This window comes from Podarcis raffonei, chromosome 6 (assembly GCF_027172205.1).
Source record: "Podarcis raffonei isolate rPodRaf1 chromosome 6, rPodRaf1.pri, whole genome shotgun sequence".
NCBI classification, from domain to species: Eukaryota; Metazoa; Chordata; class Lepidosauria; order Squamata; family Lacertidae; genus Podarcis; species Podarcis raffonei.
In genome coordinates, this window is record NC_070607.1 from 57,241,845 (window position 1) to 57,313,933 (window position 72,089).

The 72,089-nt window shown below is 43.8% G+C and overlaps 2 protein-coding genes across 3 annotated transcripts; both read left to right on the plus strand.

The window, feature by feature from the left end:
* Positions 1 to 333: 333 nt before the first annotated feature.
* Positions 334 to 29,155, plus strand: PRELP (proline and arginine rich end leucine rich repeat protein). 2 transcript variants are annotated; one of them, XM_053393161.1, is made up of 3 exons: positions 334 to 746; positions 23,567 to 24,512; positions 28,877 to 29,155. In XM_053393161.1, exons 2-3 carry the CDS (start codon positions 23,582 to 23,584, stop codon positions 29,050 to 29,052), a joined length of 1,107 nt encoding a protein of 368 aa, XP_053249136.1. In that variant the 5' UTR covers positions 334 to 746; positions 23,567 to 23,581; the 3' UTR covers positions 29,053 to 29,155. The 2 variants fall into 2 exon arrangements, with proteins under 2 accessions (XP_053249136.1, XP_053249138.1); XM_053393163.1 differs by lacking the exon at positions 334 to 746 and adding an exon at positions 11,133 to 11,229.
* Positions 29,156 to 35,665: 6,510 nt separating this feature from the next.
* On the plus strand, positions 35,666 to 51,251 carry OPTC (opticin). The gene is made up of 7 exons (XM_053393164.1): positions 35,666 to 35,800; positions 39,823 to 40,045; positions 41,499 to 41,652; positions 45,897 to 46,055; positions 47,789 to 47,991; positions 49,397 to 49,492; positions 50,005 to 51,251. The coding sequence occupies exons 2-7, from the start codon at positions 39,830 to 39,832 to the stop codon at positions 50,173 to 50,175; spliced, it is 999 nt and encodes a 332-aa protein (XP_053249139.1). The 5' UTR covers positions 35,666 to 35,800; positions 39,823 to 39,829; the 3' UTR covers positions 50,176 to 51,251.
* The last annotated feature ends 20,838 nt before the right edge of the window (positions 51,252 to 72,089 follow it).

Consider the following 72,089-nt stretch of genomic DNA (forward strand, 5'->3'; position numbering starts at 1 on the left):
AGCCCTGGTGCCTTTATCCTGGTCTTCTAGGAGCATTAAATTGCCACCCTTCTGAACTCCCAGGGCAACCTTTAACCCTTACCCTAAGGCGGCTTTAACAGCCCGGCTAGCAATAGCCCGACATAGTCAACGTTAACAATGGTAGCAACAAAGGAAGATTAGCATAGAAAAACAATTGCATTTAGAAAGGATGGGGGAATGTGCACAGAACTGCCACTCTCTTTAAAACACAGGAATGCCATTTACTGCCCTTTGAGCCTGGCTGTCATCTGAGTCCTGCTGCTTTGAAACGCAAACCTAGACACACAGATTCACTATAAAGTTAGGAGAGGACAACATGCTTATAGAGAGAGAGTGAAAGCTCCGCGTTTTTTCTTTTCTTTTCTTTCTTTAATGTGATTTGTTGAACAACACTCGCGGGGAGTTTTCTTGCCCCAGCAGAAGGAAATGTTATTACACATGAACCTTTCAGCAAGCCAGGCAGAAGGACATGCGTGTGGATTAGATGCCAGGAGTTTGGCTGCCAGAGAAAGACGTTATTGTTGTGACTTTCTCCTCCGCCCCTCGCTCACACCCACCCCTCTCCGAGAGAATCTCTGAGGAACGGAACCGGAGAAAACACACACGGCTTGCAGGAGGGTCATTTGCATCCAACCGGACTGCAGTGAGGAGGGAGAGGAAGAGGGGGAGGAAGAGTCCTGGAAGTTAAAACACACACAGGCAGGAGGAAGGTCAGGTGGAAACAGGTAAGCCCTCTATCTGGGGATGGCCTACCCTAAACAAGAGAAAGGAGGGACTTCTTTCTTAACCTGTAGTCAGGTGGGACTTTCTCCTGTCTTATGGATCAACAGGTATTTTCTTTCTGGGTCTTCAAAGGCTGCTTTTTGTTTCAGTTGGTCATGCAAAAGTTCTGTCAAACAAACAAAGGAAAAGTGAAGTAAAGAGGTGGTTAAAAATGCTGAGACTGTTTCCATGGCAGAAAAACTTGGGGAACCCCCTTTTCCCCCTCATATGCTGCACACATCCACATACATCTCGCATGTTTATAGCCTTTGCCAAAGCAAGCTGAGTGTTTCAGAAGTCTCACTATCTGTAAGCTTGATTCATAATCAGAATTTTGTAAGGTATGGGGAGATTGGAGGTGAGTTTTATTTTCAGAGAGGAATATTAGGTTGTGGTTTCGTTTTTTCCTTCTAAGTTGCTTCCGTTAATTCTGCTTGCACCGCATGTGCAATTTGTAAACGGTTTTGGATAGAAAGGAGTTAAGAGCCCCTAATTAGTTTAATAAAGCAGATTCAATTCCTCTTCGCACTCTGGTAGCTGAGAAAATCGTACAATGTTTATTTTTTCCTTGAGGGAATGAATACAAATTCTTTGCATTTCTGAGAATTTAGGGCTGCTTTCTGTTTTGTCACAAAGAGGTGAATTTCGGAAGACAGACTCATTCTCCCACACTCAGAGACTCCTGTGGCACAATGGGTCAATGCATCTGGCTGTTAACCAGAAGGTTGGTGGTTTGAGCCCACTCAGGAACAGCTGTGGGCAGAATTCCTGCATTTCAAGGGGGTTGGACTAGATGACCCTCAGGGACCCTTCCAACTCTAGAATTCTTTGAGTCTATGACTTGGTCCCTAGTTCAATTCCATAAAAGTTTTGATGCCTAAAGAGGAGAACACTTTAAAATGAGTGGTGTGATTTAAGAGACACTAACTGCAATCCCATAGACACTGATTTAGGAGTAAGTCCCATTGAACTCAATGGGATTTATGCTGAGTACGCATATATAGGATTGTGCCATAAGGCTTTAGTCTTATATATGCACTTATGAGAGAGTAAGCCCCTTTGGGCAGAGTGGGTCTTCTGCTGAGGAAGCATGCATAGGTCTGCTCTGGTACACACCAGTATTTACAAACCGCATTTACTTGGAACAATGTCCCATTGATTTCAATAGGTTTTTCTTCCAAGTGGGTGTATGTAAACTCTAATAAGGTTACTTGTAGCACCATCCTATATTTGACTACTCACAAGTAAGTCCCACTAAGTTAAATGGAGCTTTCTCCCAGGTAAATGGATATAGGATTGCAGCATGAGTGTTAAGATTATTCAGTTTCTCATATATATATATATATACACACACACACATACACACTGCATTAATGTTTTCCTAGGAAGCCACACACACCCCTGGTTCCCAAACACAGATACATGGTTGTTGTTTTTTTTAGATGATTAGTTCTTGTCTTTCGGTCAAAGAAATCTATCTGGCAGCCCATTTCAGTTGCTTATGCTTCCACAGATTTTGAGACAAATTCCTAACTATCTGTTCTCATGGAAATGTGGGAGTCAGGAGAGAGAGAATAACTACTCCTGGCTTATTGAATATATAAGTTAGAACCATTCTTTGAATAAATAGGTTTGCAGGTAACTGGGACATGGACTGCATACACCCCACACATTTAAAGCACATACCCCCTACCTGTAAAGAATATTCAGAACTGTAGTTTAGCCTTCAGAGCACTGCAATTCCCAGCACCCTCAACAAACTACAGTTTCCAGGATTCTTTGTGTGTATGAGCCAGGGGTGCTTTAAATGTGTGGTGTGTATGCATTTTGTGTATGCAATCCATCTTGCTGAGCCTCAGAGATTTGCTTAGGAACTTCAGCAGTCAGTCCACATTTATCCAGCATTTACCCACGGAAAAAAAGCCCACTAAAGCAGGCTTTGGGGGCACTCTTCGCAATGCCCCTTTCTTAGCCAGTAGCACCTCCATTCCTGGTGGGTTTAGGAAGTCATGTGCCTGCTGGGGGAAGGGCTATTTTCATGCAGGATGTGTACTGCGCACACATGCACACACACACACACACACACACACACACACACAGTCTTTCCCTCTTGGAACAGAATCCAACTCATGTGATTTTTACCAGAGATTAGATGTTCAGAAGAGGAGGTTGGGAGCCTTCTCCTCCACTATGAAAGGGGGGGGGGGGAGATGAGGCTGATATAGGAGCAGAACTTAAGCAATCAGGAAAGGGGCTGGCTTGGAATTGAATGGGCACTTCGCCTCTGGGGGAGAAGGGAGCTTTCAAGCAGCCGGGCTGAATTACCATCAATGCAAGCAAATCAGAAGTGCAGGATTTGGACTGCACTTTTGTTAGCTCTTTGGAAAGTCTTCCCTGTTCCTTGTGACTGGCAAAGAGCAACTGGAAAGAACTGGAGGTTCCAGGGAGATCTGAGGTTGCAAACATCAACGGCAAGCACGAAGGCACAATACAGGGAAGGCAAAAGTGTCGCCAGTAGCTGGTGTTACCAACCATACTGGTTAAGGGTGTGAACTGTGATCTGGGATGCCCATGTTCCAGATCTCATCCCAGCTACATCAGGCAGCTGTTATTTAGGGGGCTGGGCAACCAGTTCCAGTACTACCAGTGCCTGAAATGAATAAATGGAGGATCACTGTAGAGTTGGAAGGGACCCTGAGGATCATCTAGTCCAACCCCCTGGAATGCAGGTGCATGTAGCTGTGTTAAGAGGATCTGCATTGTATGCAGGAGGTCCCAGGTTCAGTTCCCAGCATCCCAGTAGGCCTGGGAGAGATCCCTGGAGAGCCACTGCCAGTCAGTGTGACTCAGGTCAACATAATGCCCTCTGGATGTTGTTGAACTCCAACTCCCATCAGCCCAACCAGCATGGTCAGTGGTTAGGAATGATGGGAGCTGTAGTCCAATAATGACTACCCTTGGTGTAGATACTGAGCTTGATGGACTAAAGATCAGACTTGGTATGAAGCAGTTTCTGATGTTCCTATCCAAGCTGCTTCAACCAAGAAGTTGGTGAAGACTAGGGCAGGATCTGTGGAGTCTGTATTCAGCAATGAGTTACTGGGAATATTATCTGGGCCAAAGGGACCTGTGTTTTTTCAGGAGACTCCCTGTACTCTCAAGTTGTGTGTGCTGCAGTGCCAGCCCACATGGACAGGAAATTCCCATCCCAAGACATGTCCTCTGGGCAGGCCTGTTGCAAAGACTGGGAGGCACAGTTCGCTTGATTTTTTTCTCATTTTATGCTGTGCAGTTGAATGGGGGAAAGACAAAGGAGAGGCATTTCACCGTATTTTTGCACTCCGTCTAGGAATTGTATATACACCAAATAAATGCATGATGTTTGCATTTTATTGTGCTGCTTTTGAAATGTGGACTCGGGCAGATGGAAACATAAAATGAGCCCTAAGGGATGTAAAAGAGTGCAGGCATTTAGCAATGGGGTTTTTCTTTTTCTGTGTTGCAATATCACAGGAATTATCCAGCCAGTTGATTCCAGATGCTTTCTGTATGAGGCACACCCCATCTGCATGCAGGCGCAGAAAGCCTTCCCTGCAGACAAATGGCTGGGGTGGTCGAGGCTCCGTCCTTTAACCAGCCCACAAATAATTTGGAATGGTTAATGGTATGATGGCTCCAGCCCAATACAAACACTCTCTTGCCTGGCTTTTCAGTCATTCCAGAGTCTGCGGAGAGAGATGGTCTGCAGCTTCACCTCTCTGGTCTTCAATGTCTTTTGGAGACAGCAGAAGAAAATACTATTTTACTGAGGGTAAAGTTTCCTGCTTCTGTTTTAAGTTCAGGTACACCCAGCTTGGACTTCAATGCAGCTTCCAAGAGGCAGAGAGAACCAACATCTCACTCTGATAGGGAGAGGGGTAGGGAAGCTACCCAAAATATCCACAGTTGTCTCAATGGAATGGAAATTGATTATACACATTCGACAAGCATATGTGAATCTTCATGCTTTACTTAGGCTTTACAGCATGCTTGGTTTGTGCTTGGGTTACATTTTTCATACAGAGTTTGAATGTTTTTGTCACGGACTGGAAAAGAAGGATAATGACTCATATAAACACTGGAAAGAGAAAGAGGTATGAACAGAGAGTCAAGGCCTGAATGTTATGGCAAAAGTTCAGAATCCATGCTGTCTGAGTGAAGAGCTCCAGTTCCTGACTGCACTCTGACTTCTAAGGACCAAAGTACATATGACAGCAGCAAATCCATATGCTTCTATCTGGGTCTTTTCCAGTTACAGTGGTACCTTGGAAGTCGAACGGAATCCGTTCCAGAAGTCTGTTCAACTTCCAAAACATTCAGAAACCAATGCACAGCTTCCAATTGGCTGCAGGAAGCTCCTGCAGCCAATCGGAACCCACAGAAGCCGTGATGGATGTTCGGGTTCCAAAGAACGTTTGCAAACCGGAACACTCACTTCCAGGTGTGTGGCATTTGGGAGCCAAAATGTTCGAATTGCAAGGCGTTCGCCAACCAAGGTACGACTGTATATATAAAGTGGGGTTGGGGTTTGCTATTCAGGGGGTGAGTAGATGCTGAGGCTCAGAGGGGCAGTAGCTCAGTGGTGCATCCCATACTGTGCATTCACAAAGTCCTATGTTCAATCCCTGGTCTCTCCAGATAGGACTAGGAAGAACTGAGTGTGAAACTCTCAGAGTAGACAGTACTGAGGAATAATGGTCTGACTCGCTAGTCCCTTCTGCATTATACACTTAAAGCAGTATCAGACCACTTTAAACAGTCATGGCTTTCTCCAAAGAATTCTGGAAAGTGTAGCTTCTAATGGCTGCTGAGAGGTGTTAGGAAATCTCTATTCCCCTCACAGAGCTATAATTCCCAGAGTCCTCTGGGGAAATGTATTGACTGATAAACCACTCAAAAAATGTAGCCATGCATGTGTGGTGGTGGGGAATAGGGGCCTCCTAATGACTCTAAGCATCATTAACAAACTGCAATCCCCAGGATTCTTTGGGGGAAGCCATGACTGTTTAAAGAGTCCCGTTCAAGGGAAGTCATAGTACTGCTCTATTCTGCCTTGGTCAGACCACACCTGGAGTACTGTGTCCAGTTCTGAGTACCGCAGTTTAAGAAGTATAAGGTCAAGTTGGAATGTGTGCAGAGGAGAATGACCAAGTGTCTGGAAACCAAGCCCTATGAGGAATGGTTGAGGGAGTTGGGTATGCTTAGCCTGGAAAAGAGGAGAGTTACAGGAGGTATGATAGCCAACTTCAAATATCTAAAGGGCTATCACATGGAAGATGGAGCAAGCTTGTTTTCTCCTGCACTGGAGGGCAGCACCCGGACCAATGGCTTCAAGTTACAAGAGAGGAGTAAACATCAGCAACTTTCTTTCATTTAGAGCTGTTTGACAGTGGAACATACTCCTTTGGGAGGTTATGGACCCGCCTTGCTTGGAGGTTTTTAAGCAGAGGTTGGATGGTCATCTGCCATGGATGCTTCAGGTGAGCTTCCTGCATTGCAGGGGGTTGGACGAGATAACCTTTCCAACTCTACAGTTCTAACTGGTGGCTCTTACCTGTGGCAAGTAATTACTTATAGCTGATGCTCTGGCACCAAAATATTCATTTTTTTTGGATAAGGAGAAGTGAAGCAGTTTTATGTGTTTGTGTTGACCTGCCCCATGTCTTTTACCATGGAGTCTGTTCCACAGCCACTTTTCTGCCAGCTAGGTTCATTTACATTATTGGATGCCGGCTTTGGCTGTTTCTCACCTTCTTCTGATGTAGCACAAACACAACTGGAAAAGGCCCTTGACCGAGTCAGCGTGCACATCTCATATTCTAGCAGCTATTGTGTGTGCAGATGCATAGCTCTGTTCAGGTGACACATGCTGGCCCACCACTGCTGCTTCACGGCAGCATATATTTGAGTGAGCAGCAAGTGGCAACGCAGTGTTGGAGGACAGAAGAGTGTGTGTCACACGGCTCGCTGCCCTCAGGTGTGGCGGAGGATGCTGTCCTGTCGCCAGTGCTGAAGTTAAGATTCAGCTGCCAGTCTGGTTGGCTTCTTTATGTGGGGTGCATGTGTGCCATCCTATCCTTTGCCTCAGACAGCAAAATGTCTTTGGAGTAGGTAGGCCTCAGGCTGCGTAAGCACTATACATTTAAAGGACATTCCAAGCACATTTTTCCTCTCAGGAATTATGGGCACTGTATTTTGTTAAGTGTTGCTGGTATTTGTAACTCTGTGAAGGGTAAACTATGCAGAATTCTTTAAGGGGGGGGATGTGCTTGGAATGTGCTTTAAGGATTTAGGTCCACACTTCTGCTTGCCCTGTGCCTAGAAAGCATGGGTTCAAGCAATTTTCCAGTCCGAGTGGTTTGGCTTTTGCCCTGTGGCTTCCCCGGGAAAACCCACTCTTCAGTGCTAAATCAGAACAAAGCAATGTGTGGATTAGCCCTTTGTGTATTCACAACCTCCATTAAATCAAAGACAATGCAGCAGGAGGTTTTTGCTCACTCCTCACAGGCAAAGGTGTACACATATTAGAATAAAGGGCCATCATAATCTATTATGACACAAGAATGCCCCCTGGAAAGTCAAAAGCAGCACCCGTACTTGAATTATAAGGAAGGCAGGACAGAGCCTGGTAGACAACAACAGCCTCCTTGTCTTTTGTGACGGCCCTGTGAAAGCCCTTGTTTTTAAATATTGATCACTCCATATTGAATTGTTTTTGGAGTAATCAAACGACAGCTTCCCTGGCACGTTGCAAGTGTCCTAAATTCACTTGCCTCAGCAAATCTGCTTGAGTGTCTAGTCTGGCAAGAAAGAAAGGAGTTTCTGCCAATTCACCTTCTCACTATCTGCTCTTCTGATGTTTGAGAATCTGTCAGTTGCTCAAACCCCAGTGTTAAAAGTTGACATGCAAAACATGTTAGTGTTCTTCATCCTACACCACACCTATGAGACAGTTTCTATAGGCCAAGCCTTGGGAAATAGCTACACCCATTGGCTGGAGGGGAAAGCCCAGTCTCTGCCTCCTCAGTTATGGTAAGTTCACTCATCTTCCTTATCCCTTCTGCACTTTATACACACAGTTCAAAAGGAGAGTATCTCTGCCTACAAACTGTCAGTCTTTGGGACTTCCAAGGAGCTTTCCCTCACACTAGGCTTGCCATACATCAGGAAAATTTCTGACATGTCCTGGTTTTGGGGTGTAAAAATGGTGTCAGGAGGGAATTTTGCCGAACTGGCAAAATGTCAGGAAAAACTGGGTGCATGGCAACGCGATGGAAAAAGCAGCGGAAACAGCTCCGAAAGCTTGAAATTGCAGGTTTCAGGATTTTTTCTTTTTGAAATATGGCAACCCTACCTCACATCTAACATGGTGAGTTCATCTGCCAGATTGCTATATGTATGGCAAGAGAAATTATTCTTTTGCTTTCTCTTGTGTTGTGCATTTTTGCCTAAATCAGTGTTGCTCACTTCAATTCGCATCTGGTATCTTACCTAAAATAAAACATTTTCAGTCACATATTCTGGAGTTTGCCAAATGGATCAGCTCTGGAGTTTTGCCCCTTGCATATCTTACCTGCTTGGTTCAAGAGGAAAAGAATTTGAACTGCCTCTTGCAAGCCTTGCCTTTCTAGCTGTTACTCATTAGCCAACATGGTTCCCCCATCCCTGACCACAGGACATGCTGCCTTAGGTTGGTGTGAGTTGGCAACATGTTGGCAGTCCCTGCATTGCCCTATAGTACACCTATGTCCACTCAACCATAGAAAAATATATTCCAGTTAATTGGAGAGAAAAGTTCCGTCTCCACTAACACAGAGGTTGGGATTGGGACTTGGGTCAAAGGCAGGGCAGATTTGCTACAGCCCCCTAGGCGATTGCTTTTAGAAATCTATGTGGAAGCCAATAATTAATTAAATTTTGGGAAGTCAGGGAGGGAGTCTTGTGGACTTCATTAAGTGCCTCACTACATATTCCCCCCAATGATCTAAGAACTTGTCAAAAACTGCCACAAGAAGGAGAGAGTTTGTATCTTTGATTTTCACAGTGACCCGTATACATTGGTTGGAAAACACACTGGGGTCACGTCCTGACTCTCTCAAGACACACACAAAATAGGTCAAAGGGTTGTTCACATTTTCCCTACATGGCTGGCTTCTCCTTGCATGTTTTTAAAAATGGGGACTTAGGGTGACGCTGAGTGCAGAATCTAACTAAAATGATTTAAGAACCTATTTGAATATTTAGGCCACTTTCAGAATTTGAACACATCATACATGTCCAGTTCATACAAACCAGCATCTTCTGAGAAACTTTAGAAGTTAGCTACTTTTCATAACAGACAAATACATCAAGCTAGCCATATAATTTTCAATTAAAATTATATCCCATAGAGTTAGGCCACAGATTGCCCCCTTCTGTGTGTACTGAGGGCCACTGTTTTCCAGACAGGGGGCTGGAAAGGTATGTTGCTGAACAAACAGACCTCAGGTTCAATCACATATGGTACATGTTACATACAAAACCAAAAAAAATATTAAAGGTAGACTATCTGTTTCTTACAGCATTCCTTTTTATGCTTTTATTAAAAGATTTTCTTGGGCAACCAAAGAACATACAACACCTCTATTTCCAAATCATAGAGTCCTTCCTACAGATTGGTTACATTCGGTGTGAGACATTCTCTTTTTTAAGACTCAAAGTTGTGGCCAGAGTTCTTGTTACACCTCCATAACATGCACAGTACAATCAACAAGGCCAAATAAAGTTGCCTTGGGGGATGGATTCAGCCCAGACTATCTCTGATTTAAACAGTGGGATTTAAGTATGATTTTTGCTGGATTTTGCTTAAAATTTGCTTTGTAGTGTACTTAGTTTGTTTATTTGCGGCCAGCTCATTCTTAATTTCACCATCCATCCTTTATAATTTGTGAGCTCAGCTCACAAATGTTATTTCAGGGTTGAGCTAGTAAATAAATGTGTATTATATTGTTGAAAGCCCGGCTACATAAATATAGAAATAAATGACACACTTACAGATTGCATCATCAGAAACTAAAAAGTTCTATGCTAATTCAAAGCAGATTGGCACTTCTTTTATGACTTTATAGGAAGCTCCTGAAATGCAGTGTTCACATTTTGCATGCATGGAGGTTTGTTCGCCTCCAGTGCCTCCAGATCTGAATTCATTTTTAGTTCTCCTTACAAGAAGCTTACATTAGTTCTTGTATCATATAAAAAAGAAACTTTTGGGATAAAATCCAGAGGAGCAAAAGGAGGGGCGTTAGAGTGAAAAGGCTGTGTTCTTACTAGAGGGAACTAGACTTACAGAAAAGATCGTTTTGCTGAAATAGTTTTCTGAGACATTCATTTTCTTCCCATAATTCATATGCTATGTCCCTGCTGAGTCCACCGTTTTGTGTTGGAGTTAATGATTCCAAGCCCCAACTCCATTATAATGATGGGAAAAAGCAGGAACCAAAGAATTCTAGGGTTAAGATGAGACAGATGGCAGCAAATACAGGGGGAGGGGAGGAGACACAGAATCTCTTTATGGAAAGTGTCTGTAACTTAGATGCCCAGGAATGTTTTGAGACAGCTCAGCCAAAATATGTTAAAGGCGGCCAAGCTTCCCACTAATCCGGTATGCCAACAGCCCTGTAGTGCATGTTCCTTCCCTTTGCCCAAGTATCTTCCTCAGCCTCAGACAGACCTTGCGGTGTTGTGTGGATTTGAGGAGGGGGTGTCAGGTGGCCGTATTATTTGATGATGCAAATAGGGTGGCCACTTATGCACCACCAAAAAAATAAGAAATGCATCTCTGAGAAAGAAGGCAAAAGAGGACACAGAATTGCATAAACTTTCAATTTGCTGATTTATATTTTGTAGATGCAAATTTAGAAATAGATGTCTTTGCGCTCCCTTCCTGCATCTGTTTATCATTGAACTGGACAGCAAAGAGAAGATCCTTCCAAACAGAGGATTGACAGCCCTTCAAATATAGGACATGTGTAAAGTAGGAGACATGTCCATTCTCCAAATGAAGACACTGCCAGGCCATCATATGTATGTAAGAGAGGTTCCTAGGAAAGCAGCTGCAATCACTGGAAAAAGCGTATGCATGCCTGCCTACTGCCAGATCTCGCCATTCCCCAAAATATTTTCAGACCGATCTTTTTGACTTCTGACTCTGTCTACTGTTGGTCCTCAGTGTTTTCTTGTTAGCGTAACACTGTTGACATTTCCTCACCGCAGACCAATTGGGAACTTGACAGCCATACAGCGCTGTTTGTTAATGGGGCAAGAGCTGTCTGATGGAGCCTGACTGGTTGGCTGGCTGCATACATGATGTCAGTGGCAGCTGGACTCCTAGCTGTATGATGGACGGTTGATGAAATGAAACATGCTGAGGTTAGTAGACTGTAGAGAATCACAGCACAGGCGCAAAATATTCCATTTCTTAAAAACTGCAAGCCATATTTGAATGTGGAAAGTCTAATTTTTAGAAGCTTCCAAATGCTTTTGACAATCTAAAACCATTGCCTACCAATTGCTAATGATGCTAACACTAAGTTGGTGAAGCACCTTAAATAGGTGGGAGATTAGCATAACCCACTGCATAAGAAGATGGGGCTCCTGAACCTTTGATTGTTATGTTAGAATGGCAATTCCTGCAGGAACAGTTTTCTCACCCTTTTTGCTGTTCTGTGCAACCCTCAAAGCAGAGATGGGAAGCCTGTGCACACACACCTGGACTATGTGCTGGACTATAACTCCCACCATGCCTGACCATTGGACCATCCTGGCTGGAGCTGATGGGAGTTGGAGTCCAGCACCATCTGGAGGTCACAGTTTCCCCATAAATATATAGTAGCACTATCTTACTTTGCATGGGCAGTCAAAGCATTTATAAAGCTGCATACATGAGAAGGGGAGAATTGTACCAATTGCCCAATGTCCTTGTTGTATCTGACCATACGTGTTGGAATTCACATCTGCACAGGGGCCTTACACAGACAGTCCAATACACTATGACTATGTTTGTGTGATTTTTTTACCCCTGAAAAATAAAGGTAGGAGTCCTGTGTTCAGAGCCTACATTCACTGGATATAGGCAGAAGTCCTTGTGTGGCCAAACCTACGTGGAAGCTTGGCATGGTTAAGGATTGAGTTAAGAAGACACTTCACGACCATCTACATTAGGGTTCTATCTGCTGACAATATGGGGATATGTTTGCAGAGATTTTTGAATTTTCATTAGTGAAGTATCTTTAAAAATACCCAGGTTGATCCCATTATTAAAGCCAGTGCTTTTTTTCTTAAAAAATGTTTAGGGGTACTCTCATTTTCCTACTCATATTGAAATACTGCCCCTTAATGAGGCCAAACTTAGATTCAAAAAATGTTTAGGTGTATGCGTACCCCTGAGTCCCCCCAGAAAAAAGCACTGATTAAAGCATATTCAAGAGAAACTCATTCATGGTGGGGCAGCAGTATTGGACATGCCTACTCTGCCCAGCCTCCATGCATTTGAGGCAACATCTAGCTAGTTTATGATGGAATATTAACTATTTTAGCCATTTGCCAAGGCTTGGTGGCAGCTGATTCAGAATATACGCAGATCTCAGATGCCCTGTCAGCTAATTATTTTTAATGTGGAACCACAGAGGGAATTTGACTTGATACACTGTTATTATTATGTCCCCAATTAATCATAGGTACAGTATTGTTTTCTTACTATGTCAGCACTGAATATCAGATTTGTCCATATATGGCCTTTAAATGTCTGTATGTGGTTTAACGTCACCTTCTTTGCTTTAATTTAAGACCTGACAACTTTGCTAACATCAGTGAAGTTTTGAACATTATAGTGCTGGTATAATATTAGTAGAGCATCCTGGAAAAATACATTAAAATATATTTTATGTATTTTAAGATTATATTTAACCCCACTTTCCCAATTCTTCAGGCAGCTTACAAATCAGTAAAAGGCAAGAAAAATAAAACCCAATTAAAACTAAGCATACTGTTAACCACACTAAAGTGACAATAAATACTAATTCAGCTGCAGCAAAGCCATAAGCAGCCCCTAAAGGAAAGCAGTTTGGCTGTTGGGGACAGTACATTCCAAGACTGGGACATGGGGGTCAGAGAGGTGATCAGTTTCTTCGGTGAACATGCTGGGGGGGGGGAAACTGTTGTGGGAATGGACCACTAATGGACTCCATGTTTTATTGTTTCGTATATTAATTGAAATATTTATATCCTGCCTTTCCAACTCACAATGAAAGCAGCGCCATAATTGAAGAACAATCACACTGTGACCTTACAAAGCAACAAAAACAGTACAGCAGCTGGTAACCAGCAGTATACTTTTCAGCAGTGAGATTTAGGAATGAGCCAAACTATAAGCATGCCAGAATAAAAAATATGTTGGCCTGAAGCCCACAAAGAAAGGGAACAATGTGATCTTGTGGACTAGGGAGTTGCACAGCCTGGCTTTCACAATTCTCCTGTGTCTTCACCAAGATTTTTATCTATTTATTTATTTTTGCTGGGTATGTTGTTTCCAAAGACAATTCAAATCGTTGGTATTAAGCTATGAGTCTGTCATGGCTTCGGAACCAGGTACCTTAAGGACTGCTTTATGAGTACCAAGCTATATGGAAGTTAAGATCCTCCACCGAGTCCCTTCTCAGAATGCCACCGCTGTTGGCAACAAAGCGGGTGAGTGCCCTGAGTGCATAATTCCCTCACGGAGGAGTTCATTTGGCTGTCTTTAAGACACTGACAGACAAAGGTGGAGGCAGGGGGAGTGGTCTACCCCAGGCACAATCTGGGGGGGTGACATTGTATTTGCTCCCACCCCCTGGGACGCTCAGTGCTTGCCGCACACCACCGGGATGCTCGCTACTCACTGCATACTTCCCAGAATGTGCGCTGCTTGCCGTGCACCCCCTCCGGTACACACCGTGCCCCCCAAGGGCAGTTGCCATGCCCCCTGGGACGCGTGCCAGCCACGTCCCCGGATGTACGCCACTCCTGGTGCCGGAGCAGGTAGCTCCGCCACTGCTTGAAGATGCCAGGTTAAGATATTTTTAGTACCTTGGGCAGGGGTAGGCCGGATGCGGCCCAATCGCCTTCTCAATCCAGCCCGTGGACGGTCCAGGAATCAGCATGTTTTTACATGAGTAGAATGTGTCCTATATTTAAAATGCATCTCTGGGTTATTTGTGGAGCATAGGAATTCGTTCGTCGTCCCCCCCCCAAAAAAAATATAGTCTGGCCCACCACACGGCTGGAAAAGGTTGCTGACCCCTGCCCTTGGGAGTTTAAAATGAGATGAATTTATCAGCACTGAAGGGAAATGAAGCTATATTTTAGACTCTGTAACTATGTTTGGGTTCCATTTCACTTGGTTCTGGCACTGTGGTGATTTTAAAATGTGTTTTTGTTTTAATGGTGGTTTTTTTGGATGGATATATATATATATATATATATATATATATATATATATATATATGAATAAATAGGAGCAGCCCACCCATGAGGCAAGGTGTCATGACCGCCCCAGACAGCAGAATCCACAGGGGCAGCCGAAATGGCCTCCAAGGAATGCATCACTTGCTGATACTGTGGTGGCAACAGAAGCAGCAGCAGCTGCAGCGTGCTCCTTGGAGGTTGAATCTGCCACCTCCTCACCTTCCTAATATCATGTCTCTTCCTAATGTCGCATCTACAGCAGCCACATGGTGGATAGGAGACACTGCTAGTCTCCTTCTCCCACACCTGTTCGAGATGTAAATCTTTATTCCCCCTGATGTAGATCTTCACTCACTCCTTCTTCCCTGGCATGGAGGCTGAACATTTTGCGGTCTGCCTCAGGTGCCAAAATGTCTTGAGCCAGTCCTGTATATGACTGTAAAATGAGCAGTTAAGGTGCACGACAACTGGCCCTTGTACATTAAGGTTACCAGTTTTTTTTCAATGAATCCGGGGACGGAAGAAGAAGAAGGAAGTGTGCACATTTACCAAACACGCTTTAGAAAATGTGCATATATTGATGTTATTATGTACACTTTCTGGTCATTATGCATAATCCCCAATTAGCCATTATCTGGGCTGTTTCTGCCCCACAGACTAATCTTATATGGTCCTCAACATATCCTCAGTCCAGTCTACTTTTCACAATTCTCAGTAGTTCTCCAGTCAGCTGAGCAGCGAAACAGGGATGGAATTGCAGGAAGAGGAAAGCTTAATATCTTCCCTGCCCCTTCCACCATATTGATAGAAATTGCTCCCCTACACCACTATTAAGCTCAGGAAAATGTTGAATAGCAGCATAGGGTCAGTAATCATTGGAATCACAGGGGAGGGAAAAGTTAACTAGTTGAGAAAGGCTTGCCATGCAAAGAAAAAAGAGCTGGGAGAGAAAGAATGTGAAGTACCAGGTTCTCATGGGAAGGAAAGTGGAGGCAACACCGTATTCTCTGAGGAATCAACAGAAGCTGCTGCCAAGTAATAGGAATTGTTAATATTGATTCTGCTAAGCCGGGATGCTTTCACAAGAGCACTTGAAAAAATAATCTTGCACTAAGTGTGATTGCCCCCTGAAAGAGAAAGCAGCTCATGATTGTGAACTCTTCTGTGGCATCAGCCTGTAATCTTTTTCATGTAATAGTTTCTCTATACTAGGTATGGGGAAGCTGTGGCCCTCCAGATGCCGCTGGCCACCAGTTCCCATCAACCCCAGCCATACATGGCCAATAATCAGAAATGATGGCAGTAGAAGTTCAACAATAGCTGGAGGACCACCGTTTCCCCACCCCTGTTGCAGGAGGAGATGGTCCTTCAAGTAACCTAATCCCAGACTATTTGGTTTATTGATTTAAAGGTACTAACAAGCACTTTGAATTGGGTTCAGAAATGAACTGGTAGCCCGTGCAAATGGAGCAGCAATGGAGTCAAATGGTGGCTGTGACTGTGTTCTGCACTGATTGCTTGTTTGCTTCAGAGACGAATCCACTGCAGGGACCTATAACAAAGCTCCAGTGGCCTCATTTGTCTTGCAAAAACGCCATGAAAAGTGGTGATGGCTAACACGCCAGCAGGTGTGGAAATGCGGCTGTCTGGGAGAATTTGGAGGGGCGGGGACGGGGAGGAAGCAACTGTCAAGGGAATATTTCTAACTTCTCTTTTATTCCTTATCCTATTCTTTGAAAAGGAAAAGGCATTGTCCAGGCATGGCTTTTCGTAGCTTTATCTGTAGTTTGTACCACAGTATGCTAAACACATGATGGGTGTGTGTACACACACACAAACTCCGGGAACCTTTTGTGTACTGGGCTGAATATTTCCAGCACTATCCCCAACTTTCGATGTATCGCATGGAACATTTCTGCACCATCACATTACATTTGCAACAACAGCGGTAGGAAATAAAGTAACACACTTGGAACAGTGGTATGTGAGAGGCTTCCAGGCTTACAGTGCCAGGTTGCTCTGTAAATCATTTTGACCTATGTCACTCGAGCAAGTAAGAAAACACAGGGCAAGTCTGTGTACTACTTCTTTTTTTAAGCCAATGTAATCAAGACTACAAGCTCTGTGTCAATCTAATGGCTTGTCTAAGAGAGAAGCAAGATGCTTTGTACACATTTTCACACACCATCCTGTAATCTTATGGAAGTGTCTCTCTGCTGAATTGACTTTAGGTTAGCTTTGACTGGTAATCTTCCTTCTTGCAGAAGCCTATCTGCTTAGCAAAGCTGTTCAAAGGCGGGTCAACTGCTGTCAAAATTTCAAAAATCCATTGTCACAGAACCATGTCTGGGTATTAGCATAAATGTGGCTTGTGATTAAAGGCCTATAACCCACTTTAGCTAAGTAGTTATATTGTTAATTTTCAGGGCTTACCTCTGCTTAAAAACCTCCAATGAAGGAGAGCTCACCATCTTCAAATGGAGTCCATTCCACTGTTGAATAGTTCTTACTGCCAAAAGTTCTTCCTGATGATGAGTCATGATCTCCTTTTGCAACTATTGGGTCCTAGCCTCAGAGCAGGAGAAAACAAGCTTGCTCCATCTTCCATGTGAGAGCCCTTTAGATATTTGAAGATGGTTATCATATCTCCTCTCAATCTCCTTTTTCCAGGCTAAATATACCCATCTCCTTCAACCATTCCTCATAAGGCTTGGTTTCCAGACCCTTGATCATCTTGGTTGAGCTACTCTGCACATGTTCCAGCTTGTTCATATCCTTGTTAAATTTGGGGGCCCAGAACTAGACCCAGCACTCCAGATGTGGTCTGACCAAGGCAGAATAGAGTGGGACTATGATTTCATTTTTAAGCCATATAGCTCTCAAATAAGCATGGCCTATGTTTTTCAGGGCTTTTATCTTTGTGCTTTTCTTTCTTTCTTTCTTTCTTTCTTTCTTTCTTTCTTTCTTTCTTTCTTTCTTTCTGTCATCCACACTTCTGTTTGCCCCAGTGCTTTCCCTTGGGAAAAGCTGCAGTTTAGCACTGAATTGGAACAAACGGCAATAAGGTTTCCACTGATTGCTACTTGTTCCAGTTTAACACCAAAGACCAGATTTTCTTTGGGAAAATGGCAGAACAAAGGCCAAATTGCTCAGACCTGTACCTAGAAAGCATGGAATAAGCGGAAAACCACTTGGAATTGTGTTTTCTAAGCACGGGACAAACGAAAGCATCAATGAGCCCTTTCTTTCGCTACTAGTATGATAATTTCTGGACTTAACATCTGACTTGTTGCCACTTCTGTGGCCTTTCATACCTGGAAGGTTACTCTTTTGGTAGCAAGTGTCATCCAGTGGGCCATATATGAGCTGTAATTCCACATATATGGAAAAGAAGCTAATGATATCCAAGTTCACTAGCAGCATCTTAAGCAATAAGGAACTTGATTATACAGCATGAGGCTAGAGAACTGAAAAGAGTCAGCCTGTAAGCATTTCTTTAGTACACCCAATAAAACACGACTGCCGGGCCTCGGCAAAAACGGACTCTTGCGAGCACTATTATAAGATAGAGTTAAGCCACACAGGCTTCATGTATCCGATTCTTCAGAAATCCCCTACAGCTCAGAACATTTCTCTTATCTTGCTTCACTTACGAAGGCCGTGTTCCCAGATGTGGAGAAATTGAACATATTGGTAGGCTGCACAGCACAGCAAGCAGAGCAACCAATATGTGCATTGCTCTGCCACAGTGAAATTAATAGGACAGAATAAGTCTGCCTGCCTGTGTGGCACAGAGATGCACAACTCTGTTTATCTCTGTGGTTGCTCATTGTGTGCAGGTGTTAGTACAAATAAGAGGGGGAGTGTGGCATATGGGTCATAGCAGGACAATTTGGGCCAATTGCCATGACTGGAATAGGCTCTGAATAGGCCCTTTTAATGGGTTGAAAGGCGTATACTTTAAAAACTAGAAATCTCTCTCTGTGCATGTTCAGTTAGGTTTGGGCAGCACCACATTTAGGTGCTGAGCTGAGGGGGCACAAAATTATGATGATGATATCACCTATATTTGTACAGGTCATACTGAGAAGGTCCATAAAAAGCATCTGTACCAAAAATAATTATTGTGAAAATAAGGAATATTCGGGGGCACCCAATTTCCCCCCCCTCAGGGCACCATATTACCAGAGTCTGGTCCTGGTTTGTGATTTGTCAGTTGATCCAAAAGAGCTGCATGGGGAGAGAGAGAGAGAGAGAGAGAGAGAGAGAGAGAGAGAGAGCGCGCTACCTGTGCATTTTAATGGAGATATTTCAGTTCCTAGAGTTACACCAGCTTGACTCAGTGTTTCCAGCGTGACCAATTGCAGAATACATTCTAATAGACCACAATTAGGAGCTGCTCTGTTAGGTGAAATAAGCAGAAGGAGCTGCAAAATGCAACATGGTCCCTTGACTTTAAATCTTGTGATTGGATTTGTTTTCAAAAGTCAACAACTGGAGGGCCATGGGTCTCCTGGACCAAGTTTTAATATGATTCTGCAAAGGGACTCTGGACAAGTTTCCAAAACAAGCACAATGACTTGTCTATGGTTGCAAAGGAAGTTTGTGACAGAGTATGGGCCTGAAACCATTTCTTTTCTGCCCAAGGGAGAAGCTTGCTCCTGTTTTGCTGGTTGCTGTAGTTGAGAGCCTGACAGCACCCTTAAGACTATTTGGTACTGATTCATTGTCTTGTGAGTCAGCTTCCATATTAAGCATAGATCACTAAGGCGATATTTCCATTGAACGTGTTCCAAAGCTGCAATAAACCATTTTGGCAGAACTTCTAATGGCTCCAGTGCCCCTTGGCACCATTTGAGGCTCCTAAGTTAATTAGGCCCTGCTTGTGCATTTTTACAACTGAGAGAAAAAGTGTGGTGCAGATTTCAGTGCAGGCGCTTGGTGGCAGTGCTGTTAAAATATCCATTTGTGCTGAAGTGGAACACTGTGGTTCAAAGCTGTCAGGATTTTTCCACGCTCAGTAGGAGGATGCCAGGAAATGAAGAAAGTAACCTCGCCCACCTCATCACACCCCAGCTAAGCAACTTTCCCTTTCCTCTCCATATGTTCTGACAATTTGCATTCACGTTTGCCAGATACATTGTGTTGGTGTATTCGCAACCTTGGAACCTCGGTGGCGTTGCTCCTGCCTTGCTAAGGATTTAATAAGTTGACGGTTGCAAAATCACTTGGACCCAGCCATTTCCCTAGCATGGCTTTAATGAAGACAACCACTGTGCGTGTTTGGATCTAACTGCCTTGTGCTTCGGGTTTTAAAGACCAGATGTCCAAAGTACTTCTCCCTTCTCTGTGTGTGTCACATTCTTTTAAAAATCTGGCCATAATTGGAGCTGTGTTTGGTATGCTGAAAAATCTGCCACTTACTTTGATGCCTAATGAGAACCAAGTCCTTAGGAAGCCTGATGGATGGAGTGACGGAAAGCATGGGAAAACTTAATTCCATAATTTGAGTATTATTTTCTTTTTATTGATGACATCCTATGTTCTCTGGGTGGCACAGCTAAATATGGCTAGGATACAATATGGAAAATAAAATAAATCACAATTACCGTTTGAGACACAGCCCATCAGAGATTAAGCAACACAATTAAGCATGAATAAGTCCTTAAAAATTTAAAGGATACACTAATAAAAGTAGGATGGTGGTGGGTGTGCAATTGAATTCCAATCTTCAGTGCTACCACACAAAATAATTTCGACCCAGAATTAGATAGATCCCCAAATACTTATATCACAAGCAGAGAACAGGAGCGAGTAAATGAAGTCATCATGAGAATAATAAAAAGAATCACTGTGTATGTTGGCACCCTTTTTTCTCTAGTTCAGCTTTCCCATGCAAACCATTAGCTTTGTGGAAGATGCACATTTGGGTGGATCAAAAGCTGTTGTGTTATTTTGCACAGGATTCAGACAGGGCAGGATGGGAAGATAAAATGCCTCCCATCAAATGCTGCAAACAATTTTTTTAAAAAAATAATTGAAGGAGTCACTCTCCAAATACATAGGTATAGGTACATGATTCTTGTTTCCCTTCCTCACATGAAAAATGAAGAGATGGTAGACATTAGCTTTTCAGTAAGAAGACAGCGGTTCTCTGCACCTTTCTCAGCTGCTATTACACCTACAGGTTCTTTACAGCTTTCAAGGACATTGTTGTACAGGCTACAATTTGCTCACATTTCCTTCACAGCTGTGACCATGAGAAGCCCTCTTATTCCTCTGACACTCTTTAGAAGAAGGGCCTTTCCAGATGGTTGTTTAAGAAGAGGATGCTATTCTTCAGTGAGATATTTATGCTAGACCTACTTGAGCAGTGGCTGTTTGGTGTCCCAGCTTCCATGCAATGAAGCGAAGGGCAGCCTTGCTGCAGAGGTTAGCGATGCTTATGCTTGCAAACAGGGTAGATGTGCTCTTTGTTTTCAAGATGAAGGATACACACACAATTGAAAGGATGGTGCTGAAAAAAGAAATGAGGTATTCTGAAAATGGAACTGGCTAGCAGGTGCTCCTCCTAAAACATATACTTTAAAAGCTGTCCGAGTGTAATCATTACCATCATCAATAAAACAGCCATTTTTAAAATGTACAGAGTGCTGTGGGATTGGGAGGAAAAGATACAATGGAGAACTTTGTATGTTTTACAGCATTGGCTGTCCATCTATAGAATTCATTAAAAGAGATATATAAATAAGACAACAGGCCTAAACAATTTTCAACTGCAGGGTTTGTTGTGCAAATTGCTTCCTTTTGGTATCGTAAAAAGGAGATGAGATGGCAAGCTGTAAGCACATGATTTATGAAAAAGAAAAAACCAAGTATATGCACTGCAATACGTATTCATGAGCTTAGGCGATGCCCTTGGAAAAGGCAGGTGCTCTCCCTTTTCCAGGGAACCCTCCTGTACTCAAGGCTGGAAGCCAGCTGTGCTGATGGCACGAGGGGCACTGATCCAAGGCTAGGTTGCCAGGCTGCAAGATGGGGATCACATTTATCTCTTTCACAAATCCACAGCTGTGAAAAGAAAGCTATGAAAATTGAAGACATTGAGTGCAGTATTCAACTAAGTTGACCGATTTAACTTAATGAACATGACTGTGTTTAGGACTACAGGTTTCACTAGGTCTGCTCTGAGTGCAACTTAGTTGACTACCACCATAAAGCAGTGCATCTAGTTCCCTAAAGTATGAGTCAAGGAACCAGAAAATGGAGCAAAAGAACCCCACGCCTTAGCATTCTCTTCTTCTAGTTTTGGTGGCAAATATCCCTTGTTTGTTTATTGGCTGTATGCAAGTTCTCCAAACATTTACTGAATATTTAGGCATCGGCATTTGATGTACAAGTATTTGCAAGGTTTGACAGTTCTCTGTTGGCTGATGTGATCAGCATTTGATAGCATCTTTTTTATTAATAATTTTTATTAGTTTTCATTTATAACAATCCAATAAAAGCCACATTAATACAACACCAAATTATAATATGATTAAAAAAGCCAATTATTCAAGACCAAATTAAACAATTTTGAATGACTTCCCGTGTTCTGGATTTCAGGGAATTATGTTCTTATTTCGTCCTGCTCCAATACTTTTAGTTAGTCCAAATACGACAGTTCCGATCTTGAGCCTTTATTTTAATAGCCACTGATCTGATCTGATGGCTTTCATTTGCATTTGATAGCATCTTACATGCAGTAGCAGACAGCATCTGACATGTAGCTGTCAGCAGCTGTCAATAGCTGTCAACAGACATGCAGTAGCCATTAGCATTTGGAAGTAATTTCAATAGTTAATTTGCAAAAACACATTTTAGTTAATTAGTTTATTTATTAAAATTAAATTAATCAAAACAAATTAATGTAACAAATAACAAATTTCAACATCAAAATATCATTGTTGACATTTGAAAATTAAGCAGATTTTGAAATTTTGCTAAATATAGTATGAGCTCTAGCAGAAAGTACCTGAGCTCAAAGCCTGGGGTTGTATCCAATCCTAGTTCTATTCAGAGTTTAACTATCATAGGATCATAGAATTGCAGAGTTGGGAGGTACAATAAGGGTCATTTAGTCCAACCCCCTACAATGCAGGAATACTGCCCACAGCCATCCCTGGAGTGGGCATGAACCACCAATCCTCTGTTTTAAAATCTTTAAGACCTAAAAAAAAGTTTTTAAGGCTGTTCTTGAATTTTTTTTATATTGGCTGAATTGGTTTATAACTGATGTGCATTTATTGTACTGCTGTACTGTAATACTAATTTTTGAAAGCCAGTTTGCTGGGACCTTGTCCTAAAAGGTGGAATATAGATAGGTCCATTAATTTCACTAGGTCTACTCTGAGCAGAACTCATTTAGTGATGACCCTTGGCCTTTTTCTTTACCACTAACAGCCAACTCCTTACCAGTCATACCCTTCTTAAGTTTTTGTCCCTGGCTGGAATGTGCACTTGAACCCTGATAATGCCTCTTCATTGCCTGGCTGGAGGACAGAGCAGGGTGTATGAGTGTGTGTGGAAACCAGCCTCCAGCACAAATATAACATTTACATGCATTGCTTTGCCCACTTTTGCCTCTGGCCATGGATGCCACTGGCACATGGCCCCCAGAAGGTGGGCCAGAAGAGAATGTGGCTTTTGAGCTGAAGAAGGTTCTCTACCCCCTGGTATACAGGATTGCAGAGGCGTAGTTGGGGGGGCATTGTGCACTGGGTGCCACATCGTGGGAGGTGGCGCTTACCATGGGGCCTCCAGTGTGCTCAAGTCATGAATCCCTCCTGGGTGTGATGTGGTGGCTCAGGTGCCTGCAGGCTCTACACTGACTGAAACAGCAGTATGGGGCTTGCGCCTGCCCACCGCCTCCCCCTCAGCCACCCTACAGCTGAAGGGGAGGCAGCAGGCGGAATCCTTGGAGGCTCCGTGGCGTGTCCTGCCCCATCGCACCCCGCCCCTAGGGTGCGCACCCCTGCCCCGGGCACCTTAGCAGCTAGCTATGCCACTGCAGGATTGCTCTGCCTGACCATAAAAAGTTGCGCACCAAATAAGCTATGTACTACTGGCCACACACACACACACACACACTTCACTTTTGCACCTAAAGGTACTCTGGTCTGGGAAATCCAGTGCTGGAGAAAAGGATAGCAACACTAAGTTAATGTCCAATATGTTTGTGTCATGGTCCTATTTTCGATGGTTTCTTCTTGTCTTCTAACAGGTGACTGTCTAGACCATGAAGGGGCTTGCCAGACTGATTTTCCCACTCATTCTTGTGCTGATTTGTGAGGTGAATGGACAGAGGCGCAAGCCTGGAAGAAAGCGTGCTACTCCTCCACCCTCTGAACCAGTTGAACCTACAGAATTGCCTCCGCCTCTGCCACCTGGACCTCCCTCAGTTTTCCCAGACTGCCCTAGAGAATGTTTCTGCCCTCCAGATTTCCCTTCAGCCATTTACTGTGATAGCCGCAACCTGAGAAAAGTGCCCATTTTCCCACCCAGGGCCCATTATATCTACCTGCAGAATAACTTCATTGATGAGCTTCCTGAGGAGTCCTTCAAGAATGCCACAGAGCTGAGGTGGATTAATCTGGATAACAACCGCATCACGAAGGTGAACAAGAAGGTGCTGGATAGGTTAGAAAGCCTTATGTTCCTGTACATGGAGAAGAATCATCTTAGGGAAGTACCCCACAATTTGCCTCACAATCTGGAACAACTTCGGCTGAGCAGGAACCGGATCTCTAAGATCCCTGCTGGTGTATTCAACAACCTGAATCACCTCATCCTCTTAGACCTTCATCACAATGAGCTGAATGATGGAAACTTCAACAAAAATACTTTCAAGGGGCTCAAGAACCTCATGCAGCTCAACTTAGCTCACAACAGGCTACACAAGATGCCACCTTCGGTTCCCAATGCAATCCACCAGCTCTTCCTAGACGAGAATCAAATCGAAGACATCCCCAACAACTACTTCAAAGATTTCCCTAACTTGGCTTTCATTAGGCTTAACTACAATAAGCTCTCCGACAAAGGACTGCCCAAGAATTCCTTCAACCTCACTAACTTGCTGGTGTTGCACTTGGCATACAACAACCTCACCAACATCCCCTACATCAACTCCAAGCTGGAGCACCTCTACTTGAATAACAATTCCATTGAAAGTGAGTCAGCAGAGACCTGCAGTTGGCTAGGTCTACAGGAGAACATGTGGCAGAACCAAGCCACCTAAGAATGGCCATCAAGGCCAGTCCAAGACATTTTGCTTCCTGAGGTGAAGCAGCAAATGGTGCCCAAGTCAAGATATGTAGTGCCCATACTTTTCATCTGAGGCAGAAAATCTAGCCAATGCTTTTGGGCCATACACTTTTGGGCAAAGCCCATGTCAGTTCATAGGACAGGTGTCATCCCACAGAGTGCGCAAGCACAGTCATGGGAATAACAAAGCCCTTACTGCCCCCAGATGTTTGTGCTGCTGGAGCTCCCACCACCTGCTGCCTTGATTGAAAACATCTGCAGGAGAGCAGGAATGCAGAATCCTTTCCAGAAATTCTTAGCAAGCAAAGGAAACAATAAGCCATGAAACAACCAGCCCAAGTGCTATCCCCCCCCCCACTTTGCTTTAAACTTTTGGCACTCTGGAAGAGCAGTGGGTTAGGCCAATGAAGCCAACTTATACAATGGGCTCCAAAGAGAGAAAATGTAGTTAAATTCTGAGTAACTTTATTCACATCTGGCAGCTCAAGGCAAAAGCATTTCATTTGAACCAGGCTAGCTCATTGATGCAACATTTATGACTCCCGTGCTCAACATAACACAGGCAGGATCTAAGACTAATGATTCTTGTGTTAAAATTACAAGTTTTTGTTTTAAATTCATAACTTAGGTTCACACGCCTTGGAGTCTCTAGTCTAAGGTTATCCTAAGGTCACACTTTACATCTTTTATTAGCAAGTACAAAGGCTAGAGACCTACTTTCAGAAGCAGGGAAATGTGGAGCTCAGATTTATTCGGGGTTTCTTCTTCTTAACCCCACAGCATTCAAGTTGACACTTACCTTGGATATAACCCAGAAAATGCAACAGGACTTGCCCCATTTCAGGAGGCACTCCCAAACTTCTTAACCCCTTGGGGAGTTTTGTCAGGATTAAGACCTAAAGGGTTTTAAAATTTCTTTTGAACAGATAAGCATGTGTTTCACAGCATCAGTTGTTCCATCTGTGCAGTAAGGATAAAAGCACTTTTGCACAGCAGGGATGTGATACTTGTGGGTGCAGATATTTTACTAAATGGTAATGGGGTCTCATTAGTGCTTCAGTTTGAGGGTACTAATTACTTCATTAGTTACTTTCAGTTAGAGATGCACTCCAGCAAAAGACATCACCACCCTTGCCCTTTGCTCTGCCTAGGTTGCTACATGAGGGGAAATATAATATAAGGAGCATCAACCTTTGGGGGACTGTGTAGGTGGTGTTCAACTAAGTTTACTCAGAGTAGAACCTCAGAAATGGGTTTAAATGGGTCTACTGTGACTAAAATGTTATTGACTACCACCCAGTGGGTACATTTTGAACTTTAAGGAAGGCCCATGGGTGCCAGTCACAAAGTGGCTGCTGTCAGGATGTGGCATAACAAGAAATGGCTGCCACTCCTCAAAGAGCAGAAAAAGAGAAACACTTTGCACCTCTTCTCTGCTCAAATTGGTAGGAAGGTGGGTGTCCAAGCATGACAGATAATGAAATGTTGGCATGTTTAATTGGCAATGTAAGAGAGGCTAAGCCAGTGCAGACAGGAATTGATTAGGAAGAGCCAACATCTCTCTTATGTTGTGAGTTTTTTTAATGGGTTAGGTACAAAGGCCTTTTGCAGACACCATAGGAGGTACTGGTGGGCACACTGGTGACCATGGGCACCAAGTTGGTGACCCCATCCTACTCTGCCCCCTGATATTCTCAAGATAACTGAAACAATAAAAGAAGAAATGGCATGGATATAATCCTTAGCTGGTGCCATGGCATGAAATATAAACTGTTTGCACTGAGATTCAAGTGCACATATGGTTCATGATTTAGCAACAGGAAGCAAATTCTGATTCATGAACTCTTATAATTAAGATTGCTGTTAATCATAATTGCAGTGCTTATAATCTGCAATGCCTTGGAGCCAAGCATGGCTTTTTACCAACCTCTTTGCCTTACATCCTCAGCTGGTTCCCTTAAAAAGGTTTTTCCCCCTCTCTCTTAATAATAGCTGCCACCCCTACCCTGGCTTCTCTAGGAAGGTGGAAATATATCAGCTTGCTTCTGTTATATATTTTTAAAGCCCAGGTATCTGGCTTTCAGAAGCATAAGCACAGGAAAGCAATTGATCAAATGAAGGATTTGTTGTGCTATGAACAAGTTCCAAATCTGATGCAAGGTTTGCCATATTGTTCACGTTGCATAGCTTAAGAAAAGAAAAGAAAAAGCTGGCTCAGGGTGGGAGTTGGATGGGGACCGTGGCTTCATTGGTCTCTGCCATAGTCCTAATGGGAATTGGACCCCCCCCCCTCTCTCTCTCTCACACACACACACACACCATGAGTCTGATACTTGCAATGCCAACACCCCCTGATCCTTTGTCTAACAGGCTTGTTGAAATCCCCAAGTAGAGTCAAAGGTGGTTTGTTGATATCTAAATCCCATGCCATTGACACAGAGGAGGAAAGAAGCATATGTAAACATAATTTTACCAACCACCACTACCACTACTCCAGGTTGGCTTTGCCTAAACATGGTACAAAAAGAGTATTAGACTTTACTCTTACTCAGTACTTTCACCAGTGATGTGTGCCTTTGGATAACTGATCAGACTTCAGGGAAGTGATATAAGGAGGGTGGAGGCAGAGCCAATCAGGGCTAGGGATGAATGATATTGTAACCTAAATACGAGTAAATGTCTGCTAAGCAACAGATAAATTAACACCTAAAAACTGAGCCTTTTTAGAAAGGGTGTAGTAGTTGGCTACTTGATAACCAGCCTTCTGTATAGCCCTCTGAGCACTAGGGATTCAGGTATGGCAACACTTTGGGCCTCCAGATATTGCTAGATTGCAATTTCCATTAGTCTTGACTGTCACACTGGCTGAGGCCGATGGGAGTCTGGGAACATTTGGAGGAGCATAGGTTAGCGATCCCTGAATTACAGAATACTTAAGGTTCTTTGAAGAATAGATCAAAGGAAGAGGCTGGATGTTTTCCTGCTTAAATAATGGCCTACTTTGTTGGTTAGGTTTTTTTAAAAACAACAACTGTTTTTCCCCTTTAAATAATGTTAGCCAGTATTTATAAATCATAATCAGCAAAGGCCCAGTAACTTGTTTGTTTTATCTTCATAACATCCCCAGCGAGGCAGCCATTTGAATAGTTTCATTTTAGAATAATAATATGGATGTGAGTCTTCATTAGCCTGAGGCCATCTAGTGTTATGTTTGAGCAGGTCTTTGGAACCTAGAAGTGGAACAACACCGTTCTGTTGATATAATGCTGCTGCTGCTTATCATCACCATCTCAGGGGCACTGAATGTCTCTTACCAAAACTAACTTGAAGGGTATGCAAGACCCCCTGTAGAAATACATGTCTGTGTTGTTGGTATGGTAGGACTCAGATGGCAGAGGTGCATAGGAGGGCAGTGGGGGCCTCGGAGCAGAGTTCCGGGTCTTCCTAAGCCTCTTCCTTCTCTCTCTCCACCCCGCCCCCCTTTTTGCTCAGAATCAGAGCTGCTCAGTGACAAATGCAGACTGATTCCAAGGCTTAACCTGCAGAGAGACCCAGTGGCCAATTTGTCTTCCATATGGGAAACTGAGTGCAAGTTTCTCAGTTCTCTCCGTGTGGTTCACAACAAGCAAAACTTGTATTGCTTACCTAAATGGATCCCACCACTTTAGCAGTCAATAGTTATACATGAATGAAGTCACATATCCGTACCAAGCATTTAGTTACATCTTTACATCGGATCTGCTTTAAGATTGGAATGTACAGATTGCAATATTCTGTACTAGTCTGAATAGTACAGGGATGGCATGGATATCCAATATGCTAAACACCAAGCTGTGTCACATTAATCCTTCTTCAAAGCAGCCTTGGAATGCGACATTCACCTTTTTCTAACATGTTATATCTATGTGCATTTAAAGCTATGTTCACTTTTGTGGTGTGGGTACACGCAACAGCATTGTTGCCAACCTCTTTTGAAAGATGTCTGTATCGTTTATAAACTAGATTATACAGGCCTATGAAATGGGGGGAGGGTGATATGGGACTTGAGAAATGAGCTGAGAAAGCCCTTGTTCAAAGCAGACAAGCAGGATTTCTCCAAATATTTCACAATGATGAATGGAAACATAGGTCTTAAAGCCAAAAGGGACCACTGCATAACCTTGGATTTTGAATTGACGATTGGTGGAAGACCAGAGGGTGAAAAGAGAAGTGCAGAATCAATTATCTTGACTCTCCTAACTTATTGCTGTGCTTTCTTTTCTCTGTTTAGAAATCAACGGGACCCAGATTTGCCCCAATTCTATGGTCGCTTTCCACGATCCGTCCTCAGATTTCGAAAACGTGCCCCGTCTTCGCTATCTGCGCCTGGATGGCAACCATCTGAAGCCACCGATCCCCTTGGACCTGATGATGTGCTTCCGACTCTTGCAATCTGTCGTGTTCTAAGCCTCGCAGCAATCGCCACTCCTCTGGGACTTTGGCTTTGCACAGTGACTTGATTTCAGTCTATGTTAGACATGGGGAATATATGTTATCATCCCTACCCTGACCTTGCTGCCCCAGTGCCTTCTCTTTACTGCTCCATTCTGCTGCCTCCTCCTCCTTCTGTTGCAGGAAACTCTCTACAGGTCTTGTTTTACACAGCATATTACGGAGTCTCCTAGGAGAGTTCCACAGATTTCTCTTTGATATGTGTATTATCCAGAGAAGTGCTAGAAGTCACTTCTTAAATACCAACTCCTTAATTTGTCTCAAAATTAGAGAAGAGATGCAGCATTTGTGTTGTACTCTTGCTGTCTAACACTTCAGATTGAGTTATTTGCACCCACCCACCCCTAGCCAACAACATCAAGCTTATAAAAGAAGTTGGATTTGTTATTATTATCGAGACCAAAAAGAAGAAGAAGAGGAAGCAATTTCATTTAAATAGGTAAAATTTCAAAGTGCCATTTGGCTAATAAGGATGCTGGATCAAAAGGAAAGGGATATTCAAATTTATTTATAGATGACGGGCACTCATAAATACCATGGTAATAGGAACACCGTACTGTGGCATGTGCTAATCAATAGATAAAAGTGCATAGTGGATTGTATTCTGTGGAGCCATGTGAAGTGCATTGTGGGTACAATGAAGAGTGACAGAGAACAGATATTCCCCCCGTTTATGCTCTTATGGGATGATACGGGTGATGGTAGCAACATACTGTCAGCATGTTACCTGAGTTGCCAAACATAATGTGATCACTGAGATTCGGATGGTGGTACTTTAACAGCACCATTTTAAAATGAGAATAATTGCTTGATTAATTACTCATTCTCTTCCCCACAGTATAATTCCACTTCAGTTCGCTACTGTGACACAAATGCAGTACCAGAGAGAAATTGCCAAAGGATCGAACGGTGTACCTGGAAAGGACAATCCCATTGCCATGATGATTTGAAGGATATGGCCATACCTTCTGGGCCATGTGTATGTCTTTGTATGTGGGAGTCTTTTTGCACAAGAGGCTGCTTATCAGAATGCTCTGTTGCCTCACTAACTTTCACACAATTTCCCTTTGCAATGTCTATACAGGACAGATGTCACAAAGGAAATTGTGCCTCCCCATCCTTCAGGCAATGTCCCCTTGAAGCTCTCAGGCATAATGTTGCTTTCCTTTCAGTAAAATTACTCAACGAGGAGGAGGAACGGCATGCCAAAATACAGTTGAGAAAAGCTGTGGGAATGTGGAACTGAGCTAGCATGGACTATTCTCTTGGGCTAGGAACAATAAACATACGGTATATTGTTATGTTAGAAACAACTAACAGATATTAATAGAGTCCCATATAGGTGAGTAGATACCCCTCCATTGTGTGTGTGTGTGTGTTTGGGGGGGGGTGCAGCAGGGTACCAGCGGCGAACCTTAGGCTCTCAAATTCCAGCGGCACCCTGTGAGATGCTAAAATTTGGTGCCCCCACCTTTTGTTATACAGCATTATTGTGGTGCCCCCTACAGTGTGGTGCCCAGTGGGGCCTAACCAGTCATACTAGCCTGAAATAGCTAATGCCTTGCTTGTGGGTAAGGACAGACAGACGCATTAAAGCCTAGTCTGTCCTGGTTCCTGAGGGGGCAAAGTCTATCCCATTCCATTTCTGGGTAGATTTTTAATTGGAAACCTGTAAGAAAAAAAATTGACCTGAGAACACACACTTAAAAAGAGAGAAGTACTTGTGAAATGATTTGAGGGTTGTGTCCATTACTCTCCCCAGGTCTCCTTAAAAACAGGGTATCAGGTTGTCAAAGCCTGAGTGGCTTGCATTCTGGGCATTCTGGGCATCTTGCCACTACGTGTCATGAATGCACATAGATCAAGCCCCCCTGGGAGTGACAGGACAATACCATCTCATTGTTTTCGGGAGGAATTCTGTGGAAAAAGCGTGGCCTCCCCAGTCCTTTTGTTCTGCTGTGCTGCAGTCTCTTTATCTTAGCTTGTCATCTGAACTAGGACTCATGGCTAAGCGCTCTCCTTACTAACCACAAGCTGTAGCCAAAGCCTGTTACCCACCCTACTTTCTGGAGTAAGAACTGAGACTGAGAAATAGGGGCAACACAAGGATTTAAATTTAAGCTGTCCATATTCCACACACCAGGCCCTACCAATAAGGTGAAAATTTAGGTGCCGGCCTCCTGCAGCCTTGGGCAGCTTCTGGCTTAATAGCCTCCTGAGTTAAAAGATAGGCTTTTAAATGTGATTTTGCAAGCACTTCCCATATGACAGTGGTTTTCAACCAGTGTGCACACTGGGGTGCCTTGAATGATGGCCAAGGGTGCAACGGGCAACACTAACCTCTGTCCCTCTTTCTTCCACTCCCTCTTCTGATGCCCTCTCTCATCTCTGCCTCCCCAAGGCTTGCACAGCTGTTTATTGCAGTAGCCTACAAGCTCCACAGGCGAATGGTGCCTTTGGGAGACACCTCTCTTTGGGGCTGGGGGGGGGGCGGCAGTGGCTGACCAGAAGACTCCCAAGGAGAGGGGAGAGGAGGCTGAGGGAACAAGGGAGGGTGTTCAAAAAAGGATGAAAGGTTGCCAGCTCTGCAGGCAAGGGGTGACATAACTGGGCTCCTGAGCTCCATAGGGGTGCCACATAAAGAATGCATTTGGTCAAGGGAGCCGTGGACTCAATAACATTGAAAACCTCTGCCACATGGAAACATTCAGGGGTGCCAACTATAGGTGGTGGAAGGGGTTTTGGCCCCCTCAATATTTGTGTGCAGGGGGCCAAGTCCCCCAATATTGAAGGAGCCACCATCCCTCGCTGATGATGGGAGAGCGCTGGCGTGCTGGGCAGGGGCAGCACAGGCAGAGGGGGAAGATCACCCTCTGTGCTCCCCATATGCCCCTGCTGCTGGGAGAGCACTGACATGCTAGGTGGAGGTGGGGTGCATCATGTGACTCCAGGCCCCCTCAATGTCAGCACCCCTGGAAACATTACATGAGGATTAGACATCTATGTGCCTTTGTCCAGGGCTGTGTCCACAAACACAACTTTACTTGAAAACCCTAGGATTCTGTTCAGAGATCCATTCAAGAAATGTCACAGTCCCCAGGTAACATTCCCATGCAGAGGTGCTTGCATAATAATTTTAAAATGTCAATTGGTGAACATAAACATTACATCAGAAGGGGACCCCAGCGGATAAACAGGGCACAAGACTTTCCTATTCTGCTGACCTATATGAGTCACTTCCAACACTCTTCTCCTAATCACTTGACACCGACTGAGCTATGTTTGCTCAACTCACTTCCATGACTCAGGCCCCTTTTGATCCTCATGATTTGCTCTGCCCCAAGAGCCAGGTTCCACTCTGCACGCTCTCTAAATCCTTCTTTATAGCCAATCAAGTCTTTTTACAGCTTAGTGAAATGAAACTCAGTGGGGGTTTCTTGAAAGAAAATTAGGCTTTGGACCCGTGCATAACTTCTCCAGTTGAGATTCTTCAGTACATTTTCATATTTCAACCTCAGTTCCAAGAGCGCTAATGACTCTCCGGTGACTCAGAAAGGCTGATGATTTAGTTCACTGGCCATTCTCATGTTCTCTTCTTCTTTCACATTGGATTTGAAGATGTTGTTATGTGCTTCCCACTTACCTAAGCTGAAAGGCAATGACACGGGGTCTAGCTTTCTTTGGATGAGAGAGCACTGGAGACATAGTGTCTTTATAAAAATTGAAGTATAAATATGCAAGCAGAGCACAACAGAAATAGAGACTTCTAGAGAAGGCCCTGCACCCTGAGGTGTTTCACCTTCAACCATCAAACAACTCCAGATTCTTCCACTGCCTTCCTGATCCTCTCTTACAATTCAGGCTGAAAGACTTGAACATTGAGAAATATCTCCTGTCGTGATTTTTCCTGTAGTCCCTTTATCACTTCTGTTATACTTCACAAACCAGTATGAAGTCAACCATGCTAAATGTAAATGAAGCTCTGCAATCAGCAATATACACAACCTACCCCCTTCTTTCTTTCTATCATCTATCTATCATCTATCTATCATCTATCTATCTATCTATCATCTATCTTTCTATCTTTCATCTATCTATCTATCTATCATCATCATCTATCATCTACCATCTATCATCTTATCTAATCAATCTCTGCTCTTTCCAAACCACTGCTTGGGTGGAGCCTTAATCCAAATCCCTTGAAAACAGAGGACTCTGGATTTTGTCCCTAATGACCAAACAACCTCAGTCCACCGGACATCCCTCCGGATAAAACTCAGCATATCCCACTGGTACCCATGTTGGGGTTGGGCATGCTTGGGATCATTTATTTTAATGGAAATGCAGGCATGAAACTTGCTTTTAATTTAATCTATCTATCTATCTATGGGGCCATACTTGGCCTTTTGTTACACCAGTGTAAGCTAGCGTAACCCTGTTGATATTTGTTGAGTTACTCTGGATTTATGCTTGTAACATTTGGAACATGATCTGCTGGTTTCTTTTTATATCATATTAAATATGTTGTGTAAGTTTCAACTCAATGCTGTGGTAAACTTCATCTGCTAATTTCTGTTAAAGGTACAAAAGAAGATCAGGCCATTTCTCCCTGATCAATTGGTGATCCTATTTCATATGATATCAGCTACAATGGGTACACACTGATTTGTTTTCAGGGGTTAGATGGTGTTGGGTATCTAATGAGTATCCATAGCTGTCAACGTTTCCCTTTTTGTAAGGGAAATTTCCTTATTCCGAATAGGATTCCTCGCAAGAAAAGGGAAAAGTTGACAGCTATATGAGTATCCATTCTGATTTGTTTCTGGGGAGGCTAGATGATGTTGCATCAAAGCAAGGGTTAGCTACACTTATCAGCATATTTCCCAAGATTTTCCTTCTAATAAAAAGTCTCATGTTTTGGGGAAGTCGGCCTGTTTGCAAGATCTCCCAATCAACTTACACCTGAAGCTGGTATCTGACTGAATCACACCTGAAAATGGCCACAATGTGGAAGTGCCCCCAATGGATGGGTTCAGCAATAAACTGGTAACGGAAGCTCCCCCACCCTCCCCCAGTCTCCATATAAGCAGAGAAGCTTCATTTCCTTGATTTTTACATCTTGGCGTGCTATTAAAGATGCAGGGTTGTTTTTTTTAAAGCTACTACAACAATGTCATATAATTCCCTTTTAATTGCTTGGAAAGCCTGTACAATCATCCATGGGCAGGCTATATGCATTGAAACTAATCAATCGATCTATTAATTACATTCAGATTCTTCTTTGCTTTCTTTGACAGCTATTTCCAATTGTTTGGTCCAGACAGAGCACAGAATATTTGTCACAAAGCAAACAAATTAAATTTAATTAAAACTAAAAGAAAATTCCTAATGATGCTGTCAAACTGATTTCATTTCTTATTATGTCATGTTTCTGCCCTCCCCCCACATAAGAAAAATGACCACAGCTGCCATAGAAGGCCAAAACAGTACTGTAGTACTATTTCTGAGAGGTTTTTATGCCTAGTTTCTGAGGATATATCAGTTCCAGGCTCATGTGTGAAATGACACAAGTTATATACCCTTCTCTCAAAGATGGATCTGACTGGATTCAAATTACTCCCAGGAACCCTGTGCAAGTAAGAATATATCTATCATCTATACCTATACCTATACCTATATCTATATCTATATCTATATCTCTATCTATCTCTATCTATCTATCTATCTATCTATCATCTATCTATTTATCTATCTATCTAATCTATATATCACCTGCCTTGCTTGGGCAGCAGAGCAATTTAATCCACTTTAATTGAGCAAGCCAAAATTATGTGCTTGAATCCCTCCCACCACCACACAGACATACAATACTAGCATTTTGGAGGTCACCATGACCCTAAAAATAACCCTAAGAAGCCATTATTGCAAGTAAGAGATATAGTATTATTATTGGTGATGGTGGTAGTAGTAGTAGTAGTATGCTTTAGTCAGGCACTAATATAATTTGAAATACAGTGGTACCTCGGTCTACGAACAGCCCTGTTAACGAACCATTCGGTGAATGAACTCCGCAAAACCGGAAGTAAGTGTTCCAGTTAGCAAACTTTGTCCTGGAAAATGGATGGAAACCAAACAGTGGAAGGGCAGTGGGAAGCCTCAGTAGGAAAAGTACATCTCGGTTTAAGAATGCTTTGGTTTAAGAACAGACTTCCGGAAGGAATTAAGTTCGTAAACCGAGGTACCACTGTATTTAGGAAGGTTCCCAGAAGCAGTGTTTGTCCCCAGGGTGTTCTGTGTGAGTTGAAATCATCCCCAAACTACAGACCAGCTGCTAACTTTCCAAACCTACACACAATTGCAACAGAGTCTGAAATGTCACTCCCAGGCCTCCAGCATTTCATCCCAACAACAAGACCAGCTTCTTGGAGAAAAGGTTTAACTGAGCATGTTTGCTCTCTGGTGGACTTTGTTAAGGTAGCCATGGGGGGTAAAATGGGAGGGGGTAGCCTGGTGACAGATGGGCTGAATAATCATCACCCTGATTGGCTGCCCTTTCTGCCTGCCCCTGCCCACCCCTCACATCTGCACAGTTGTGTTCCCTCCTCACTGCCACCACTCTCATTAAAAGCTTTTCAGTCCCATCACACTTGGTGCTACAGGAACACCGAGCCTCTTCTCTCAAGGCAGGCAAGCAGTGAAAGTGGTATGTATGTCAATAATTTGCTCCTCTTCCCCTTCCCTCTTCGTTGCTAACAAGCAGAGCTCAAGATCTTTCAGGCTTGGTTCAGAGAAGTTACAGGCATGAAAACTACCCAGGGATTGGGACTATTACACAAAGCATGAGTTTTTCCTGCAGTATGAGGCTCAAAAGCTGGCCATGATAGTCCCAGTGCTGGATATGATCAATGGAAGATCTGTGGGGAGTAATGACCACAGTCCTCACTTAAAGGCACCTTACTAGAATGTTCTCTTTTAGGGTTAAATTTACATGTGTCCGTATGTATGCATGGGGGAGGCAGAAATGGATGTTACAAATAGATTTCTACTCAGATATGTACATCCACCTATCAATTAAAGACTGTGTGTGTGTGTGTGTGTGTGAGAGAGAGAGAGAGAGAGAGAGAGAGAGAGAGAGAGCGCACCTCTGATAATGTTTTCATATTCTGGCGAGCTCTTCCAGATCCTAAAGGCCGTGTGTGCACACAGATGTGTGAGTACACCTATGCTAGGACGCGGGTGCCACTCTGGTTTAAACCACTGAGTCTCTTGGGCTTGCCAATTAGAAGTTTAGTGGTTTGAATCCCCACAACGGGGTGAGCTCCCGTTGCTTTGTCCCAGCTCCTGCCAACCTAGCAGTTCAAAAGCATGCCAGTGCAAGTAGATAAATAGGTACCACTGCAGCAGGCAGGTAAACAGCATTTCCATGTGCTCTGGTTTCCGTCACGGTGTTCTGTTGCACCAGAAGCAGTTTACTCATGCTGGCCACATGACCTGGAAAGCTGTTTGTGGACAAACGCCAACTCCCTCAGCCTAAAAACGAGATGAGCACCTCAACCCCATAGTCGCCTTTGACTGGACTTAACCGTCCAGTGGTGCTTTATCCTTTTTTTACCTACACATATGCATTCCTGTAGAATAGTCATGTGTGTGCCTATTTTATTATTTAAATACATTTAAATATCTATATACCACTTTCCTGCCTGATGGTCTACAAGGTGGTTCACTGAAGTAAACACTGCATTGCAAAAGTCTAAAGAACCACTATCCACGCAACCGCAAAGGCGATACAATGTAAGAAAGACAGCAGAAATTAACCAATAAAGTGGAAACTGTATAACAAATGTATAACCACAGCATATAAAAAACCATACGTTAAACAAAACCATCAGAAGCTGTGGCATTTGAATGGCATAAATGTCATTCATATCTGACAAATCGAAAGGGGGGGGGCATTCCATAAGGTTGGGAGCATCATCACGAAGAATGACCTTTCCCCTGTTGCTATCAGCCAAATCTCCAAAGTCAAGGGTGCCTAAAAAACAAGTTAGCTCTTCCAGATCCTAAAGGTTAGATTCAAATATCTGGGTCCCAAACCATTTAGGGATCTGAAGGTTAAAACCAGCATTTATAATTGTGCCTGAAACGAGCTTAAGTAAATGTAATAATGTAGGCTTCTTGTATGCTTCTGTGGGCGAGCTTCTGTGTCTGTTTGCAAGTATTGGACATATGTGATGCATTGCTGTGGGAACATATTTGAATTTGTGTGTATGTGTGCATGCACCTAGGCTTGTGTAAACACCATGTACATTGATGGTTCTATATATATAATCATTATTATTATTAATCATAAATACACAAACAGATGGAATAAATGCGTTGGCAAACACATTACAATCCAAAAATGGCTGCTGTCCAAGCGCTGGCATCTTCCGAACAAAACAGATTCTTATTCCAAGAGAAGTTAATCGGTTTTAAATTCTGTCACTCAGTCTCTGTCTCTTCGTCACATTGTTCAGAGGGGAAACTTTGTACCAGACTCAGAATGCCTCAAGCACTGTGGACCTCTTCCTTGTAGGTGGCCAAGGCTATGGGTTCTATTCCTGTTCCCTTAAAGGTTTTGGATCCTTTTTGTTTTGTTTTGCCAATTGGGAAGGAAGGTGGTGGCAGCCTGGTACCCTGGTCCTGAATGGGGTAACTGTGCCCCTGAAGGACCAGGTGCACAGCTGGGAGTCATTTTGGACTCGCAGCTGTCCATGGAGGCGCAGGTCAATTCTGTGTCCAGGGCAGCTGTTTACCCACTCCATCTGGTGCACAGGCTGAGACCCTATCTGCCCACGGACTGTCTTGCCAGAGTGGTGCATGATCTAGTTATCTTTCGCTTGGACTACTGCAATGTCCTCTATGTGGGGCTACCTTTGAAGGTGACCTGGAAACTACAACTATAATCCAGAATGTGGCAGCTAGACTGTTGACTGGGAGCGAGAGCACATAACACCGGTCTTGAAAGATCTACACTGGCTCCCAGTACGTTTCCGAGCACAATTCAAAGTGTTGGTGCTGACCTTTAGAGCCCTAAACGGCCTCGGCCCAGTATACCTGAAGGAGCGTCTCTACCCCCATTGTTCTGCCCGGACACTGAGGTCCAGTGCCGAGAGCCTTCTGGCAGTTCCCTTGCTGCGAGAAGCCAAGTTACAGAGAACCAGGCAGAGGGCCTTCTCAGTAGTGGCACCCGCCCTGTGGAACACCTTCCCACCAGATGTCAAAGAGAAAAACAACTACCAGACTTTTAGAAGACATCTGAAGGAAGCCCTGTTTAGGGAAGCTTTTAATGTTTGATGGACTATTGTATTTTAATATTCTGTTGGAAGCCACCCAGAGTGGCTGGGAAACCCAGCCATATGGGCAGGGTATAAATAATAAATTAATAATAATAATAATAATAATAATAATAATAATAATAATAATATTGATAAGTAATTGCATCTCCTAGTCATGCCTTCATTCCCTCGGCTGTGAACTGAACCAAAAATAGCTTTCAACAGGGTTCATGCACTTGGCAATCTGGGAGCAAAAATGCAGGTTAAGACTACCTAAGGAAGAAGTATCCTCTTTATTGTCTGCAACTCACCAAGTTGCTAATGATGCCTCAGCATTCCCACTGGTGGCAGCGGAAGCTTTAACTCCCTCTTTCTGAAGCTTTGCCACCCTGGGTCTGAGCGTCCTTTTCTGCTGCAGTCAAATCTGGCTTGTGAGTAAGAGGTGAAGTTGCTCTGGGCCTCTCCGGCACGGCAAAGCAGTCAGGCATGAAAATGACTGAAAGGGGAAGGAGATTAATAATCCCCTCAGGGCTGGAAGCTTCAGCCATTTGTTCCCTGGCGCTGTGAACCTCCACTGCTTGTCCCCCCCCCACTCCCTGCCGCCTGCAAGCTCTTTATGAAGCTTGTAGTGGAGCTCCTTTTGAAAGTGCCGCAGGGCAAGGTCAGGCGGTCTCTGAAAGCACTGGAAGGTATAGCAATAAGGAGCTAAAGAGGAGGCTTTGATGAGGAGTTGGAGCAGGAAAAAGCAGCAGCCAGATTACTGAGAAGGCAGAGTTGGAAACGTGGTGCTAGGAAGAAAGGCCTAGCAAGCAGAAAACAATATTGAGGCTCCTTAGGATCTGGCTCTGTTGCAGACAGTAGAGGCTGTTCCAGAAGGGCAAACCAAGCTCAGTCTGCCCTCAGCCAACCCCTGCCTCAGAACATAAGAAGAGCCTACTAGATCAGCTCAATGACCCATGGTTTCATTTCTTTATCTTATTTTATTACACATATATCCCATATTTTTCTCCAAGGAGCTCAGTGTGGTGTACGTGGCTCCCTCACTCTCCATTTTATCCCCACAACAGCCCTGTGAGGTAGGTTAAGCTGAGAGGAAGCGACTAGCCCAAGGTCGCCAGGCAGATTTGCCCTCCATTCTCAAAAAGGGACTCTGTAAGGGGAACCCAGTGTGAGGGTTTCACTGCAAACCTGAATTCTAGATTCATGGGGAACCAGGGTCTTGGTGGTGTTTTCTCAGTGGTGGAAGGAAAGCACTCAGTTTATGTTCAAAAGCTAGCTCCTTTCAATTTAATTTAGGTAGACCAACATGCCAAAGGGCATGGCAAAGAGTCTGTGTCAGAACAAGGAATGGTACTCGCCTCATGCTGGCTTTCTTATGGTGCTCCTGCTCTTCTTGCTCCCCACTCAGGCACAGGATGCAGACTGCAGCCTTGGTGGGCATAATATCTGCCCTGGCTCTGGCTCTGGCTGTTCCACTGAAGGAAGATGGAAAGAAGAAGGAGAAGCACAGATCTGCCACTTATGACAGCCTGGATTTAGGCAACTATGACCTCAACCTAGACAACTATGGAGAGGTCATCGATCTCAGTAACTATGAAGAGAACTATGATTACGGGGACCTGGCATCAAAGGTACTATAGAATTGCCACTGAAATGTGAGATCTGTTATTTAGCAGATTGTTTGTCCTGCTCAGAATCGCAGCTTTAAGTGCCTCCCAATAATTTAGCTGTCCCCAATATTCATACTCCGCCTTTCTAACAACCCACTAACACTTGCCAGATGGTTGTGTATGTAGTGTACACATGTAGTGTACACACTGGTGTATTCCGCTTGCAGAATTTGGAATACCCTTTGGCCAAATCACAATTCTGGGTGTACAGTGTGTCCACACTTATATGTAGACATAGTCACCCTGTGCAGAGGCATCGGCTTCTCAGGTTTTACCACCTTACCCCAGGAGCTCAACTGTCGGCAGCAATTTCAATTAGCTGTGCACCTGTCTTCTACTGTCTACCCAGTCAGAATTTGTTTCCTTCTCCCATACTTACATTGTTAGCTGCAATAGATGGTACTCTCTATAAATCCTTCACCAACGCAGTTCACCAACTGTTGGGGCACTTCATAGGCAGCCATAAATATGCTTAAGGAGACCAAAGTCTTAAAGAGCAACTGCATGCCACTGCAATAGGAGTGGGGAGATCCAGATCAGGACCATAGTATGCTGGGAGGGGGACCTTCTCCTCCCCTGCTATGGCTCCAACCAAAGGGAGATTCCCTCCAATTGCAACCAAAAGCGGGATTCAGAGACTGCAGGAGAGGAGGGTTAAGATTTCAAATTCTCCACATGCCACTGTTCTGTTCCGATTCTGTCACCCTCTCCCCCTCTCATAACCACCTACATTTACTAGTTAAAGCAACATATTAATGTAACTTATGATTTAGCCCTCAGAACCAAACTAAATGAGATGCCGTTTCTGCAATTAATTGAATGATTCGATTTTTTCATATAAAAAGGTACCCGATCCAGATTGAGGCCCCCGTATATGCAGGTAGGAGGTTTTAACCCTTTGTCCACCAGCGCAACCTTAGTCTGGATTCCCCCCCCCACAACTGCTATTTGCATTGGAAGAAAAATGTCCAGTCATGCAAATGAGAGCTTTTCTTCCCAATGCAAGTAGCAGACACAAATCTTGGTTAGAACTTCAGCAGGTGACAAAACGTTAAAGGCTCCCTCTCTGCCTACCCACTGCTACCAGGGTCCTGATCCAGATCAAGACCCCTGCATCCATACATAAAGAAATGTATTGCGATAATCAACTGGCCTCTAATATGGTGAACTGCAATTTCCACAAGAAGGGTGACATTTCCTTTCAGCTGCTGGGAACATTAGACTATGTAACATTACCCCAGCAAGGGACACCTGAAGTGTTTGTGTGCAGAAGAAAAACATCATTATATATGAATCGCCCTTAGAAGACCAACCTGGAAACTTCTGCCCTATGTATGACTCGGTTTCCTCCTCTGTAAAATGGACTCTGAGCATCTTAACTAATGCAATCACAAGACCCTTGCTTTACTTACAGATTGAGGTTGGCACCCTGCCTCCTCCTACCAAGAACTTGGTGGGGCCTCTGAGCACAACAACTGGGGCAACTGAAATTCCACAAAAGAGCCCACCAACATCCACGGCTGCCAGGCCTCAGGGACCAGGCCTGTTTGGGTCCATAACAGATCAGGGTGAGTAAAACACCGGCACTCAAAACCATTAGTCTTTCTGCATGGAACGAAAACTAAGGATAAGGGTGGCATATGCTGCGCAGGAAATTTCAGCGTGAAGCAGCTGGTGAAATATTGCCCCAGTTGTAATGCTGGGGTCTCTTGAGGAATGTGAAGCATCTGTGTGTTTCTTCATATCTGTACAGGATGGGTTCCTCAATAGCTACAATTCATGACTATTTGGAGTGCCATGTCAGGCTTAAGGCATCACACAATACCTGAAGGCCCAAGGAAGGGATGTTTTGTCACATCTGGGAATGAATGGCTCCTTTATTCTTTTGGGTCCTTGCTGTGATGATAGCTTCCTTGTCTTTTGCTCAAAGGGGAGAAGTGATGGTTTAATAAGAAACAGTCTAAAAGCAACAGATCACTAAATATTAAAAGCTTATTGAAGTTGAACATCTAGTAATAAATAAATCAGTAAACACCTGATCAGCTTTGCCTGCAAAGCCCTAAACAATTTGCATATATTCGGCAGCATCTTCTTCAGACTTGCTGTTTAACATCTACACAAAAACATTGAGTTGGGTTATCGGGAGTTTTGGAGTGCAGCTCTACTTCTCCTTTACATCTGCAGGTGTAGCAGTAGATGGGCTGGACCACTGTGTTGCCTCAGTGATTAACTAGATGAGAACCAGCAAACTGAAGCTCAATCCAGATAAGGCTGAGGCACTGTTATTGGGTGGTTCCCCAGACTGGATGGTTTCCTTCCTCTTGATGGGGTTACATTCCCTCTGAAGGAGCGGGAACTCAGCTTGGGGGTCCTTCTGGGTCCTTTGCTGTCACTTGAGGCTCAAGTGGCCTTAGTGGCATGGAACACATTCTATCAGCTTGGGCTAGTGGCTCAGCTGTGCCCCTATCTAGACAGGGATAGCCTAACATCTGTTATCTATGCTCTGGTAACCTTTAGGTTAGACTACTGCTACACATTATACATAGGGTTGCCTCTGAAGACAGTTCAGAAACTTCAGCTGGTGCAGAATTCAGCAGCCAGGTTGCTCACCGGGGCAAGACGGTTCAAGCATATTATACCAATTCTGGCCCAACTGCACTGGCTGCCAATTAGTTTCCAGGCCCAATTCAAAGTGCTAGTTTTGACCTAAGCCTTAAATGACTCAGGACCTCAATACTTCAAGGACCCCCTCTTCCCATAGGAATCTACCTGGACCCTGAGGTCATCCTCTGAGGCCCTTCTTCATGTGCCTCCTCCATGAGAAGTCTGGAGGAGGCACACAAATGGACACAAGAATGGGCCTTTTCTGTGGTGGCTCCCCATTTGTGAAATGCTTTCCCCAGGGAGGCTCATCTGACTCCTTCATAACTGTGGGTGCTAGGCGAAACTTTTCATTATACCCAAGTCTTTGGCCGATTAATATTCTGTGGCCTTTTAAATGTGCTTGTGGGACTATTGATTCGTTTTTGTTTTATTGTGTATTTTATTATGTATTTTGTGTTCTCATTTTATATTTTTCTGTTGTGAACCTCCCTGTGATCTTCAGATGAAGGGTGCTATACCAATTTAATGAATAATATATTATGGTAATAAGCATCCTTCTTCCACCATAAAACAAAAAATTCTGTTCAAGTAAAGCCTGCTTTTTTCTTTTTTTCTTTTTAAGGGAATGGTGCTGCTAGTGTTGTATTTATCTCTGCTGCCAGCTTTTATATCTTGCCTGGTTTATTTTTGTATTCCTTTGTTGTCCTTATGTTGTTTTTTCAAACTGTATGCCAGTTTTGAGTATTTTAATTGATGGGAAAAGCAGCTCCCATTTCTTTTGATAAACAAACACACACTGTTGAACATTTAAAAGAGGCGCCTAATTCTTTTCACCTCATCCCCTCTCTGCCCTATGCCCATCCATCTAACAGATGGAAAGAAAGCAAAATTTGCTCTGCTTGTACATTCAAAAAGCAAGCAGGCTTGGGCTCCTTGTTTGAGACAGGAGAGAAGCTTGATAAAGGAGCTGCTCAGAAACAAACAGAAACGCCAGCAAAGCACCAAGACTTTAATGAGCAGCGACGCAGCGAAAATCGGACAGAGTAGCAATTAGATTAGTGACAATTAAAATCCTGTAGCGAGGGATAAATATCTTTATTCATTTTCTGCCACTCTGAACTGGGACAAATTAAGTAGTAGGCTGAGCGAAATTGTTGGCTTTCTGCTTTGAACTCCTCCACTAATAGATTTGGAGTCTGTTTAGTCCTCTGAATAGGAGGTTTTTTTATTTTAAATACTCAAGCAGTTTTAATTGGTGCCTGGAATCTTGTCACGTTGACTCTGCAATGGGCTGTTGGCTCCAGACGTAACAGCAGCAATGATTTCTCAGTGCAAAAATAACTCCCATTTCCTTTCGGTTGGGTTTCTCTGAATATGAAAGGCCAAACAAAATTCCTGGGGTAACACCATAAGGTTAATAAGGCAATGTTGCACCCTTTGTATTGGACTTGGCCCAGGCTGATTCATTGCTAAGCAGCTATTTGGACTAGTGGTTTGTGATTCGTCTCTTTAATTGGAATTGACTCATTTGTTCCTCTTTTTTGCCTTTTAAAAGAACTTAGCACTCACTTGTGAACAGAGCCAACCTGATACCCCACATTTTCCATATCAGGACATCACAAAAACTCGGCCTGCTGTTTGGTCATCCTCTCACCTGATAGCAAAATGAGAATGGCAATTCCTTCTATCCCATGCCCACAGTTTTCAGAAAATATTTGAGTCTAGGAGAAATAGCAGATCTATCATTTATCTCTTACATTTCAATCTTACCCTTTCCTCAGGGAGCTCAATGCAGAATACAAGGTTCTGCTCCCTGTATTATCCTTACAACATACCTCTGAGGCAGCCTAGGTTGAGTAAGTGTGACTGAGCTCAAGGTTACCGGGTGAGGTGCATAGCAGAACCATGTATGCCAGCCTGAGCTCCTTTGGGGAAAGGTGGGGTATAAATATATACCAGTAAACCTGAAGGAGCATCTCCACCTCCAGCATCTCCACCTCCGCCCAGACACTGAGGTCTAGCTCCAAGAGCCTTTTGGCAGTTCCCTCACTGTGAGAAGTGAGGTGGCAAGGAACCAGGCAGAGGGCCTTCTCAGTGGTAGCGGTGAAATGCCCTCCCATCAGATGTTAAGGGAATGAACAGCTCTCTGACTTTATTGAAGACATCTGAAGGCAGCCCTGTATCAGGAAATTTTCAATGTGTGATGTTTTGCTGTGTTTTTATTATGTTGGAAGCCACTCAGAGTGGCTGGGGCAACCTAGTCAAATGGGGTGTGTGTGTAAGTAATAAGTTGTTGTTGCTGCTGCTGCTGTTTGTTGTAATAATACAAATATACATTTTGTTTGTTTTATTGCTATGGCTGGTGGATGGTGCAAATAAAGATTCATTCATTCATTCAATATACACAAATTATAAAATGAATGTCCAGCTATGATATGGCTTTCAAAAGAGACAAATGTTTAACAAGGTTTTTCAGGTCATGGGTAGTCATGGACATACTGGAGAATTCTCAGGATCGGTTTAGCAAACAAAGGAACACAGTAAAATGCAACATCATTTCAATTAAAAAAGTAATACCAGAAACAATGCATGATGGGAAAGTGTGATGTACAAATAGAAAAATGGAAAATGCATTTTTTTAAAAAAGTAATACCAAAATGTGGGCACTTAAAGAATGGATGTGTCCAGTAGCTCTAATCCTCTAAAAATTAAATGTTTGTCTTATTCATTAAAGCAGGGATAGGGAAGTTGTGGCCTTCCAGATGTTATTGAACTCCATCTCCCTCTGAGCCCTTGCCATTATGGCCAATGCTTAGGAATGGTGGAAACTGTAGCTCAACCACTAGCAGCCCAAATGGCAAGGCAGAGCTACAGAGCCAGCCTCTTGACAATGGAGTAGCTCAGCTTACCTGGGCAGTGCTGGGGTGAGGCAGGGTGGCCAGGATGTGGATACCCCAGCTAGAGCACCCAACTTCCTCTACTAGTGTGTTTGTGCATCCACAATCACATCACCACCCTGGCCCACCCCAGTGTAATCCAGGTTAAGCTGTAGCAGTGCTGGCCTCAGAAGAGCAGCTCTGTGGCTTTGTCCCACCACATATATCATTACTGGGTTCAGCAACGATTTCTCCATCTCTGTGAAGGGCCATTCCTAAACTCTTTCACTGATCAGGCCCACATTAACTAGCACTCTCTACCCTGTCTCTAGGTCTTCCCACCTGTTTGGTCTGTGTGTGCATCAGCACCTCTGTGTACTGTGATGACTCTGATCTAGAACACATCCCAACTCTGCCCTTGGAGACCACATATTTCTATGCCCGCTTCAACCACATCAGCAAGATTCAGGCCAGTGACTTCACCGGACTTGGTATGCTGTGTTCCTTAGGGCTTCTGGTTACAGTTCTCACACTTGGGAGCTGCTTCACCCTGTCTAGGCAGCCTTATCTGTTACAAGGAAAGTCACCTGTACAACTCTCTGCTCTTCCTCTCTACTCTCCTGAGGGTGAAATGGGAAATGTGTTTGCCACACGCTTGTCTCGGAAGTGGGTATCTGAATACCAGAGTCTGTTTTCACACTGGCTCTTATTTCATAATGCAGACTGAAAGAAGATTGGGTCCTTGCCAGATTGCAAGCCAAGAATCTGACCCAATCAGGCCCTGTTTTCATGACCACAAGGTGCATGGAAGCAGCAGTGGGAAAGGAATTTGGTTTTGGGTATGTCACCACAAATTCTGCAACGTGGTGAAAGACACATAGAGCTGGCACAGCATAGGCTAGATTTCTACAGGCTTTCCCTGTGGCTATCAAATGCTAAATGGATGTGTGAACAGGCTGAAAGTGTGCTGGAAAATGTGAATGGGATGAATCTGGAAAAAATCTGGGTTGCAGTGAGCATGACATAATTGCTGCACCAATTGGAATGATATCCACCTTTATTATATGCTATCACAATGGATTCTGCAGTGATAACCGTGAGTTGAGTTACTAGTCTGGGCATGTGATGAAGCAATCACACAAAGCCAGTTTCACTGTTCATCTGGACATAACCTGGTTACATTCATCCCAGCCTGGTGGGATTTGGGTGAACTCACCCTTTGATCCCCAAGTCCATTAACAACTGGGCAACCATTTTGAGTTCCGACCATACGTAAAACAAATAAAGATCTGGAATAGGATTCATATGAGCACCAAACTATTCTCTCTTGCACAGCCTGATGTTAATTTGACTCCTGTCGTATCTGATCTTTAGTGCACAAATTATGTGTATATGCGAAAGAAAACCTCAGGACTTTTGCTTGTTCTGCAGCCAGGTGCCAGCATATGTAAGGCACAAAGGCTTCCTCGTGTTCGTGGTTGCAGAGCATTAACCCCAAATAACTGTGGTCTAAAAGATTCTTTTTCTTAACAAATAAATATGCCAGGATCTGGAGATGGAAAAGACTGACCAATTTCTGCCAGGCACATACATTTGAGACCTTGTAATGCACTATTCTCAGCCAGTGGAAAGCCTCAAGAGGAATGTGGTTTTCACCTTTGAAGGTTTTGAGCCAATACCAAAAGAAAAGGCTGGCATTTTGCTAGCATCTCACACTGTTTAATACCAGGGGAAACTGGTGGAAGAGAACATGTTCACTTCACAGAGTCTGTCAGCTGTGCAGTTCCTGGGCTGTGCGTTGAAAGCAAGTTGTTTTGTGAGAAATCAGTGTCAGAACAGCTAATTTCATTTTGATTCTTTAAAAAAAGAAGAGGTCACATTCAATTCTGGTGCAATAGAACTTCCTCTTCTTCTCGTGCCTTTTCCATCCCCTTGTCTGTCCCCCCCCCAATTAGCTTAGGAGAAATAGGGGTACTCTTAAGGGCAGATTTGTGGGGAGGAGAGGAAAAGAAGGCCTCATTGCACCAGTGGAAACTTGTCAGCATAGCACTGGATACAATCCTGTTACAATACCAGAGGTCTCAATATTTCAGTCCACCCGCATCAAAGCCCTAGAGAAAGACAAATACAGGCAGATGATGCAAAAATGGGCTCGCACAGGGGCTATCATCAACCACCAATGCGAAAGGGCATCCCAGTCTACTCTCTCTCTCTTTTTTCACAGCAAAACTGAAACGAATTGACCTCACGAGCAACTTTATTTCCTGGGTGGATGAAGACGCTTTCAGGACGCTGCCTTCCTTGCAAGAGCTTGTCCTCCCTGAAAACCAATTGACTTCCCTGCCCGAGTTGCCCAGTTCCATTGTGCAGCTGGATGCCCGCTTTAATGCAATCCAGAGTGCAGGCATTCAACCGGAAGCCTTCAAGGTGAGCATCTCTCAAATGCTGCAAGGCCTAGATTAAAACCCCTTTCACTATTTGCTGGTCCTTTTTTGATTGTTCTCATTCCGTATTGGTAAGGTTGTTCTACATGGATGTTCTGCATCATTTCACAAGTGTTTTGGGGTGGGGAGTGGGGACAGACAACGTGAGTGAAGCATTCACATGATCTAGGGTACAAAGTGATTGCCCCTGGTGTTGTGGACCTCTTAACGCACCTGAGCTATAGAGGCTGATCAATCTCGTTGATTGCAGCTACTTGCCATGTCACTGAGTCACTACAGCCCTACCTGGGATTTGGGCGAATAATCACCAGGTTTGAGCCCTGTCCTTGTGGTTTCTTGATTTGCTTTAGAACAGGAGTAAGCAACGTGGGGTCCTCCAGATGTTGTCCCAACTCCCATCAGCCCCAGACACCATAGCTGATTATTGGAGGTGATGTCTATCAATATCTGGAGAGCATCACTTTGGCTGCTCCTGCTTTAGACATTAACCATTGGTGATGAACCCAGCAGTGGAATTCTGGAAGGTCTGGGGATGGGGGCTCCCTTATTATTACCTTGAGGTCTCTGCATTTAACCTTTTGTCTATGTTTTATGTGAACAAACAAAAAAACACAATATAAAGCTGTAGAAAATCAATGCTCATTTGTACTACATCCTACGTAACAGATGTTTAGCAGGCTCCAGAGCACCCAAGACTTTTGCCATCTGTTTGTTGAGCTTGTCTCTTGGCCTGGGTGCTTAAAGGTAAGAAGGCAGTCATTTCTATTCCAACCTGTATGGATTCATAAAAAATTATTCATAATTTTATTCATAAGAGTTTATTCATAAAAATCAGCATCATTTCTTTTCTGCTGCAGTTCATTCCCAGCATCTTGCTGTCTGTCTGCTATGTTTTTTTCATAAGTTCTGTCATAATTATTGTTGCTATTATTGATTCCACACCTGCACTTGCTGATTGAGGCAGAGGTGGGACAGTGGTTAAATCCTATTAGGTTGGCTGGGTGCTTAGAGGTTTGCCAGAGAAAGCAGGATTTGAACACACACACACACACACCACCACAGCTCCTGAACAGGTAGATATGCAAACTGTAGCAATATCTGCTCCAATGGCTGCTTAGGATGGAATTCTCTGACATCCTTATGAGGAACCACAATTTGATGTAATATGTTGGGTTCCTCCTAACATCTGTGGAGGCCCAGCTTCCTGTTGGGTTAGATTTTTACCCCTGCATGAACCCTTAGCTGCTTTGTCCTGGATTTCAATCTGCTAGGGCCTAGCCAAGCTGACTTCTTTTGAAAACTCACATTTCCATTGAAAATCCTGGGACGCCTCACTTGAACACTCAAGGAGGCAAAGGGCTGATGGTCCTTCTTCCTTCTGCTTTCAGGATCTGAAGAAGCTGGAATTCCTTCATCTGTCTGACAACAAACTGGACTACATCCCCATGCCGCTGCCTGAGAGACTGAGGTCTTTGCATCTACAGGTGAGAAAGTGACGCTGAACTCTTTAAATGAGAGAGAGAGGACACCAACAGTCAAAGCACAAGCCTCTGAGAGACTCAGTCGTTTGCTGTTCATTTTCTTTCAGATTACTGTTAAAAAGCAAGGAGCAGTTATAATGTGGGCTCATGCATTATCTTTGCCATTATTTCTCTAATTGCATGTGATCTGTACCTACTGATATTCTTTCCCTGTCTTGCAATTGCGATTGAACCCTAAATGGGGTCTCTTGCCAACCTCCATGACCAATGCCATGCCCTGCAAGAGACCTGGATGCATTCAATCAGACCCTAAGTGTTTTGAAGTCCAGGTTGTAGTCCACCCTGGACTATACTGGTCAAGGCCTTTTCCAGTTAGCTATCATGCCCCTAAGGCTTGCTGATTGGTCTGCTTTGCCCATGGAGTCTCAGAATTCAGAACAAGGGAAAACTCTAATAACTTTGAGCCTCTTCTTCCCACCTGGTGATCGTCTTCCCTTCTCAATTTCCTTCCCTAGAACAACAACATCCAGACCATGCACGTAGACACGTTCTGCAACAGCAGGGACCACAGCCACATCCGCCGGGCTCTGGAGGACATCCGCTTGGACGGCAACCCCATCAACCTGAGCCTCTTCCCCAGTGCTTATTTCTGCCTGCCTCGCCTGCCCACAGGCCGCTTCTACTGAATGGAGCAGCAACCATTCACCTCCAGCTGGCACCATAAGCCTAAGGGGAACAGATTTCAAGAGAAAGTGACCCTGGTATGAATTTCACTGCCAGGAAGATAGTGATGCTGCTGGACTGCTCCCTTGGACTGCCTCCTCTTTCTCACTTTTTCAACTTAGTCCTTCTCATTTACTTGAGTATATCTGGTGCTGGGCTGCATAAGCACCATTAATCCTTGATCTGCCAGTGCTGGGAAGAAGAATCAATGACTCTAGTGCTATTTTAAAAAAATTAAGCATTCACTCAGTACATCTTCTTCTCCTTCTCCTTTAATCCTAATGTGCAACTGTCAAGATACTTGCTAGAAAAGATTGACAGATCAATTGAGGTTCCTTTTCTGAGACTCCACCTTGCAATTTCCTTTCCATGAAGCAACGGCTCTGTGCTGCTTTTTGACTTGGCATCCTATTCTAAAGCATCTTCTTCAAGATTCACAACTAGTCCAGTTCTGGATCCCTGGGTTGCTCTGTAGCTGACCTTCCATTCTTGATTCCCCACCATCACAACCAAACTCGCCCAGCCTGACACCACCACCTGCTGCTATTGTAGTTTGGGGACTTTTTGCACTTTTGCAGATGCCCCCTCTGAATCCTGACCTTTCGACCCTCTTTATTCTGGCAGAGTATCTGCTGCATATTAATTGTGCTGCACAATAACACAGCCTTTTGTGCAAATCAGGGCCTCTCGTGGAGGATGCAGCTGGTGTGCTTCCAAGCCCACATGTAGGCTTGGATCAACACACAGGAGAATTTGTCTAAGGCTCAGATATTACAGAATCAGGACAATGTGGGATGTCTTTGCTGGTCCCAGGCACACCATCCTTCCCTTCTGGATTTGAGCTTGAAGGACCAAGGAAAAAGGGAGGGATGCATGAAGGGTAAGTTGTAAGAAAGCACAGTTTGTAACATTGCACAACATTGTGGTTGATGGAGGGGCCCAGCTATTAAGGTGTCAACCTTGACTTCTAATTTCCTGGTTTTGTTGAGTTTGAGTCAACTCAGGACTTAAACCAGCATATATATTTTTAATCCTTTAATTTTCCTGGTTTTGAAAAGCAAATGTATCAAAATATTAGGGTCTCTTAAACATGACAGTAGCTTTTTTGCAGGAATGATTTTTTTGAATGTAATTGTTAGTTCTCATTGTATGGCTGAAAAGGGGGGGTGTGGCTGTGGGAGCAGGAGGAGTTCTGTGGTTTGTGATACTAGAGCATGAGGTGTGTGATAGTAGAGCATGTATTGTATGGTTGTGTTGCGTTGCATGGTTGCAGGGCTGTGTGGCTGAGGGTTGTGTGCATGATTGCTGAGGGAGGATGATTGCAAGGGATGTGATTGTGGGTTGTGTGGAACTGTGCCTTATCAGAAGGTTGCATTTTTGCAGTGGTGGGTGGGGCTACATGGTATGTCATTGATTGGTCAGTTGCAAAGTGTGTGTGGTTGTGTGATGTGTGTGAGTGTGTGTGGTGCTCACAACAGTTTCTCAAGTTTCCAAAAGTGCCCTGGGCCCCCAAAACATTGGTGCCTCCGTGTCACTATTATATTCCAAAACTAAAGAAATACTTATTGCACACGGAATCCATTAGGTGGCTCCCTCTTCAAACACTGTAATCCTGGCAAAATTCATGCTTCAAAATTCAATTTGTACAAACACCACCTTATTTCTCCAGTAGTTGCTGCCATAGATTTTAATGCGGGAGGAAAATATTAGTAGCTTTTGAACCCCTGTTGCATGCACGAACACACACTCAATCTGGATCAGGACCACAATGTGCCTAAAAGGTTAAAGCTGCCTCTAAGCCATCTCCAGCTTTAAAAAACAACAGCTGCTTTTAAAGACACATATATGTTGTTCACATAACATGCAATTTGGCCCTAAATGTTTGATAATGGAGCAGGTCCTAATTGCTTAGTGCTGTGAAGAAAACACTTGACATGTGCTCAGATGCACTATGTGGTTGTGCCAGGCTACAGTGGAGGGAGAGTTAAGATCTGGTCCCATTGTGGTCAGGCAAAGTGATCAGGTCCATTGGCTCCTCTTCTCCCTGAACTGCTTCTATTCCAGCTGGATTATTGCAGGACTTCCAGAATGGGTGCCTGAGTCTGCTTCTTTTCTGCCTCCTTTTACCCATTTTTATTGTGTCATGTAGACTGAAAGCTTCTTAGCTTGTTTTTAATTATGTTATCAACGTTGCTATGGGAGGTTTTAATATGTTCTGGAGCCGTCTAATTAATGGTATACGTATGCAATCGTTTGATTAAAATAAAATACAAACTCAAGTGAAAATTAATTTTCTAAATACTTCTGATTGATTTCTGTTAACCTAATGAAAGTTAAAGGTTAAATCCTGGAGGGGTTGTAGCCAGGCCCACGCAAAGCAGGGAAGGGGGAGGGGGGCATTGTGTACACTTGCCCCGGACTTTGGAGGGATAAGCTGGGGGGTGGGGGCCACCAGAGACTGCCTGCTTTTTTGTTTGAGTTTATAATTTTATTCTAACAAGACTCCTGCCCCCCCGGCCTCAGACAAGTTCTGCATGGCGTTGGTTTTAGCACTAAGTAAATGGTCCCATTAGTGCAAGGATTTCTGCCTGGCAAATGGAACTCCCCCCTCCCCCCCCCCATAAATTTGTTTTCGGGGTTCCTAGGAACAAATTTGGGATGATAGGGCACACACAGGTGGAGGCAATCCTTGTGCTGATGGGACAATTGAGGTGAGATCCCAAGATAATAAGTAGGTAGGCTGGGTCTACTCTTTAAAATAAAAAGGTGGTCCAATCCCTCAATTTCAAACCTGCATTGCAAAGTTTGCATTGCTATGAAACAGAATAAAAGTGGAAGCTCCAACACAATTTGAATGGTTTAGGTCAGAGGATCTGCGATACAGCATCCTGCTCCAGAAGCTACATTAAAATCCAGCCTGATAGATCTGTGGAGAAGTCATCTATTTCTTTAAAATTATGTATTAGAAGAATAAATTCAAAGATCACATTTGCCCATATGTTTGTATGTTTTTTGTAACTTCTTCCTTAAGATCTTGTTCTTAAAGTTGAATAAATACATGGAAAGTCTGTTTCAAATAGACAGAAGCCTGAAGAAACATCAAGAAGCATTTGATTCGGCACCAACCTTCTGCTAAATTCAATTAGATGGAAATGATGTGGAGGAGAATATAATCCCTTTGCTTAAGTGCGCAGTCTCTAGGAAGCAAAAGAAGGAAGGGAAGGGGGGAACATTTCACTTTGTTTTTTCTTCTTCTCCCGCAGTGATTCTGCTCAACCAAAATCACACACTTCTCTGCCCCGAAAGCCCACAAGATCTGTTGGGTTTCTATGCAATTCTCATGCACAAAACACTGTTTAGTGTCTACAGCAGAGTGATAAGAAGTGCACATGGCTGTGTCATAATGCACATAGAAGGTGGGTCACCAGTGATTGTCTAAATCCATTTTATGTGAAGCAGCCAAACCTCATTAGTGAAATCTCCATTTAGCAGTCCCATTGTTTGGGCTGGAGAGGAGAGAGAGGTTAAGGAAGCTGGAGGAGGAGGAAGAGGAGGAGGAGGAGGAGGAGGAGGAGGAGAGAGAGAGAGAGAGGGAGAGAGAGAGAGAGAGAGAGAGAGAGAGAGAGAGAGAGAACATTAAGGGGGTATTTAGAAGAACTGGCATGTATTCTGTTACTGGCATGGATTTACAGGGTGAGGGGTATCAGATCTTGCCTTAAATCCCCAACTCCTCACTTTAAATTTCTTTCTACTCTCTCCTAGAAAAAAAAGCAATAGAAAGCAACAAATTCCCCAAGAATTTTTGTTTAATCTCCAGTGAAATAATTTTAAACACCTATTTCAGCACCATTCTTTGGACAGCAACACCCATCACTGTTGTCATTGTTAAAAAGTTTTATGGGGTCTCCCCCACCTCACTGCAATATTTGGGCCTACAAAGAAATGGAAAGTATTGCTCGCACAATGCAAGACAGAATTGAGTGCCTTTAAGAGAATCAGTATGCACTTTTCTTCCTTGAGCCACTAGGTGGGGCAACAGAATGTTGTCAAAATACCCACCTCTGTAAACTGCTTTCTTAATCTCTGCTGTTAAGGGTTTTTATCTCCCTTCTGCTGCTGTTTTAATATTTAAACTGATTATCTAAATCAATGGGAATCGTGAGCTCCTGCCCTTCAGTTAACAGCATCGTCTATATCCTACTGGCTGGTTGCTGGGAAACACACACTTTGAATGGAACTTGTGCTAAAGGAAAAATAAAGAGGACGGACGGCCCCCGCCCCCAAGAAACCTAAAGCAAAATTGCTAGGAAGAAGCATTTCTGAAACAGTGGAGTTTCTCTCTTATTGGGAAAACCGTTTCTGTTGGGTGTTGGCGAAACTGGGTATTATGACTGAGGAGGCCTCCAGACTGTCACTCTCTTGTGGGAGGGATTCACCAATTAAAGTGAATTGATGGTCTCTGTCATCCTAATGTAATATATCACTTTTTAAAAATAGACTTTTTAGGGCTGGGAAAGTGACAGGGAAATGCATTGAACAGTGCAGGATGAACAAATGTTGAACCAGATGATACACCCCACAATTTGTTCCCTATTCCTAATAACAATCCACTGGCCTTCAAAGTTTGCCCTTTCTAGAGGGGGAGCGGCAAGGCAGCAGGAGGTTGGCAGGGTGCAGATATACTGGACACCTGTGCAGAGCCTGAACATACAAGGAAGTACTTGTGTGCTGGATTTTCTCTGCAGACGACCACACACTCCATTCCTGCAGTTGTTGCAGGAATGGAGAAACTTTGGCTGCTGGACTACAACTCCCATCATTCACTGGCCATGGTGCCTGGGGCTGGTGGAAGTTGGAGTCCTACGTTATTCAGAGCGTTACAGTTTCCTCCGTCCCTAACGTTACAGTCTGGTGCCTAAAGGGCTGTGTTTATGGAGCAACATTAGGAGAACTGAAACTCTAGAGCTTGGCCTAGTTTCTGGTGAGGCCTAGTTTCTGGTGGCCCGGCTGAGCTGGTGCAGATATGTGCTTGGATATGGGAAAGAATCCAGGAGCAAAAAAGCAGCAGGTGATGAGAAGGAAAGGAATTGGCCTTGAGCAAATGCAAGGGAACGGTAGCCATTTGCTGACTTGCCATGAGAGCAATTAGTCTACCAAATGGCCTCTCCCATGGGAAGGGAGAGAGGCTGACTCATGTGAGAAATTGCAAATTGAACTGGACAAATTGAACTGGAAGGAGACTCAGGGGAGCAATGCAGCATCAGCAAGGGATGGATGGGCACACTGTGTATTTGCATGGGGAAAGGAAGTACTTGCAAGGAAGAACACACATGGACACCCACGTCCCTCTGTGTATATGCATGCGCACGCACACATACATATCTGCATGTATTCCTGCACTCAGAAGCAACGGATACAGAATGTAGACGAAGCAAACGATGCCCAAGCCCAGATCTATATATATACAAAGGGGGATTTCTACATGGGTCTGGCTCTTTCTCCTGGTTTAATGCATAGCTGTCAATGTTTCCCTTTTTTAAAGGGAAATTCCCTTATTCCGAATAGGATCCCTCGCAAGAAAAGGGAAAAGTTGACAGCTATGGTTTAATGTCAGACTTCCAAAGCAGAGATTCAGAAATATTTTCTGGGTGGTGGAGAAGGGACAGGTATGAAATAGCAAGGGAGAAACCCATTCTAGTGCATCACTTATTATGGCCTTGTGGGTATTGCGGGAGGTGGGAGTGTGGATTTAAGGAGGTGAGAGGCATCTTTGCTGTGTTTCAGCCATGTCTGATCATTCCAGGATTTACCTTTGATTATCACGGGGCATAAAGAGAAACCAATGTTCTTAAAATACCCTTTCTTGATGTTTAATATTGAATGTATCAAGACCTGAGATGAATCTCTGCTCACCTACAGTGAACACACCTTGCCCAGCATTTCAAATGGCACACCTGACCAGGTGCCAGAGGGTGGTGCTGGTGATGCTGAAAGCTGGTGATGCTGGTGTTAAGCTGAAAGCATCCATTCCAAGAAACCCTGCACCCCAGTATATCACAGCAGCTTTCCCTGACAAATGTCTGCACAAACATAGCCCCTCTGCGAATACCAAACAGAAAACAACCTCTGGCTCTTGGATAGATCCACAGAGTCTTCTTTGCTCTGTCCAGTGACGCTGCTCTTCTTTCTGCTTGAACAGCCCTGTGCTGCCTTCCTCCTGCCTGTGAGCTCCCTCCCCACCCCCCTCGTACTGCTCCGTATGCAGCGAGCACAGAGGCAGATGCACAGAGGACATGGGTTCTGCCTCGCTCACTCTTTCCATCCCAGGTGCTCTTTGTGTGCCCATAAACCATCCCTCCTCTCACATTCCATGCAACTCTCCTCTCCCTCGCTTTCTCTCAAGGTCACCTTCTGTGCCTGGGCTGGATTTTCATGTATCGATTGCTTGGCTCGCACAGCCACCATCGCAGTGAGCTTCCAGGGTCACGCCAGCTTGGCAGCCTGCTGCTCTCACAGAGAGATAATGACGTTCATGTGCCCCACACTGCCTGCCCCACTGCCTTCTCCCCCACCCCCTGCTTCAAATATCAGAATGCTCACAACATTGAGGGACACAAGGAGGAGCACCATTAATTTATTTTAGCTCCCCAATCAGTTGACTTTTCTCTCCTGCACCCCACCACAAATTTATTTTGCTTACTGAAGAATAATTCTGGAAAGCTTGAAAGCTTGAACACCACTTTGTAACATTTTGGTTTGCCCAATGGGTGTTTCGGAATTATGTTAGAGTTGATGAGTAACGGGGGTTAGGAAAGTCCTTTTAGGCTGGACTATTTGGCAGTAGGCCATATTCAGTCTTCAACAGACAGAAGAGTGGATTGTTTTAATACAACCTTCCCCAAGGGCTGTGACTCAGTAGGAAAACCTCTGCTTTGCAGGCAGAAGGTCCCACTTTCGATCCCTGGCACCTCCAGGTAAAGCTGGGAAAAGATCCGTCTCTGAAATTCTGGAAAGCTGCTGCCAGTCAGAATCCTGAGCGAGGTGGACCAATGATCTGACTCAGTAGAAGGCAGCTTCCTATGACAGTGGATGGGTGTCCCATACTGCATGCAGATGGCTGGCAGCTTTCCAAAGTTTTGGCAGACCTCAAGATTTCTAACTCAGTGCCCTCCAGGGTGTTTTAGATCCCAACAACTCCCATCAGCCCCAGACATCATGGCCAATTGCCAAGGCTTGATAGATACCAGGCTGGAGAAGGCTGCTTTAATGGGTAGCAGAGCACAAGTCAACAATGGGATGCTGTAGCTGAAAGGGTTGCTGCCATTTTTGGCTTCTGTTGCATAAAGACAATTCACTCATCCAACCAGCTTGCGTCTTTTAAAAACCCTACACCTGGAGAAAATGGAGCATGGAGATGAGGGTGGGGGGGGGCGGGGAGACATCTACCTGCTCTCTGCCGAAAGGAGATGCCTGAAAGCACAGCAGTCAATAATCAGCCCCATCCACTCCTTTTTCTCCCAGTCTGAGCCTGGGTGAAACCAGCTAGAAATATTGACAAAATGAAAATCAGGAGAAAAGCTCTGCAGACTATAAGGTGCTTTTAAATCAAACACTGTGGCTGAGAAAGTCCAGGGCTGCCTATCTCCCTACTTGGTGGTGAGTTGAATAAAGCACTATTGACAACATTATTTACAGCCTTGACTGGCTGGTGGCTTATGGCAGCTATTTATATTTATGTGACAATGTGTGGAGTGTTATTACTGATGTCAATTGTGCAGCAAATGAGCAAAGAGTGTCTCACGTGCAAAGCAATGTAAGTACCTGTGTATATAAACTGAACAGGGTTTTGGTTTACCTCTGAAGAAAGTGTGGCTTTAACCTAATTATGTGTGTTCATATTCAGGGCATTTAATGCACCAGGCTTAAACTGATTCTTGCTTCAGTCGCTTTCTAGTGCAAATGTAAAGAACAGAATTGGCCAGAAGGTTCATTTGCATTAGAAATGCCTCTCATCACTTCACCTTCTACAATGATTTTAAAATGAATAATGTCAAAAGGGGATCAGAAGTGATTTAAGCCTCACTTATGAAAAATGCTCGGTTTACATTTAAAGTTGAATTTATCAAATTTGCATTTTCTGAAACAATACGAGAAACAAAATGCAGCCATCCCTCAACATTTGCACTTTTCCATATTTTGCAATTATCCAACCACTGCATGTTAGATAAAAGCATGCATAAAAAGGAATATATCCATGAACATAACACACAAAAATACATTATATTTGGAAAACTTGCGTGCAGAAATGTGTGCATTATTAGAAGAAATTACGGTAATGCTAAAATTCTGAGGAATTTTCGTGAGGATTTTAAAAAAGAAAATCCACAAAATGCTGCAGAAATGTGGAGAAACAAACTTAAGAGTGGGAAAATGAGAGAGCTGAAACTGACAGATCCTTCCATCCCTACTCAAAGTTCTTCAGAATTAGAGCAACCATCTTGAATTGAGCCTCCTTTATCTGTGATAGTTTGAACCTTGAGGGTGTTCAGCTATTGTGAAACTCTGTGCAGAAGAATGAGACTTGTTTTACCAGTGCATGTGTCTAACACAGGTGAATGGACAAATCATGCACAGCTCATGCAACCCTTGGCATGATGTGTCCCCAAGGATGCAGTCAAAAGGGATGCAGTTTGCAATCTATTACATCCATAGTTTCCCATAGTGAGGGAAGCAGCTGCAAACACACACACACACACACACACAGAGAGAGAGAGAGAGAGAGAGAGAGAGAGAGAGAGAGAGAGATCTTCAAGGAGACTTTACATGTTATATCGTCTGCAAAACTCTTAGTGGCAGAAGGAGCACCACATGGAAGTGGTTTTGGTCCTGTGGACATTGCATTCTAAAGGCCAAATTACAAACAAAACCATTTTCTTTTAGGAAACATAATGTGTGTGTCCCCAGGGGTGGAGAATGTAGGGGTGGGTCTAACATTTATGTCCTGTGCTTTGACCCCAATCCGTTGCACAGGCTGGAGATGATAGAGAGAAAATTTTGCAGAATCAGTTTTGGCCCACAAACTTCTTAAATTATCTGCATGCATTACCTTAATTTACAGAAACAGTGTGGCATAGCAGTGAGAGTGTCAGATCAGGCCTGGTGAGACATGAGTTCAGGACGCTGTTCAGCCATGAAACTCACAGGGCCCATCTCCATCTCTATGTGTTCTACTGCTCTTTTCCCCTTGTTAATTGGTTCATAGCTACTACAGCACCTCCTAGTACAGAAAACCACTGTACAGTGGTACTTCAGGTTACAGACGCTTCCGGTTAAGGACGCTTCAGGTTACAGACTCCACTAACCCATAAATAGTACTTCGGGTTAAGAACTTTGCTTCAGGATGAGAACAGAAATTGCGCAGCGGCAGTGCAGCAGCAGTGGGAGGCCCCATTAGCTCAGGTTAAAAAGTTTCAAGTTTCAGGTTAAGAACGGACCTCTAGAATGAATTAAGTTCTTAACCTGAGGTACCACTGTATATGTGCTCTCCAAACATGCTCCACTCTTACCTGTGGCACAGTTTTGCTGCATGTGGGTTGGCAGTCCTCCTCCAAACCATGAGGAAGGAGTGCCTTGAGTTAACTTCCTTCACAGGGTACTAAAGGTAGCACCATATTGCACTGAGTGATGTCGGAATGAAAACCATGGAGAGGGAGACCCCTTGTGTCAGAGAGCAGGGACTTTACAGTTTGCCAGGAAATGAGCTGACATGACCTCCGCAGAGTATAGAGGAAGGTTCTGCTTTTATTTTATGTAATGGAATTTGTATATCACTTTGCTGTAAATAAAACCTCTAAGTTCTTTACCAAAAATATAAAATATATGTTAGATTCGTCCAAGATAAAAACAATTTTAAAAAAATCAAAATATAGATAAAAACCAACAGATTGAAGAAATACACATTACAAACCAGAAGTGTGGATTAAAATGCATGTCAACTTCACATATCTGAATAAGCTTGCTTAAACAGAAAAGCTTTTAGCAGGTGCCAAAAAGAGTACAGCAAAGGCCTGGGAGTTCAAGAGTGTAGGAGCTACCACCCCAAAAGACCAATCCCTTACAAGCAAGGATCAAACTTTATGTGTCACCTGTAAAAGCGCCTGGGCCACAGATCAAAGTGGTGAAGTTAAAGTGTAAGCTGATCCTCCAAGTAAACTGGACAAATATATGAAAGATGGACCCCTCGTGTTTGGTTACTTCTAATATAAGTGTCAGGCTTCAGAGGACCCTACGGTAGGTTGCCAGGAATGAATAAGACAAGGAAAGTACTTACCAATATTGTTTATTCAATATTCACAGAGAGAGGCTTAGAAATGCAGCCTCTTGGAGTAATGGTGTTGCTCTGAGTAAATCTCCACCCCCCCATCTCTCCTACTTCCTCATTCGTCAACAGCACCACCCACCTTACGGGTGCCACTTAGGGCCATCTGTCTCCGAGCCCTTTGCTCTCCTACTTTCAATGCTCGCCGGGTTCTTGGAGAAGGGGGGCAGGGTCTGGAATGTTTTCTAGTGATAACGTGTCAGCCAGCTGTTCCTGCTCTGCCTCCTCCTCCTCTCCCATTATTTCCAGCTTTTCCCCTCATCTGCCTCTGAGCTGTGACCTCCCGCAAGGTAAAGGTAAAGGTAACCCTGACCATTAGGTCCAGTAGCAGACGACTCTGGGGTTGCGTGCTCATATCGCTATATAGGCCAAGGGAGCTGGCATTTGTCCACAGACAGCTTCCGGGTCATGTGGCCAGCATGACTAAACTGCTTCTGGCAAACCAGAGCAGCGCACATAAATGCCGCTTACCTTCCCCTCTGGAGCAGTACCTATTTATCTACTTGCACTTTGACATGCTTTCAAACTGCTAGGTGGGCAGGAGCTGGGACCGAACAACGGGAGCTCACCCCGTTGCAGGGATTCGAACCGCCAACCTTCTGATTGGCAAGCCCTAGGCTCTGTGGTTTAGACCACAGCGCCACCCACATCCCTTGACCTTCCGCAAACCACTGTTATAAATCTATACTGTCTTCCTCTTCTCTGGAAGGTTCAGGCTGGGGAGGCAGTCTGCACCATTCCTCCTCTGCCCGGTCCCTGACATCAAGGGGGTAAAGGAATGTGTCACTTTGGGGCTGCTAATGCAGCAAAAACAACATGGGAGGCAACAGTTACAAGTTATAAACTCAACCTGGTGGTGTAAAAAAGGTAAAGGTAAAGGACCCCTGGATGGTTAAGTCAAGTCAAACTTGACTATGGGGACCAACATGACTAAACTGCTTCTGGCGCAATGGAACACCATGACAGAGACCAGAGTGCACAGAAACACTGTTTACCTTCCCACCACAGTGGTACCTATTTATTTACTCACGCTGGCATGCTTTCAAACTGCTAGGTTGGCAGAAGCTGGGACAGGGCAATAGGAGGTGACCCCGTTGCATGGATTTGAACTGCCAACCTTCCAATTGGCAAGCCCAAGAGGCTCAGTGGTTTAGACTACAGTGCCATCCGCTCCCTTTACCTGATTGGTGTAAGGTGTGAGTGTCACGGGTTGCCTTCATCGGTGGGAGAGAAAACATGTCTTTCCTGTATCGGTTTCTACAGCCACAGCAGGTGCTCCAGTGGTTTGACTTTACTCCTGATGGTTCACTCTTCCATTGCCTTTGGAGACAGACAGATGCCAACAGGTTATAAATATTTTTGCCATTTGGAAAAACCGTTGTACATGAAAATAGGTGGAGATCAACATTGTGCTCATACAGTGGTTCCCTCAGTGCAAGCATTTATGCATTTATGCTTGCTGGATGGAATGATCTCCCCTCTCTTCCCTCCCCCCAAATGCTCTGACCCACCAGAGTGGAATTGGGGGAGGCACTGAGGGTGTGCATTAGTAGCAGCCCTTCTGCTGGTTTCCACTGGCGCACCATGTTAATTGAATCTGACCCATTATATTGATTTTATAGTACATTTAGCCTCTTTTAAATGGGCAGGTGCTTTGAGGGTTGAAAGACAGGGATCAATAAATAAGTAAAATGCGGAACACATACCCCTGCAAAATGAATAACAAATGAATTTTGACTCCTGCTAAAGGTATATTGCTTTTTGGCAGAGTAACACCTGGGAAAGTGACTTCAGCTTAAGTCCCCTAAATATCTAAGATGAAAAGATCCAAACTCAACCCCCAAGGCTTTATCTTAAAAAACAACAACACCCCAAACTTCTTGTCCCAGTCTCCTGGTGTTCTCTGTTACCTTCTGGGTTTTTCTTCTCATGCACAGCCCTTGAAATGCAAAGGAAATAAATACCCGGTTGTCTCATTACGTTGTCCTCTCAAACCAGAAAAACTGGCCTGGCAGAGACCCCCTGGGATTCTTGCAGCAAAAGCGTGACTTGCAGCTGAGCCTGTAAATGGGAGAGGAGCACAGAGCATGTGTCAACAACATAGCTTGCTCTGGCTTCATCACTTTGTGTTTTTCCATGTTGCTTTGCAACCCACAGTGCCCAATAATCAATGCAATGGAGGTAGCAGCTGCAAGGGGCATTTTTCTGACTTGGACCCCAGAGGGCTCTCCTGGAGATCAGGCAGGGTTTCAGTTTATAGCACCTGCAACCTTCAAATAATCCATAAAGCCTCTGCTGAGAAGCAGAGAAATAAGCCGGAGAGGCAAACACAAGCAGCTATTGCGTGTGGCAATAGACAGGAGTCTGGCAGGTCGGTTTCCATCACAAATCCCTGGGTACCACGAGATCTCATGGTTGTCATATCACTGGCTTCTCAAAATGTGCACCATCTTTCCTTAAAAATCCCCTGCTTGAGCTAAAATAGAACCTTAAGTTTAAACGTGCTTAAGCACCACACAAACAAGGAAGGTGGCATTGCATGCAGATTTCAACATCCGGAAATTTCATCTAAGATTTTTACTCTTAGATTTTTAAAAAAGCCAACCATTATACTAGTCTTTAAGAATGCACAAACATGCTTTAATCTTTATATGAAATGCACTGCATAGCACACAGCCTGTCCTTCTTGATGATTGCTCAAACAAAAATAAACTATATGAAAAGATGTATACAGATCACATAATTCTGTTTTTCTCAATGTTGAATTGTTATTTTTAGTGTGGGGGAATACACAAGCAACCAAAATATCACAATTACAAAACGGTTGTATGTGCTTGTCAAGTCCACATGAGGAAAGTGTGGCTGAATAGCAAATTTGATGGTTAGCCAGTTTTTTGTTTTTTTTAAATGCTATTTCTTGGCTATTTCTGCCTCATGAAACACAGCAGTTTCTGTGTCACTCCCTAGAAAGGAACAGAAAGGATGATATGTTACAGTTTCTTCTGAATGTGGCCTCACAGAGTGTTGGTCTTAGAAACGGGAAACTGAGGAATGATGAGTGATCCTCAGTTGCCTCATTCACCTCAATGGGAGTTTGTATCAGCAGCAACAAGCAGCAGCACCACATCTCTTACACACGCTCATCCTTGCCCATATCTGCACGGGCAACTGTATTTTGTGTTTTTATATTGTAATTTTATGTTGTGAGCCACCCCAAGATCTACAGATGAAGAATGGCATACAAATTTAATAAATAATAATAATAGCTGTAAGCATTTCTTTTTTAAAACACTATATTAATTACAGCAGCCACACGTAAGTGGAATTCTAGTTTATGTGCTGCTTTCTTCAAAATAACATGGCCAATCGGAGCCTGAGTACGATAGCATACAGTAGTACCTCGAGTTACCAACGATACAGGTTACAAACTCTGCTAACCTGGAAGAGTTACCTCAAGTTGAGAACTTTGCCCCAGGAATAGAATGGAAATTGTGTGCCGGTGGTGCAGCAGTAGCAAGAGGCCCCATTAGCGAAAGCACGCCTCTAGTTAAGAACAGTTTCAGGTTAAGAACAGACCTCTGGAATGAATTAAGTTCATAACTAGAGGTGCCACTGTATAGGAAATGCAGCAAGAGGGCCTTGTAAAATGTACAAGATGGCCCTCGATGTTCTTTCTAGTCTGCCCCCAACAGATTAACCTCTGGGACAGAAATATGGTTATTGCTACCTCTTGAAGATCTATTTGTTAAGGCAGGGATTTGATTTTCTAAGCTAGTTGCCTAGAGGCTCTGAACTACTGCATTGTTTTCTGATGGCTCGGTGCTTTCTTTTATTGTTGAGTTTTAAATGGATTGTGGAGCATCACTGGCACCCACAACAAAATAACAGATGTAGAAACTGCACCCAGACTTTCCCACACAGTAACCTCTCCCCAATAAATTCATAGCAATCATCCACATACAAACCTGACTCTCCTGACTTCCCCCCAACCACACAGATAACACAGCTAATCCCCCGCCAACCATTTATTATTACAAAGCAAGTGTCTTCTTAGAGGTGAGGCTGAGGCAGCTCTCTGTATTCAGTCTGTGGGTTGGGGGCAAGTCAATTCACCACAGCTCTTTTTAGTCTGGTGGGGTGGGATCCATCCTTTTGAAAACATTGCAGCGTGAGCACTTTTAGTAGACCCTGTGGCTTTATTCTTTTGATGTTGGTTTGCAACTTTTGTATCGGTAAGTTTCTTTGAGACTTTTTTGTAGGCAGGGATGAAAATGTGAGAACCGAAACATGGCCATCTTTTTAAATTCACACTTCTACAGATTTTACAATACAGTTCTCCACCCCAGTAATGCTGCATACCCTCCAACATTTCTCTGATGAAAATAGGGAATAAATAATAATAATAATAATAATAATAATAATAATAATAATAATAGCCTGCCCATCTGACTGGGTGGCCCCAGCAACTCTGGGCTTCTTCCAATATATGAAAACATAATAAAACATTCAACATAAAAAACCTTCCCTATACAGGGATGTCCTCTAAAGGTTGTATAGTTACTTATCTCCTTGGCTCGAGGGTTGCATAACTCCATATCCTCCAACATTTCTCCAATGAAAATAGGGATGTCCAAAGGAAAAGCAGGACATTCTATAACCAAATAAGAAACTGGGGCGGCTTCTGTAAATCCTGGACTGTCTCTACAAAATAGAGACACTGGGTCTGGTAATGTGTACAATAATGCAAATACAGCACCAGGGATCTGTGTTGGTGCATAAAAATGCAGATATTTGTGAAAATAACATATAAAAACGTGCCAGGAGAAAATGTGTATATCATGAGAGATTTGCACTCAAATACTTCTGAATGTTAATCAAGACTTTTTTAAAATGTGGAGACTGGAAAATCTTCTGATTTTGTTGACAAATTAAGAGAATGGATAAGGGGATTCTTTTGTCATTTCTAATATTTTTGCGTTTTTGCACTTGTAGTACGGTATTTGATTGTATTCGTATTTTATCTATGATGTAATAAAACCAGTTAAAATTTAAAAATTAGAAAGACTGGGGAAATGAGAAGCCAAAATAAACAGAAATTGATAGACTCACCCATTCCTACCCCACAGTGAGCTAATTTGGATGACAATAACGCAGGGAATTCTATGTGTTTTTACTTGAAAACAAATACAAACCTTTCAATGGGACAACTGACTTCCAGGAACGCATGCTGCCCATGACATTGCCCGTGACATTTGGTGCCTGCTTAGGCGTCTACTTAAATCTCTCCTATCAAGATCAGTGGGACTTAAAAAGTGCTCAGCTTTGATTGGATTGTGCCTTTCCTTCTTTTCTTAATAGGATTAATTCTGCCTCTCTTGCAAGCTGTAGAAAAAAGATCAAACGTGGCTGCACTTTCATTAGTTAATGAATGAGAATTGCAGCCAGAACATGGCAGGCAACTGTTGAGCTCTGCCCCTGCCTTTTCCCACTCGCTGATGTGTATTAGGACATACCAGCCTGCAAAGTGACAAGGTTTAGAGGCTTTCAGTCACTGCTGCTTATCACCATGACATCTTTTTGCTGCATCGGCATCAGGGCTGCAGCAATCCATCTCACGGAGGCACATTGATGGTAATGCTGCCACCAAACTATGACATGGTCACAAAGGAGCCACATCCCCCTGCAGTTTCACAGTGCTGCTGGACAGGTTTAGTGACACGGTCATACATCAGGCCTTACACTTGAGGATCCCTGCAGGGTGAAATAGAGGGACAGGGAAGCAAATGATGGCTCCACCATTTCTCAGTCAGATGCAGTTCCATTCTTCGGTGCCAACCAGGCTAAATTGCATTCTGCTTGTGGCCAAGTACAGTCGTACCTTAGAAGTCAAACGGAATCTGTTCTGGAAGTCCGTTTGACTTCCAAAGCATTTGAAAACCAAAGCACGGCTTCTGATTGGCTGATTGGAAGAAAGATGCCATGTGGCTCCAGACTTGGGCTCACTAAGCTCTGGAAAGCTTCTAAACCAAACTATGGACTCAGCTATAGAGCTGCAAATAAAACATCTTAAATGTGTTGTAAAGTACAATATACAACTGTGACACCAGATGGACATGGTGAGCTATGGTAAATTCAATATATTTTTCAAAACGTTTTTTAGAAAGCATTTTCACAGCATTTTTTGTATGTGTGTAGATTCCACCTATGGCATAAGGAAAGGCTTTTATTGCTATGTCTGCTCACTATCCTGCTAGTCCAGACTTCCCCAGCCTGGTGAAGTCACTCAACCACACTTTCAGGCATCCCATAGTTGCCTTAGAGGGTTGTTGTGAAGAATCTAGTTAGATAATGCATATAAAATTCTTGGAACCCTTGAAAGTATTGCATGAATGTTCAGTAGCAGTACAACAAAATCAGACTTAAGTTAAAAGCAACCCTCTGTTTATGTACAGAATCAAGTTTTCCACTCCAAGCCATTGAAGAACTTGGAGGGGAATAATGCTTAATTGGTATTTCTTCTGAGCAAATCAGACCAACAAAATTGCATTTGCAGCTAGGGAATTTTATGTGTTTCAGTGGCATCACTTGTCTGCAACAGCCACAGATTTCAACTCATTTTTTACTGTATGCATGTGACTCTCACTATCATGCTACAGCTTTAAGGATTTCTTATACTACTTAAAGGTTTGAGACTAAGCAAGTCTTTATGATCCCCCCCGCCCCATCCTAGATGTCTGCTTTGACTAATGTAGAATTACGGGGACAGGCCCAGTGTTCTCTGTGGGTAGATCTAGTTGATATGAATTTTATGAAAAGGGTTCCCCAAAGGAGGGACAGTACGTAGGCTTTGAATAATTATCCCAAGTTCCAATTTGTGTAATTACCTTCCACCCACCTAACGTTCCTCAGGTGCTGTCAGCTGAAGCTAGCATGCTTGGCATCATTTATTCAAATCAGCATTGAATAATGGCTATATGCCACCCCAGAGATGTTTGCACTTCTGTAGGGACTAGGTAATTTATAAGAAGTATATTGGGAGAAATTCTAATTCTGAATTGCCATCACATGTCATATAATTGCATTTAAAATATTGAGAGTCTGGCAATACTATGACTAATGGGTGGCCTGGGAGAAAGAGAGAGGCTCCCTCATCGCCCATTTTAATTCCTCTCTTCCATTATCCTCTCTTCGTACTTGGGATAAGATCCATTATTTTTGAAAAATCAAGGAATTGTTATCTAAACCTTCATATCAGGCTGGGAGGAACCTTGGACAAAGGTCCCCATATCTTCCCATATCAGGCTGGGAGGAACCTTAATGACTTGAGTTCTTGGCACTATAGGGAACCAAAATAACGGGTTCCCCATTTCCTACCAAATCACTTTTACCAGTTTCCACAGCAGCAGATTGCACAATGTTTCTTTTCCATAGTTGGCATCCATGGAGAAATAGAAATTTAGAGGCCTGCCAAAGCTCTGAAAAACTGCCAGCCATGTGCCTGCAATATGGGACACCAGCCCATTGTCATAAGAAGCTGTTTTCAGTTGAGTCAGGCCATTGTTCCATCTAGCTCGGCATTGTCTACAGCAGCCTTGCTCAACCTACAGTCCTTGGATGTTGTTGGACTACAACTCCCATAATCCCTGAACACTGTTCCTGCTAGCTAGGAATGATGTGAATTGTAGCCCCACAACATCTGGAGAGAAAGGCTGGTCTACAATGTAAGGGTGAGGAGCCTCCTGCCCACAAGCCTAATAAGGCCAATTTGGCCTGCATAGGCATTTCCCCCCCCAAACCATGCCCACCTGTTCCACACCTGATATTGTATGTGATATCAGGTGTGAGACCAGTAAGGACACAGCTCCAAGAGAATAATCGGAAGTTTAAAGTGAACTCCAGATTATTCCTCTGTTGGTGGGGTTTTCTGACAGTAAGGCCCAATTGAACTGGCTGTATGTCAGTGGCCCTGCAGCACTGTCAGGATCAGGTTTGGATCGGCAGGTTCTGATGCAGTGGGAGGGGGGAATGCATGACTGAATGGGGGGAACCTGGGTTGGAGGAGGGTCTTCCCTTTCCACCCTAACATTGGCTGCTTTGGAAGAGGAAGCAGAGATGGCAGTTCTCCCCTGCCCTGCATGCAGAAGGAAGAGCCTCAATGGAGGCTGTGGAGGGTTTGACCAACTATGGGGGAAGGAGAAGCCAGAGGTGGCAGTGACTAAACTGGAGCCCCACCAGGAGGGTGCAGTCTTGTTGCCTAAAACAAGACAATGCCTCCTCAGACTCACCCACCCTGAAGGAGTGCACATTTGCAATCCTGGCATTCCCTCAAGGTAAGCAAGCGTGTGCACACCATGACTCATCTTTAAAGGTTTGGCAAGCAGGGTGTGGACACTTGTTGGGACATCTTTGTTGCTTCCATACAGTTGTTGCCCTGCTCTTGAAGTCCTGAACCGTACTCTTGAGCTTTGTTTCTGCTGCTGAGTCTGTAACATTATTTGCCTGAATAAAAGTCTCCATCTTACTTACAAGTCTCTGCTTCTGTGTTATGTGGTGCGAGCTCCCACCAGGAACATCTGAAATGGGACAGTGCTTTGTGAGCACTGACAGCCAGCTGATTGACAGTGCCTTGGCAAGTAACACCCATCACAACAATGCTTTGAAGTGCTGTTTCTTTTTGCCTGCAGTGATTTGATTTCAAATCATGCCAGCAAAGGGAAAGAGATCACCTGATGTCATTGTGATGTCAGGTGATTGACAGGTGGTTGTGAGCATGCTAGGTCTGTATATGCTATACTGACTGGCTCTCCAGGATTTCAGACAGAGGTCTCTCTCAGCCCTCAGTGGAGATGCCAGGAACCTTTTCTGTGTTTGCTCTGCCACTGAGCTACAATCCTGTCATCTCTGGCTTGAGAGAAAATGTTAGCAGGAACAACTTTTCAGCCCCCTCCAGAACTGTGATGTTACAAGCTGCTCTTGCCATAATTCCTTGTTCTACATCTACCAAAAGTACAGGAACCCTAGTGTTGAACACTTAGCCATCCTTGATATAGTCCAAGCCTCCATCGTAGGCTGGGCTCCTGTCCCAGGACATGGTGTTCTTCAGCTGAGGCATCTCTGATAGGAGTTTGTCTAGCTTTCTTTGGCAAATGTCTTCAGAAAGAGAATCAATTAATTCCTGGCCAATTTGTTTCACTTCTGAATTACTCTTAGAGTTTGGAAGTTCTTCTTAATGTTTCAGGGGGGCTTGGTATTGTGTGGAGACCAGTGCAAATGTTCCTCCACCCCACCCCCACAAACCACCCAGATTCCTTAGGCCTGTCTACTTCTGTTCACTGTGGATTCGTCATGATTCCAGACAAAGAGCCAGATGCTGAAAAGGAAGCTCTTCTCGAATATTTGTCAAGGATTTTCAGGGACACCCATTACTATGAATTACACGTCTCCCCTTTGATCATAGCTGTTCGGTTAAGTTGGTGCTGAGAAGTCAGGAGTCCTTTGTCTTGTCCTCCTCCCTCCTCCCCATCCTTGGCTGTTGCAGAAATCAAGGGTTTTATGCCGCACGCTATGGACAGCTTTTCTAAACGTTGTCTCTGCCTGGTGCATGAGCTTCCTCAAAGAGCCGATGAGTCTCTCCAGCACATTAGTAAACCCCCCACTCACACCCCAATGTCTTCTTCTTCTCCCCACACCCTCCTTTCATTCTCTTTGGTCTGATATGAATATTCATAGTGAGCTCCAATTCACAGATTTGCATCACGACACAAAAGCAGAGCGGCGTTTTTAGCCAACTAAATGAGTATTCCAATTTAATTTTCTAAAATTCATCCAAACCTTTCTCTGCCCCTTCCCCATTTCACCCTCAGGTGGTTGCTTGGCGCATATTTTTTGGGGTCACCCTTCCTCGGCATCAAAAAACATGAATTTTTGCTGACTCCCCCAGCTGACCCCTTCCTCTTTGGGGTTAATAGGCCTGTCCGCAGTGCCCACATCAAAGCTCTCTCCCTGCCCTTGACCCCCTTGCTCACCATTCCCATTCCTAACAGAAAACGTCTCTCCACCATGGGAGATTCGAGTTAACGTGAAAGGCAAGTGGATGCCTGCCAACCAAGAGTGTTTTATGGCAGAGCCTTGCTGGAGTCAGCACTAAATTCAAAGGATTCGTGGCCAACGTATCCCAGGGGAACCACTGCAGTGCCCTCCATTCTATGCCCTGCCAGAAGATCTCTCCCCCCCCGCCCCCCCAGACCAAAAGACAGATAATTGGCTGGGAATGAAAAGCTCATTCTGGAGATGGGCTCATTGTGTTCGGAAGCACCCAGGAGAGGCAGGTGAATGGAGAGGGGCTGCAGATGGAGCAAGTGATAAAACACCTCTGCTGGACCAAGCAAGAAGTGGAGGAAATAGCTCCCAGGAGAGACGAGGCAGGCTCTGCATCCAAATTACAGGATGTTGACTTCATCCAAAGAGAACAACCTGCCGCTGCAGGCATAAAGGGGCCATTCTGCATGAACAGAGCCAGATGCACTTACAAAATGACATAAATGCTATAAAATCCCAGGAAGAACCAGGAGGGTTATTACGGCTATAGGTTATGCAGCATCCCACCACCCAGTATTGAAAAACAGTCACTGAGGAGAGCTGGTGAGAAGAAGCTAGTGTGGCAAAGGTATATATGTCCCTTTCTGGGGCAAGGAATTATATATGATTATTGAGGATTATTATTTTTTTGAAAGATATTTATTGAAGTTTTACAAAAAGAAGAAAATTACAAAGTAAAAAGAAAGCAGAAAAAAGAAAAAATACAAAAAATACAAAAATACATAGAAAAAAAGATAAAAAATACAGAAAAAGTAGATAAAAAATAATTAAAAACAAATCAATTTTTCATATCTTAAATTTCATTTGCTTATTCCCCTGACCTCCTCACACCTCCCTTTTTTGTATTCCCGTTCACATGATTAATTCAGCAAATCCTTACCCTCTTTCTTTTATCTTAACTCTATATCTCAACATATTATAACTTTATATTTTCATCCGTTATCAATCCATTTTTACATATTCTTATTAACCTTGTTGCTAAGGCCGCTTGATTTCAATCCAACATCATTTTAACATTCATTAATTTTACAATGTTTCTGCAAATAGTCTTTAAATTTCTTCCAATCTTCTTCCACCAACTCTTCTCCCTGGTCTCGGATTCTGCCAGTCATTTCCGCCAGTTCCATATAGTCCATCACTTTCATCTGCCATTCTTCCAGGGTGGGTAAATCTTGTGTCTTCCAATACCTTGCGATGAGTATTCTTGCTGCTGTTGTAGCGTACATAAAGAAAGTTCTATCCTTCTTTGACACCAATTGGCCGACCATGCCCAGGAGAAAGGCCTCTGGTTTCTTCAAGAAGGTATATTTAAATACCTTTTTCATTTCATTATATATCATCTCCCAGAAAGCCTTTATCCTTGGGCACGTCCACCAAAGGTGAAAGAATGTACCTTCATTT

Coding starts and splice junctions, on each gene's coding strand:
- PRELP (XM_053393161.1), top strand. CDS start 23,582: ATGAAGGGGCTTGCCAGACTGATTTTCCCACTCATTCTTGTGCTGATT. Junction 24,513..28,876: donor GAATAACAATTCCATTGAAA/GTGAGTCAGCAG, acceptor TTCTCTGTTTAG/AAATCAACGGGACCCAGATT.
- OPTC (XM_053393164.1), top strand. CDS start 39,830: ATGCAGACTGCAGCCTTGGTGGGCATAATATCTGCCCTGGCTCTGGCT. Junction 40,046..41,498: donor ACGGGGACCTGGCATCAAAG/GTACTATAGAAT, acceptor CTTTACTTACAG/ATTGAGGTTGGCACCCTGCC. Junction 41,653..45,896: donor TGGGTCCATAACAGATCAGG/GTGAGTAAAACA, acceptor CCCTGTCTCTAG/GTCTTCCCACCTGTTTGGTC.